This window comes from Mirounga angustirostris, unplaced genomic scaffold (genome assembly GCF_029215605.1).
Source record: "Mirounga angustirostris isolate CCGP_5_RB_7025 unplaced genomic scaffold, mMirAng1.0.hap1 SCAF_4, whole genome shotgun sequence".
Lineage (NCBI taxonomy): Eukaryota > Metazoa > Chordata > Mammalia > Carnivora > Phocidae > Mirounga > Mirounga angustirostris.
This window is the reverse complement of record NW_026991712.1, coordinates 67,930,877-68,002,965: the sequence shown is the minus strand read 5'-3', so window position 1 is coordinate 68,002,965 and position 72,089 is coordinate 67,930,877. Positions and strand designations below refer to the sequence as shown.

General features: G+C 37.6%; 2 protein-coding genes across 7 annotated transcripts; one reads left to right on the top strand and one right to left on the bottom strand.

Annotated features, from left to right (window-relative positions):
• The first annotated feature begins 12,733 nt into the window (after positions 1-12,733).
• YTHDF3 (YTH N6-methyladenosine RNA binding protein F3) lies at positions 12,734-53,198 on the top strand. Of its 6 annotated transcripts, none has more exons than XM_045896485.3 (6): positions 12,734-13,100; positions 13,584-13,608; positions 16,925-17,070; positions 19,395-19,480; positions 29,002-30,600; positions 50,081-53,198. In XM_045896485.3, exons 3-6 carry the CDS (start codon positions 17,013-17,015, stop codon positions 50,102-50,104), a joined length of 1,767 nt encoding a protein of 588 aa, XP_045752441.1. In that variant the 5' UTR covers positions 12,734-13,100; positions 13,584-13,608; positions 16,925-17,012; the 3' UTR covers positions 50,105-53,198. The 6 variants fall into 6 exon arrangements, with proteins under 6 accessions (XP_045752441.1, XP_045752445.1, XP_064444347.1 ...); XM_045896487.3 differs by lacking the exon at positions 12,734-13,100 and adding an exon at positions 13,238-13,308; XM_045896489.3 differs by lacking the exon at positions 16,925-17,070 and having other exon boundaries at positions 12,736-13,100.
• A 15,016-nt stretch (positions 53,199-68,214) lies between these two features.
• LOC123858203 (small nuclear ribonucleoprotein E-like) lies at positions 68,215-68,493 on the bottom strand. The gene has a single exon (XM_045895316.1). The coding sequence runs from the start codon at positions 68,491-68,493 to the stop codon at positions 68,215-68,217; it is 279 nt and encodes a 92-aa protein (XP_045751272.1).
• Positions 68,494-72,089: the final 3,596 nt, after the last annotated feature.

Below are 72,089 nucleotides of genomic sequence, written 5' to 3'. Positions count from 1 at the left end.
GTCACTAATCAATTCATATACATTTCTCCTCTCCTCCCATTCTCTCCCACAAAGCAGTTGTTTCTAGGATGATGAAATTTTACTGCTCTTTTGTTTATTTCCTTGTTTGTGGTTTCTGATTTTCTGAAATGATCAGGAAGGGTTTGAATAATACAAGCCTATTTTTGAAATAAAATGTTTATTAATACCTTAGATTATATCCTCCATGTTTCTTCTATATAAAACATAAATGTTAGGGGCACCTGGGTGGCTCAGTCATTAAGCGTCTGCCTTTGGCTCAGGTCATGATCCCAGGGTCCTGGGATTGAGCCCCGCATCGGGCTCCCTGCTCAGTGGGAAGCTTGCTTCTCCCTCTCCCACTCTCCCTGCTTGTGTTCCTTCTCTTGCTGTGTCTCTCTCTGTCAAATAAATAAATAAAATCTTAAAAAAAAAACATAAATGTTATTTTTCTGTAATCTAATATCATGTGTACCTTTTTGCAATTCACGAATTACTGGATATCTAGGTTATATGAAATTTTTGAAATGATGAATAGTGCAGAGCAGTTAAAATTAGATGAAAAAAATTAGTATTAAAAAGTACAATCCCGAGGTGCCTGGGTGGCTCAGTCCATTAAGCATCTGCCTTCCGCTCAGGTCATGATCCCAGGGTCTTGGGATGGAGCCCCAGGTCAGGCTTCCCTGCTCAGCAGGGAGTCTGCTTTTCCCTATGACACTCCCCCTGCTCATGCTCTCTCTCTCTCTCTCTCTCTCTCTCTCAAATAAATAAAATCTTAAACAAACAAACAAAAGTACAATCCTGCCCCCTGGGGGTGAAAGAAAAGGCAAAATAGGCAACAATTCTTAAAGATGCAGAGAATGTTACAAGACCACCCCCATGACCAAAATGACACGTTGTCCAGCTTGCTTTCCACCAAACCACCTTCGGCCAAATTATTTCCAGCTGAAGAGTAATGTTACACTATGTGCTGAGCAGTGTGCTAGGGAATGATGACATCAAGGTGAAATCCCTGATCCTTATCCTCAAGAAGCTTAAAGAACTGGGAAGGAACATGGGCAGCATAAGGGATGACCAGGTTACTAAGGTACACAGAGAAAGGTATCTGACTGCACCTAATAGGATCAAGGAAGGTATCCAGGAAGATAGTAATGTAAGAGAGCCCTGAAGATGAGTAGGAGTTTCTCAAAGAAAGGGCTGGGGAGAAAGGGAGTGTTCAAGGATTTCTGGGCAGAAGCTACAACCTATGCAAAGATACAGAGTCAAGAGTGAATGTGGCACGTTGAGAGAATTTTACATGTATATTGAGGTTAGCAGGTAGGAGCACGTGTGTGTGTGAATTGGTGGGAGTGACAGGGAAGACCATAAGATAGAAATCTACAAAATGAGTATGCTCAGTATAGCACTCTACAGTGTGGAGAACTTCCCATTTTTATTTATGTGTAGTTTAGTTTATGTCTTAAAAAATTTTTCTTGTAATGTAATTTATATTAGACCTAATGTTAGTGCAATAATATAAATATACAAATTATTAAAAATAAATTTGGCTGGGGGGTGCCTGGCTGGCTCAGTGGGTAGAACATGGGACTCTTGATCTCAGGGTCATGAATTCAAGCCTCACATTGGGCGTAGAGCTTACAATGAATGAATGAATGAATAAACAAACAAATAAATAAATATATAAATAAATTCGGTTGTATTGCTGATAAATGCTTGAAATTGTTTTTCTGGGTTTGGTAAAACTTGGAGACAACTGCTCTAGGTGAAGGGAAACCATGAAGGGCTTGAAGGAGGGAGGAATGACAACAAGATCTGAAACTTTGGCAGCGGGGTAGAGGATGGTTGATGGGAGAGAGCATGCAGGCAGTTCAGAGGCATTAGTCAAAGTGAGAAATGATGAGAGCCTGAACTCATCATTGGGGATTGGTGGGATTGATGAGATTCAGATAGAGCTTGGTAAACTGACGCTTTGTGCAAAGCAGAGGGAAAATGAGTAGAAATAACAGAAACAGAAAGAAGAGGATGGATGCTGTGTGAAGCAATGACAACAGATAAGCCAAATCAAAAGTCAAACGTAGAAAACATTAATTCAGCGATATTACAGGATGCATATCCTGCTGTAAGTCACTGTTGGTAATATTTGTTTAATGCAAGAATGCATTTTAAGTTCTAAATTTCCAGCCCCCACAGATATGACACAATAAACGTGTTGTTGGCGACTGCTCGACCCAGAAGTAAACACACATTATCATATTCTGATCAAAAGACACATTTGAAATGTAATGAACTCCAGTGGAAGTGGTTTAGAGTTCTGAATTCATTTATACTTGTAAAAACCATAAAATGTTGTGAAAGATAGTGACATAATTACAAGAGCAGAGTCTCTAAAACCTCCAGAAAGCTCCCATCTAGACACAATATAAAGCTACAGATAATGTCTAGAAATAGGCACAGGGTGTAGGAGTGAAACATTTTTACTCCAAAACTATCAGTCATTGCAAGTTCACTTGGCACATTGTGATAGAATGCTATTTTAAATAATGGCTAAACGTTCCCTCTTGCTTTAGACCTAAATAGGCTACATTACTTTATCTTCCAGCCAACTTACCTAGCAAAGAAATCATGTACTAAAAACAAACAAAACTTCCTTCAAGCCCAAGGCTATTCTTCCCTATGCCCACTACTCTCTAGCTGTACTGGATTTCATTGCTGGGCATGATTTGCACTCAATAAATATTAATTGAATGAAATTGAGCTATATAGACCAAATCTACAAATCAGGTATATTAGGCCAGAATCTTCATCTACAAAGTCTTATGTGCGAGAAACGAAACTTAATTTTTACAATTCAACTTGATTTCTATTTCTTTTTTTTAAAAGATTTTATTTATTTATTGGGGGGGGGTGACGCACATGAATGGGGAGGAGGGGCAGAGGGAGAAGCAGACTCCCCGCTGAGCAGGGAGCCTGAATCGGGGCTCCATCCCAGGACCCCGGGATCATGACATGAGCTGAAGGCAGATGTTTAACCGACTGAGCCACCCAGGCGTCCCTTGATTTCTATTTCTTTTTTTTTTTTTTTTAAAGATTTTATTTATTTATTTGAGAGAGAGAGACACAGCGAGAGAGGGAACACAAGCAGGGGGAGTGGGAGAGGGAGAAGCAGGCTTCCCGCCGAGCAGGGAGCCCGATGCGGGGCTCGATCCCAGGACCCCGGGATCATGACCTGAGCTGAAGGCAGACGCTTAACGACTGAGCCACCCAGGCGCCCCTTGATTTCTATTTCAAAGCATCATTTTACCAGGCCGGCGCAAAGTTAGTCTTGGTCTATTCAGTATCTTTCCCTCTGTTTCTCTAATATTTGCATAAAGCCAGGATATTGAGATGAAAGCTCATTTATCTGTAGTATCATCTGTCCCCTCAGTCACTTAAGATATCAATTCCCATCTGGCCTCTTTGAATTAGTCCAAGAAGGTTAATCTGGAGACTTCTCTTTCCTACTTTATGACTCTTTTGAGTAAGGGTTTTTCTCCTCTACCTGTCACCATCCTTGGGCCCATGGGACTCATTCTGCTACCTCAGTACTGCAATGGGCACTTAGGGCTTCCTCTGAGCCCTGTTGCCTCCCTGGAGCCTGGCCCAGAGGTAAGGAACAGAGCTCCAGGGAGCTGGGACCTCTCACACCCACTGGCCTGGTGCTACATCTGTCACTCAACAGGGACAGCACTTTTCTCTAGGGCCCCAGCAACATGCCTCCTCTCCAACTCCTGAAATTCCTTTCAACCTTGGGGATTCTCGTTTGCCAGGGTATACAGAGAGATTGTGGAAGAGAGAGGAAGCCGTATTCTTGCTGATGCAATCTCTCCACTCTTTTGTCTATTCATTAGGATCTTCTTGTTATCTCTAGGCCTCTGCTTTCATTTGTTGTTGTTTTTTAAGATTCTATTTATTTATTTGACAGAGAAAGAGCACCAGTAGGGGGAGTGGCAGAGAGAAAGGGAGAAGCAGACTCCCCGCTGAGCAGGGAGCCAGACTCAGGTCTGGATCCCAGGACCCTGAGATCATGACCTGGGCCAAAGGCAGAGGCTTAACCAACTGAGCCACCCAGGTGCCCCTCTGCTTTAAAAAAAACTCAAAGACGGGAAGAGAGCCCCCCAGCTCCCCACAGTCACATTCCTTCCCTGAGAACAAACAGAAAAGCCTAGCTGCTGCTTAAATACAGAGAAAGGATCAAGATGACAGGAAGTATTGACGAAAGGGAGAGGGTTTGGGTGAACACTGATAAATATTGCAAGATTAGCATTCTGCTTCAGAGTCATAAGTAAAATCTTGACTCCAATGAAATATTTCTCATGGGTTACTAAAGGGGAATTTAGGATTATTTGCATTTCTTAATATGAGAATGAGTTAAAGTGCAATCACCATGGTGCTGTATAGAAAACCCCCTGGCATCTTCTCAGAAAGAACATTGGCTAAGTGCCTACTTGGCCCAGATGCTGGACAAATGCTTCTCAACAACCTTGTGCCATAGGCATGATGATCCCATTCTTAAAATGAGGAAATTGAGCAAGTGTTAAATAACTTAAGTTCACACAGCAATTCAGTAGCTTGGCAAGAATTTGCAGCCAAATACATATGACTGGAAAAATCCATGCTTTCTCTTTATTTTTCATTGCCTCTCACAGAATTCTGGATTCATGAATCGCATTGGTCCAAGATAGTATTTTATTATTTTTTTCAGTTTTTAAATGATTTTTTAAATTCCCCAAGATAATTCTGATTTTTTTGAAATTAAGTTCATCTGATAGAATGCTTAAAAGGGATTCATAAAGTATTGTCCTGGTTAGGTAGGGCTACTGTAATAAAGTACCACAATCTGGGGGTGGGGGGTATTTAAAACAACAGAAATTTATTGTCTTTTAGTTCTGGAGGCTAGAGGTCAAAAGCAAGATGTCAGCAGGTTCATGGTCTTGCTTTGCCTCTTCCTAACTTGTGGTGGCTTGCTGGAGATCCTTGCCATTCCTTGGTTTGCAGCTTCAATCTGTTTCTGTCATCACACTCTATTCTTCCCTTGTGTGTATCTGTGTTTGTCTTGTAAGGATGCCAATCATATTGGATTAAAGGTCTCCCCTACTCCTACCTTATTTTAACTAATTACACCTGCAATGGCTCTATTTGGCTAAGGTACGGGGGTTAAGACTTCAACATATCCTTCTGGGGAACACAATTCAGTCCGTAATAAGTATGTTCTAAGTACTTTAAGATTGAATTGTTACAGAGGCACCTGGTTGGCTCAGCCAGCAGAATGTTTGACTCTTGATCTCAGGGTTGTGAGTTCAAGCCCTCCTAGAGTTTACTTAAAAAAAAAAAAAAAAAAAAAGACTGAATTGTCACAGTTTAAGCAACATAGTTACCATTTTACTACAGAGAATTAACCACCTGGTCATTAGCATCTCATAAAGTGAGAAGAAAAACAGATAATAGTGAATATGTGAATATCTCAAATTTTTTGTCATTAGCCATACACTTTTGGATTTCACAATTTTTTTAAACTTAAGTGCTCGAGCAGTGTATAAAATACTCAAAATATTTAGTGATCAGTTCATAATAAAAACCATTGTTGCAAAAACGCTTAACAGTTTCACAAAATATTTTTGGACATGATTTCTTAGTGCTCAAAACAACCCTAACGTATTTTTCTCCATTTTAGAAATTAAGAAATTGGCATTGAGATTGTTACATACTTGTTTAAGACATGCCTTCTGAAGAGGCATTCTCGGGGTATGAACCAAGATTTTGTTAGTAAAATCCTGGAGCTCTTATCACACATCTTGCTTGGTACATTTTAATATTTAATGACAGTGATAAAGAAGATGGTAATAATGATAATTGCTAATCTTACTGAATGTTTACTATCTTTGGAGGACCGTGGCAAACACTGCACTTAATCATCTCTCATTTAATCTTTTCAAGAACCCTAAGAGGAAGGTGCAACACCAGAGCACAGAGATGGAGGGAAATTAGCCCAAGGCTACAAAGCTCATAAATGCTAATGCCAGGATACACACTCAGAGGTCCTACTCCAGAGTCTGCCCTCTTAATCACTTCTGTGTGACCTCCTTGACCTTGTGAAGCCTTCCTAGACAGTCTCCATTTCAGAGACCTCGTCACTTGGGCTCTTGTTACACTATTACAAACCAACTTAAGAGGGTTTATTGGCACATTACAAACCAATGTATGACCATCCAAATGACTTTAAGCAAGTTACTTAATATCTTCAAATGCCAGTTGTCTCTCATGTGAAAAGGAAATATACTAGAGTGAAGCTAAATTAAATAATATATGTAAATGACCTGGTACACATCTGCCACATAATAGACATTCAGTTTATTGCATTTATGAGTCAACTGATAGGATAGTTGATTGTTTAAAAGGTACTCAGGGGTTTTGGAGGAGAGGGCAATTGATTTTGACTGGTAATATCAAAGGTGTTACAGGATAAGTAACAGTTAGATCTTAATGGGAAAATGTTAACAGGCGAGGAAGGGCATGCTACGGTCTGAATGTTCATGTCCCCCCAAATTCATGTCTAAATCCTAATGCCTAATGTGATGGTATTAGGAAGTGTGAGGCCTTTGGAAGTAATTAACTCATGAGGTCAGAGCTTTCATGAAAGAGATTAGTGTTGTTATAAAAGATAACCCCCCACTCCCAGAGATCCCTCACCCTTTCTGCTAGTGGGGGCCCAGCAAGACTGTGCTGGCTTGGGGCACCTGGGTGGCTCAGTCGGTTAGGCGTCTGCTTTCGGCTCAGGTCATAATCCCAGGATCTTGGGATCGAGTCCCACATCGGGCTCCCTGCTCAGTGGGGAGCCTGCTTCTCCCTCTCCCTCTGCCATTCCCCCTGTTTGTGCTCTCTCTCTGTCAAATAAATAAAAATAAAATCTAAAAAAAAAAAAGTGCCAGTTATGTACCAGGAAGAGGGCCCTCACTAGAACGTGATCAAACTGGAGACTTGGTCTTGACTTCCCAGGCTCCAGAACTGTGAGGAATAAATTTCTGTTCCTTCTAACCTACTCAGTCTGTGGTATTTTGTTACAGCAGCCTGAAGGATCTCAGGCAGGACATTCTAGGCACAGAAGCCTTTTAGAAATAAATAGATGATTCTGCAAGCTGCCCCTGCCTCGAAGAACAATGGGGATCACAGTATTGAGCGCTTTCATATGAAATCATGGGAACTGTGACCCCCACATCTATTAGTTCCACCAGTGTTGATGAATAATTAAAAAAACATCCCTTCCGCAGCTATCAACTGTTTGTAATTCTGTATTCACATGTGTGGACCGCTGCCAGTTACCCATGTCACTTTTGTAGTGATAGAAATAGATGCAGCCACTGCACGGGCCCTCTGTATCTTAAGCCTGAGGTACCGGATGCTTTTCTTCTCTACAACTGTCGCACCTGCAGCCCGAGACCAGTGAGCCACCGTACCCCTAAGGGAGAGGTGAGCGCTTTGGTTTGGAGCTGGTGGGCAAGTAGCTACTTTATTTCCACATGTACCCTGCTGGGCTGAAATCAGTGGTAACTCATTTCTCATTGGCCTGGGAGAGAATTCTCTTGTCTAGTCCCATTGTGCTATTGGGAGTGGGGGAGGGGAGGGGATAAAACTGCTATGACTATCAAGGTCTCTCTGAGAGAATCAGTATTTCTTTACAAGTCACCAGTTCCAGGATTCTTGCCCCCCTCCCCTCCATCATACCACTGCTGAGTTATCCATGCTCCTGTTCACCGTGCTCCCACCATCTAGATTTTTCCTCTTTTACTGCCCATGTAATTGTTATCCACTCTTCAAGGCCCACTTCCTAATGTCTACTGATCTCCTAAAACTTCCATGGCACTGAGCACATTAATTTAATTGTTTTAGAAAAGGCAGAGGACTTTCCCAAAAAATTGCCTAAAACTTGTTCAGAAAACTGGCCTAATCATCTGAAAACCTATATTCTAATTCCAGCTCTAGCATTTTATCACCTACTACTATGATCTAAGTCTAAGTTTCTTCTTTGGCAAATGAACTGTATGCTACCTATCCTATCTCAGAGGACTGAGGTGATGCTCATATAAGAATGTGAATCACAAACTGTAAATCACTGTCCCACTGAGGCATTAATGTGGCATATTTTATCTTCATAACTGGACAAGTTCTTTTGAGTATAAGGATCATGTCTTTTTTGCATTTCCCAAAATGATTCATGATGTGCTATAATCACAGAAAGCATTCAGTATTTGTCAATTAATAAGAAATAGTATTATTTTTACTAATGAAGAGGTCTTTTGGTCAATTTCAGGAGCTTTGTGCACTCTATTATTAAATAAAATTTAATTAACATATTCATTCAGTGTTTTAAAAATCCCATGATTTTTCTGATTTTTGAATGACACAAACAAGTATTGTCTTTTTGTACTCTTTTACAATCCAAATCTAATTTTACTGCTTATGCTAGATTTGTCAGAAATATCAAAATTTTCTATTTGAAGTTTCTGATTTCCAAAAAAACCCACTTGTAAAACAAAATAAAACTGGAATTTGTCAACATTTTCACATTAAAAATGAATATTTTTCCTTTTAAAATCTTTTATTTGATATATATGTGAAATTCAGGTAAGTACAAATCCCATTTAATAACATGTACTCAGTCGTTGACCTTATGGTGGATTTAGTATTGACAAAAATGTTGTATTTTTATTTTTAAAAAATTTTTAATTTGAGTATAGTTAACATGCAATGTTACATTAGTTTGGGGTATACAACATAGTGATTTAGCAAGTTTATACATTATGCTATACTCACAAGCATAGCTACCATGTTATCATACTACACTATTACAATATCATTGACTATATTCTTTATGCAGTGCCTTTTATTTCTGTGGCTTATTCATTTCATAACTCGAAGCCTGTATCTCCCACTCCCCTTCACCCATTTTTCTCATCCCTCCACCCCTTCCCCTGTTTCTAGTCTGATTCTGCTTTTCGTTTATTGTTTTTTTCAGATTCCACGAGTGAAATCATATTTGTCTTTCTCACTCTGACTTATTATTAGCATAATGCCCTCTAGATCCTTCCATGTTGTTGCAAACAGCATGATCTCATCCTTTTTTACAGTTATGTAATATTCCTGTGCGTGCACCTGTGTACACGTATTACATCTTCTTTATCCATTCATCTATCAATGGACACTTAGGTCAGTTCCATATCTTGGCTATTGTAAATGATGTTAAAATAAATATAGGGGTGTGTATATCTTTTTGAGTTAGTGTTTTCATTTTTGGGTGGGGTAAATGCCCAGTAGTGGATCAGACAGTATTTCTATTTTTAAATTTTATGGAACCTCCATACTGTTTTCCACAGTGGCTGCACCAATTTATACACACCAACAGTGTATGAGGGCTCCTTTTTCTCCACATCCTTGCCAACTGTTATTTCTTCTCTTTTCGATTTTAGTCATTCTGACAAGAGTAAGGTGATAGCTCATCATGGTTTTGATTTGCATTTGAGCATCTTTTCATGTGTCTGTTGGACATCTGTTTATCTCCTTTGGAAAAATGTCTATTCAGGTCCTCGGGCCTTCTTTTAATCGGATTGTTTGTTTTTTGAGAAAAATATTGTAACTTTCAAACATTTAAGCTAAATCTGATTTTCCCATGGGCTAGAAGGTTATATCTGACATTCTATGACTTACCCACTACTTTTAATCAACTGAAAATGACATAAAATTAGTTTAATCTACACATTGCTTTCTAATATATTTTACTCAGAGAATCGCAGTATTCATATAGAATTTTAATAATTCAGTATCATAGTATGTACCTACACAAGAAAAGAACTCTTACTTACATTGTGTCAATCACTATTCTTGTCACTTTAAATACAGTTGATCCTATTATTCCTGGATTCTGTATTTGCAAATGCCTACTCAGTTAAAATTTATTTGTAACCTCATAATCAATACTCTGATAAGTAAGGAAGTGAATCTGTGTAATTACGCATACACAGTTTAGTACTAATTAGCTCTCTCTCATGATCTACCATCCCCTTCTTCCTTAGTAGTAAACTTTCTGGCACATAGCCACCCAGAATGGTTTCCAAGTTTCCTTCAACCAGGTATTTCCATAAGAAAAACCAGGGGGTAGGTAGAAGTAGGAAATACAATTTCTCAGAATGTCCATGAAGGAAAGAGACATGCCTTTCTTCACCTTGCTTTCTCTGGTAGGAATGTGATTACAACGTTGAGCGGCCATCTTGGATCACAGGTGGAAGTGTTATCACGAGGACGGTGGAACAACAGGCTGGAAGTCTGGATACCTAACACTGTGACAATAGCCCAAGCCCCGGACTGACAACCTCCAGACTTCTTTTATGAGAGAAAAACAGACCACTAGCTGAAGTTCCTGTTATTTTGGACTTGATGTCACCTGCAGCCAAAACTCATTTTAACTGATACAAAAAGTCATGCAGAAGTATAGGGCCATTGCTTAGAGTTATACAGAGTAGAAGTCCACTGGGTAAGGCACCAAGATGGCTGATGGGTAAATGGGGGCTGAAACCCAACCTACCCTCCCCTTTCCAAGCTTTGAACAGTGTTTGTTTACCAAGAGCCTGATAAACCGGTGGCCTTGTAGACAAGTGAAATTTTGTCTAGAAACAGAACTCCAGAGCAGCATTTTCCAAAATTTCCTTTGCATACTCCTGGAGGCATTGGAAATGATTTTAGGTAGTCTCCTTAATGTACTTCAAAATTTAATTTAATACTAAATTAAATGGGCTTATATATTTCATGGTAGTTACCACTCCATTCTGCAAGTTCAGACCTCAGTGCTAGAAATGGCAAGAAGCAAGGAAGGAGACTATTGAAAAGCAGGAATAAAAGAAAACAGAAGCTCATCAAACATTATGTCATTAGGCAGTGTTTTATGGTGGGTAGAATACAAACTCTGGAGCTAAACACAGCCAGGAGGCCTGTGTTGAAATCCTGGCTCTCTGTAACTAGCTGTGTTATTTTGGGTGTGTTTCTTAACCTTATTGTGTGCCAGTTTTTGTAACAGAACTAACACACAAGGATGGTGTGAGGATTTGAATCATTATTACAGTGCCTGACACATAATGAACACTCAATGAACATGAGGTATTACCACCATTCTGGTAATTATTTAGCAAAGAAACCCCAAACTAGCCATGCTTGTTGAAAGCTTTTTTTTGCCAGGAATTGTACATATCTGACCTTACTTTAGTAATCAGGAAACTAAGGCTTAGAAAAATTCAGTAACTTTCCCAATGTTATGCAACTAATTCTAGCCCATCCAGGATTCAAACTCAGATAGATTGGATTCCAAAGCCACGGTTTTTTAACAAAGATAATTAAGGACAAGGCCTGCAAGATTTCACAAGCTTCCTCTTGTATACTCTTTCCCCACTCATAGAATGTAGTAGCAAACTCTTTCACACTCTAAGGAGTGGAGGATGGGTAGACTGGAGAGACTGAGAACAAGAACTGGAAGGGTGGGAGAAGTCTTGGGAAGTGGCAAGAGTGTTCAGCCTGAGCCAAAAATCCGGCCGAGTCCCTGGGCCCTGTGGCAAAATGAGAGAGCATGGGAAGCTGACCAGATCTGAAAAATGCCTCTTGGTGATTTATATGAAGCAGTGGACTCTCAAGATAAGTTTCAGTTCTATTTCTCAGTGCTTCTAAAATACTGTTGCATCGTGAAACACAAAATGAATCCCATAATTCAACAATTTTATACTTTCTCAATTATTACTTATCTGATGGCTTTGAAGTAAAGCAAGGATTTAGTCATCTAAATTATTTCTTTTTTTAGAGTCCACGTCACACCTGTTAGGCAAGGAATCTTTGCCTTTATTGCAAAAATGTTATTTCAACAAAACTTTCAAAATGTTGCAAATCGGCTGCTTTGGTTTTGCCAGTTTGCAGAAAGTAACTTAACCAGTTTCTTTTGAAACTAACTTTTAGGACTGAAAAACCTGTAACTATGTGTATGTTTCCTGAGATGATAACATTACGGGAGGGGGACACAAGTGCAGGAACTGGGTGGTAAATTCGACTCCAGAGGTTATGGATTAATTATGAGTTACTCCGAGCATGTGCCTGGGGTTTGGTGAGAACGGACACTTGGCGGGCGCACCTCCTCTCTGCTTCAGTGCCCAAAGCTCTAAGCCAGCCACTTTCGCTGCACGTGCTGGCTTGTGCGGAAGGCCCAGCATCTCTGTCCCGAGGGCGGTTGACTAACCCGGCCGCCCACGTGGCCTTGGATGGCCTCAGGAGGCTCTGGAGGAGGCCCGGCCACCGTTGCTCGCTCACCCGGTGCGGCTGCGACGCTGCAACCCACCAAGGTCCGCTCCGCCACCAGGAGCGCGCCGCCGGCACTGCTCTACTCCCAGGCAGCCGCCGCCTCCCGCCCAGGCCTCCTCCTGCCCATCGTGCGAGGGCATCCCGCTCGGGCCCGCTTCCCGCTGCCATCGCCCGCCGCGCGCCCTGCATCCCGGGAGTCGCACAGAAGGAAGCCACCGAAGCGTCCCTGGAAGGCGGCGCTCGCCGCCGCACAGGCGCACTCCCTCCCCGGCGCATGCGTCCAGGGGCCGACCAGCGGTGCCCGTCTCCGGTGACGTGGCGATGCGCAGGCGGAGCCAAGGTCGGTGGCTGGCGGGCGCGCGGGTGGGGGAGGAAGAGCGAGGTGAGCAGGGACGTCAGAGTGGAGAGCGGAAGGTCAGGGAGGCTCGGAGCGGAAGTGAGACTAGGGAGTCTGTCCGCCATTGTGGACCCGAGGAGCGAAGAGCGAGAGGGGGAAGAGGAGCCTGCACGCCGAAAAGAAGGGCCCCTTCCACGGACCCCCGAGCGCGAGGCCCTCTTTCTGGCTTCTGAACGAGCGGCGGCAGCGGCGGCGGCTGGATCAGTCACTCGGCGGAGGGCGGCAGCCAACTGCTGTGAGTGCACGGGGAGAGGCCCAAGCGGCGGCGGCGGCGGCGGCGGCGGCGGCAGCGGCAGCAGCTCTCGGGTTGCGGTGAAGAATGTCAGCCACTAGCGTGGATCAGGTGAGGGAGCAGAGGCCTCAGGCTCGGCGAAGGCCCGAGCCCTGGAGCTCCACCCTCGCGTGGGGCTTCGGCTCCTCCCCGTCGCCGCCGCTGCCGGCCCCATAACGGTGCCTCGGGCGCAAGTTGCTGCGGTCCTGCCGCCCGGGCCGGGGCGTGCGCCCTGCCCGGGAGCCTGCGGCCGAGACGGGCGGCTGCGGAGCCGCGCTGGGTGGGGGAACGACCGCTCCTAGGGGCCTTAGGGCAATCGGAGGGCGGCCGACGTGGGGCTGAGACCAGGCGACCTCTGGGAGACGGATTTCGAGTGGCGGGTGGGAGGTTTAAAGACTGGGGGTGGTTGGGAAATTGGAGGCTATGGAGGATGTGGTGGGTTTTCCTCCTACGCGGATTGTTGAAAATAACTTGTCTTTGATAAGGTCTTTGATTAACGCACTTTCTCTCTCTCTTTTTTCTTCTCATTACCACCTCTTTCGTCTTGCTGCGCAGAGACCTAAAGGGCAAGGAAATAAAGGTGAGTTTGAGTATTTTTATCTTATCTGCTAATGTTCGTCTGATGTCACTTTTAGACTTGGCCAGGGCCTTTTTTGTTTTTCTCCAGTTTTTTGTTTGTTTTGAAATGTATGTTTAGAGAAACACTCATCACGGCCAAACCAGCCAAATGCTACCCAAAACTTCGGTAGTTCCTTGCTTTGAAGCTACTTTTTTAGAAACCAAACTATACACAAAAAGTTTTCTTAGTTGTATTTCAGTTAAGGAGGTATTATAAATGTGGTGACATTTCTTTAATTTTGCAGTTTATCTGTATTATGTAACTTCTACCACAAAAATTTCTCCAAATGCGTGCAGATAAGTGGACATTTTGTTCGACATTGCTGGGTTATGTTAAAAAATGCAACTCAAGTTGTATTCCATGTCACATTAGTGAAAACTGTACTGTTAACCACTGGTTCTAGTGAAGTCAGTTAAAACATGAGAGAGATCAAAACTGAACAGGCATGTCATCGTGCTGTGTAGCCCTGATTGCAAGGACTCAATCTGGTATTTTAGAAAGGACTGGGAAGGAAATAATTTGTGAGGTTTCTGCTCTGGCTATATGATTTTACTCTTCAGTTAAAAAAAAAACCCCAAAAAACCATTGAAAGTAAAGCATTTTAAAAAAAAATGTTTTTTGTGTCTATTAATATGGAACAATACAGTCAACTGACTGAAACATTATGACATTAATCATGTGACATTAGTAAGTATAGAACAATAACTGCTTTCTTGGGACAGTGCCAATTAACATTACAGTGAATTATAGATTTATAACATTTTGTAATAGGGCCTGAAATTAGACTAAATAGAATTATGCTTCCTGTTTTTTATTTCAGTTAGTAAAGTATTACCTAGAAAATAAGAGGTATAGTAGCTTTTTAGATGTAAGTTCAAGGTCTTTATTGGTGCTCTTTATATTCTTAGGGTTTTTATTTGCCTTTGCAAATTTGAAAAGAATAGGTTCTGAGTACTCAGGTCAGTTAATTTTGAGTTGTAGTACAGTTTGAGAATTTGTACATACCAGATAAATGGCACTGTATCAGGTAGTATAAATTTATTTTTTTGATTAAAGATGTATTTTGGGGGAGTATATACACATTTAGAAGTTTTAGTTTTTACAGTTAAAAGTTCAATTTTAGGATTATTTTCCGTTGTAAGCATAAACCTCAGAGTTTGATACTGTTTATTTTAAATGTTTTAAAATATTGTAAATTTCAAAAGAGTGATCCATTAATTTTTTTTTTGCTAGTTTGCTCATGAGGAAGTATATAGACTTGGAGATATATGAAATCTGTGGTCATTATTGCCTAGCATAAATTATTTTATCCTAGATCTGTGGGGAGGTGGCACTTTGCAAGGCTATTTGAAATGCTAAGTGTTTTGTGTTACCTGCTTTAAGGTAAGTATGCAAGTTCAATGAAGTACTTACTTGTTTGACAAGACAGAATAAAGCATCTACAGCATTGTAAGCCATTACTGAGTTACTGTTAAGTTTGATTGTGATATAGTCATTTCCCTTAGGTATGTCCTAGTGATATCCCTGATACAGATATAAGTTATCTATGACAATAATTGCATATTGACATTTATAAGTAAGTATTTTTTGGGTTAAAATTTTTTTGATCCATCAGCATAGCCTTTTTTAGATGTATCTAGACACACACAGAGTATTTATTTGGATAGCTCTTTATTCCAAGAAATTTTCTTTCTTTCACCCTTATTGTTCCATTCATAGTTTTATCCATGGATAGAACGATGGACTGGGATTCCTAGGAGACCTGTGTTCTAATACTTCCTGTGGCTACTGACTTGCCAAGTGAGCTTGAACACATTGCACCTTTTGGTCAGAATTTCCCCTCTATCTACAGAATAAAAGTGATAATTCTAGCTGTAAATCCTATTGTATGTTATGAAGAATTACAATTACAGTAGTCCACTGCTCTAGTTGCCATTTTATTTGCTGGATTTATTTTCACCTTCCTCACCTCATCTATTTTCAAGGTGCAGGGAGACTGTTGCCTAAGACATGGCAGGAGGAAAAACTCTCCTGGCCTAAGAGTATTGGTAATCATTTAAGATGCTTTAAAATGGTAGATGCTGCAAGTGCACAAATACACATATACGTCACTTGTATTTTTATGCCCCTGCAGGGAGAATTACAAGGCGAAGGCAGCACCTGCAGTGAACTGATACAAGTAGCTATGTGTGTGTTTGAGAAAAACTACCGTGCCTTAGCTGACTTGGTTTTCAAGCCAGTAAAACTGTTTTACAGTTCTGTTTACTTTTGTGAAGCAGAAAGCAGTTATTTTTCTTGAACTACAGCCTGAATATTCTAAGAATATTGAGTATTAAACTTGAATTCAACTTCTCAAACATGAAAAATAACATGTCGCTGAGGAGTTGTCGAAGTTGTGAAAGCATAATACTTTTCAGATGACTTAATTTCAGAGATGCTGTATTTCCTTTCTGAATTATCTTCATTTGACACTGTGAGCCTAACACCTGTCTTAGTGTCTTTGATTTTCTAAGTTTTTTCCTGTATATCCTTAAGGATTTAAGTGCACTAACAGCTAAAATTTTAAAGGAATTCTATATCAATCTCTTTGTAAGGCAAAAATGCTTTCGTAGTATAAGTAATAATTCTAGGTTTTCTTTTTTTGTAAGTTTGAGTTCTTTTTAGTTAATAGATTTTCCTTATGTTAACTATTAGAACTCTTTATTATCCTTGGCTAGGGTAGTACTGAAGGATAGTAGAAATTTAAGGATAATTTAACTATTGGTCCATAATTTATTTATTTTTATTGGTTCATAATTTGAAACTGATTTTATATCACTTTTATTTATTAATAACCAGAATTTTTGCTTGCCAGAATAAAAGGGTACCTCTCCTTTCCCTGCAGGCACCACAGATAAAAGTGTCAGATCCTGTACTCCTAGCAGCCTTGCTACCAGCTTCCTCCTGTGCCTTAAGTGTATAAATAGACGAATATATGGAAAGGAATTTATCTTTTCCCTCCTCTCTTCCCCCCACCCCTTCCCAACAGAGAGACAGAATTGTTTGGTAAAATTGCAGTTTAAAAGAATTAGGTTGAATTTGGCTGTATTTTAGTGTTTCAGAAAAGTAGTGGAAAATGCAGTGTTTTGGCAGTGTTCTTTTGTATCCTGTCTCCACACTCCCTCTGGAAATGATTGCAAAGCACTTTATTGTCATTTTAGGCTTCATTTTATTATTAATCCTCAAAACATTCCTTTAAGGAGATAGAGGGTATATGGTATTGTCGCTGTTTTTGTAGGTGGGAAAACATGATGCACAGATCTGTTGACTTTCCTAACTTGATGTAGTCAGGACCAGAGCAAAGAATCACCTGGCTCCTAAGGCCCATGTTCTATCTTGATTTGACTCTGCTTCATAGAGCAGAGGAAACAGGCGAAGAATCATGTAAGTCATCTGTTCTTTTTTCCCTGAAGAACTTGTACAGACTATGGGACTGGCTTGGATATCTTTGCTATTTAATGGCTTTCAGTCTCCAAGACGTTAGATTGTCATTAAGTAATGTTCAAAAACTAAAGTCTTTAAAGACAGTTAAATTTCTTAAGGAAAGGTATGCTTCTGAAATTCAAGGGCTAGCCTCTTATTCAGATTCTAATTTAATGCAAATTGCTTGTTAGTATTCATGAAATACTTTTAATTAAATATTTTTTCCTTAGATTGACGTACTCCTTGAATAATCTTTTAGAACTTTTTAGACATATTTATGCATCATTTATGCACAGACCGTAGACTGTATATTTACTTAGTGCATGAGAATATTTTGTTCTTAGTCTCAGCATCTTAGAATTAGAAGATAAAGAATAGAACAGAGGAAATGAGTAAGAGTAGCACCATAATATAGATTTAGACAGATTTTAAGTGGGTACTTTTTACTATTATTAGCAGCATGGACTAAATTTCTGAGAATCTGATGAATACAAGAAATAGATAGTTGTGATTTTGAAATGGGTAGCTGTTTCAGATAATAACATATACTAGTATCATAGTCCAGTAGTGTAGTGAGGATTTTTTTTTTTTCCCAGAGGTAATAGACCATGCATAACCACCTTTGATAAAGGGGTGGTAAAGCCAGTGGTGAAGGACATGTTAGAATCTCTTGGGCTGAAATGATTAGCCCACCAGAAAAAACCTAAGGTACCCTTCTCTTTATTTTTGTTTCTAGTAGCTGTTATATATTTAAATTGTAGGGAGCACATTTAGCTCAACTCTGGTTCTTGGAATCCTTACCAAATACAGTTAAACCATCTCAGTGGAGCCAAGATCAAGGTGACCTTCGTGTTGCTCTTGTGATTTGAGGGCAATGTAGTATCATAAGAGGTCTACTTTGAAGGCTTCACAGAGTAGTATCATTTCTTTGAGTGATCATTAGTGGCAAAGAGTGAAGGGATTTCACCTATCTTTGCTCCCATGCCACTGTCAGCTTGTAATAATTACATTTTTGGTGATCTAAACTCTTGGAAAATTAGGGAAAATAAAAATGTGATGATGCTCTAGAGGAACACACAACTTAAATTCATTGCCCCCAGCCTTAATTTATAATAACTGTGACACTGTATTTTTAAGCAGGGAATTTTCAGATTCTGAAAGGGTTTTTTTTGTTTTTGTTTCTAAGGGATTAGTCAACAAACATAAGAAACTTTCAGCTTTTTTCATCTCACGTGTTTCAAAAGTAGAATAGTATATATTTAGGCAGTGTCATCATATCAAGTGTTAGCCTTGTAAAGCTTCTGTTTATGTGGTCCTAAAGTAATTTTTAGTCTTTTTGGATCTTATAATATTTTATGTAATAATAATAGCCAGGATTATTGAATACTGTCTTTGAATCCTCAGATGAAATGAGGTAGGTACTGTTAATTACCTCCTTGAACAGAGAAGTAGAGTTAGAGAGACTAAGCCACTAACTAGAGATCACCCCGCTTCTCATTGTTAGACTTGGGATTCAAACCCAGGACTTTACTTCTAGTCTGTGCTCAAAAGCACTCTGAGACTGCATTCAGAGAATAACAACTTTATAAAGCATTTTGGGAAATGATCTCTGAACAAATACAGCATTATAAATTATTCTCTGGTTTTCTTATGTGTTTGAAGAATAATCATGGTTATCTTTAGTGTCTTCATTTGTACTTTCAAGTGAAAGTTTTTGTAATTTTTTGGTTTAGAATTAGGGGCCTTTTTATTTAGATTTTTTATAATTTATTCCTTGTGATAACTGCTTCAATGAATTTTAGCCACTTTCTTTAACTGGGAACATTTAAGACATTTACTCTAACTTAAGTTACCAAGGAAAGTTATTTCATTTTTTATTTACCTTTCTTGTACTAAATTATATAGAGATTTAACAAAGGTAGAGAACATTCAGCAATCGATTGTCTACAATACTATTTGAAGTGTTTATTTTAGATTCAAATATAGTATCAGGGAACCCTTCCAACAATTTAACTGTTTGCAACAATGTTGAAAGTGAGATATTTACATTATGTTTTTGGTAATGGGAAGTGTATATATAGTTTATGTAATCTTGGGTATATACAAGATTTGTAAGTTTTTGGTTGCACATAAATATTTGTACCTATATTAAGTTAAATTTTTAACAAAAAGAACAACTCAGGATAACTTTTTCTGAGTTGGTCAAAAAATATTGAAAATGTTAGGTTATTCTGTCAGTTTCATAAAGATAATTACCACACATCTAATATAAACATATTTTTTAGTTTCAGTACAAAACGGTTCGATTCATCAAAAAGATGCTGTAAATGATGATGATTTTGAGCCATACTTAAGTAGCCAGACAAATCAGGTAAGTCTGACAGTCCCATATTTAGGAAATTAAACTTACATTAGTATTAATGGATTTTTCAAATAGATATTTTAATTGAGGCTAACCATGACATGTATCAATCTAGTGTGCCTGCATAATACTGAGTAACAGTTGCAGGTTTGTGGTACAGGAGAATTCTTTGGAAATTCTAGGTGGCTGCAACTAGATTGTGAAATATAAAAATTTTAAGATGGACATTATTTGTATATGGTATGGTAGACTTTTTTTTTTTTTAAATTTTGAAAGAATTTAACCTTTTTTTTTTTTTTAAAGATTTTATTTATTTATTTGCGAGAGAGAGAATGAGAGACAGAGAGCATGAGAGGGAGGAGGGTCAGAGGGAGAAGCAGACTCCCCGCTGAGCAGGGAGCCCGATGTGGGACTCGATCCTGGGACTCCAGGATTGTGACCTGAGCCGAAGGCAGTCGCTTAACCAACTGAGCCACCCAGGCGCCCAAGAATTTAACCTTTTAATGTTGCTGCCGTATCTTCATAGCCAAAGCAAATTACAAGATTTAATTAGCTACACGTTTGTGGGAAAGGAGTAATTATGCCTGAAATTCTGGTTAAATGTAGTGTTTTCTCTTTTATAAGGTATTCCAGTTTGAATTTCGTTGAGAATTAAAGTTTTAATACAGCCAGTTAACGTAGGGAATAGATTTATAAACACGCTTGCCTTCTATGTTGTAGGCTTGGAGAATTTCATAAAATCAAATAAACTGGTGACTTTTGAGGTTCTTTTGTGTTTAGATTTTTCACAGATAATTGAGTTTGTATACAGGTATAATTTAGATTTAAGCATTGAAAAATGAAAGAGTATTCTTTGGTCTCTATATACTGTTTCTGCATTCATTTGTTAATGTAAATTAAAAAAATAAACTTTTATTATTAACCAGTTTTTTGGGGAAAGAATATTAAAACTGCTTTTGTTGTTTTGCTTAAAAAAAGGTATATGAAAAATGAACCATGAAATCTTAACTTCTAGATTTTTTTTAAACTGTAAAAGAACAAGGAAACAAATATCATTGTAGGCCTTTAGAGTTGTAGGGAAAGTTTGAAAAGAAGTAGTTCCCAATTTGTGGTATGTAGGATTGTTTTTAGGAGTGTGGAGAGCCATGGTTCTGTTCAACCTGATCTACCCCTTGGTCATTTCTCGTTAACCACCCACTTCTGTCTGTTGATCTACATTCCTAGCTTGTATTGGGAGGAAATAAGTGAGAAAGAATAAAAACGGTTTATAAAATCTATGAATGTTTGGCTGCTCATAAAAGAATGAAAAAATTATTTCATACTTATATTATCTAACTTTATGATCTTGGTAACAGATTTACTTTGCACTTAAAGGTTGTGAAAGAAATGTATAACTGGAAATTAGGGAGATCATTGTTTTGAATTGCAGTGCAAGTTTTAAAAGAAATGTTCAGTATCCTATTATTTGGGCCCATACAGTAATCTCAGTTAACATCTCTTATGGCAGTGTTTCCAACTTTTTTTTAGACATTCTGATATTATGAAGTATAGTAGATATTTTCTCAGAAAGGTCTTCATGATCAGATAAGTTTGGGAAATTGTTTTAAATATTAAATAATTGAATTTTGCTACTTGATTTCATACTTTATGTGTTACAGTGTAAAATGATTTTCTAAGACAAGGATATAGTTACAAAGATCCTGTTGTTTTCAAACAACCTCTGTTTTCAAGGAATTTTAATGGAATGTAAATGTTTGAGAATTGTAACCAGTAAGAATTCTCTTGTTTTACGTGGTAACAGATTATATAATTTATTTGTCACGGGGGCTTAGAAGATTGTTTTTTTGGCATTCCACAGAGGTGCTTCAGGTCTGCCTAGGGAAAACCAGGGGAGAGTACTCTTGATCCCATCCCCTGAAGCAACCAGAGCTGTGCTCTGCTTTTTATCTGTTTTATATGTTGGAATTCTGCATAAGATGGCACTTGTAAAAAAAAACTTTGAAAGTGTCAGAAAACTGTCATTTTCTAACAGTAGAAGAGATTTGTTTAGTGAACCCAATTTTTAAATTGTATTTATAAAAGTTTCCTTATTTTGGGACAAAAATAATCTAGAAAAGATTTGTTTTAATATGATGTTTAAATAGAAAGTCGTATGCTTTCTATTAATAGGTTTTTTATGATATTTGAATATATATTCATGTGCTATTTAAAGAGAATTTTTAAAATTTGATGCCACTAAGGCTGTACTCTCCTCCCTCTCCTTGTCAGTACTAACGAATAGGTTTTTAGCAATTAGCTTTCTGTAATACTAAAAATAATTATCTGTAACCAGAGCACATATTATTTACCTTTGAAGGAGTACTCACACTATAGAATGTTGAAAACTGGGTTTATTGGAGAGAAAAATTGAAAATTATCTGAAATCTTAGGGATGATTTGTATAAGACTTCAAGTTACTCATAACACCTAGATAAAAGGGAAAATTTTTTAAAATTGACCTTTTAAAGCAGGTTAGTGAAAACTAGAAATATTGGTGAAATATCTCAATTAGTTACATATTATTTATTTTATTTTATTTTTTAAAGATTTTATTTATTTGACAGAGAGACACACAGCGAGAGAGAGGGAACACAAGCAGGGGGAGTGGGAGAGGGAGAAGCAGGCTTCCTGCCTAGCAGGGAACCCGAGGTGGGGCTCAATCCCAGGACCCTGGGTCCATGACCTGAGCCGAAGGCAGACTCTTAACGACTGAGCCACCCAGGCGCCCCATTAGTAACATATTAAAATTATGTAAGCATTTATAGTTCAATGTTCAATTAAAAATTTTTTCAATTAAATGTGTAGTATGTCTTTAAATTAAATTCCTTCATCTGATTTTAATATTGTGAATAAGAAAATGAATCTTTTGTCTGGAAAAGTGTTTAATTTTTTGGCTAATGACTTAAATTGTTTTGTATACTTTAGATCTAATTCAGATCAAATCCAGGGATACTTTAAAAACAGGTTGTTGGCCTTCAGTGGTAACATGTTCTATTTTCTAGTGCTCAGTTTCTTAAGGGATAATTTTTATAGTTATTTGAAAAGTAACTGTTCATCCTTCAGGTCTTAAAATTAGTTCTCTAAAGTTCCTCAGAATAATCGGGTAATTAAGTTGATTGGAAGATTTAGGTTTAAATGGTACTGTTAAAGATGCCGTGTAATTTGTGCATATAAATTTGAAGAATAACTTGGAAAAAGAAGTTTGAGCTTGTCTGCTTGTCTATATGGGAAAATAAATTCCTAGCCATGTTTGTCAGAGAAGTGGAATAGAGAACTAAGAAAGTAAAAAATACTTTGAATTTTGTTACTTATCGTCCTGGCCATCACTGCCCTTAGTTAAGGTTTTCATTATCTCTGCCTGTTGGAGTGATTTTCTAACTAGTAATTCTATATTGCCACTCAGCAATCTTCTTAAAGTCCAAGTCTGTGCCACTGTCATGTTAAAGAGTTACCACAGCTTCACAACAGTGGATACATTTGTTCTATGAGTGCCCTTAAAATTGCTCCATTTCCCTCCCTGCCTTGTCTTTGGTCAACTTTCTCCAGTTTGCTTGAGGATATAGGAGTCACTATTTTCTAAGAATATAAATATTTTCTGAATATTTTCTTTCATGATCTCACTCTTTGTATGATCTGTACACACACTCACTCCTATATCTATCCCTTGATGAAGTCTCTTCTGATTCTCCCAGTTACTTGCTTCCCTGCTCTTTGTACTAGAGTGGTTGTTTTGCTTTGCTTGTACTTCCATTACAGTACCTATCAAATTTCAGGGTATATGTGTCTTTCCCATTAGACCTGGGAAGTGTTCCAGGTCAGAGTCCATGTTCTTCATCTTTTTGTCTCCAGTGACTGGCACTGTATCTGGCACATAGTAGGCATTTATTAAGTGTTGAATTAATGGATTGCTTTATCTGCTAGAATTAGGGAACAAAGAATTACAGTTGAAATATTTAGGTTAACTGGGTACCACGTATAATACATTTTTTGGTGACATCCTTGTGATTAGATATGTGTAGGGTATACTTTTTAAAAAGTATAATAATAATTTTAAAGTTTTAGAAGAAAATACACATAAGCATTAAAAGTATTCTAAACTGTTCTGGAGTTTGAAGTACCTCAAGTTCTTAATAGAAAACAGTTTTTGTTTTTCTCTGTATGGAAATGCTTTTATTGGTGAATTACGCCTTTTCCTTTCTAATTGAACTTCTGGGGTATTTATAGCTTCTTCTTTCTTGGAAAGAAAGTAAAAATGGATCTTAAGTTTCTGTGTGAAAGACTAGCTATGATTGAGTTGTATTAAAATGTCTCAAGTCAGAGCAGTAATCATGACCTTCTTGTTCAAGTTTTGAGATATTAGAAAAACAGTTGATGTATATCGTAAGACTAAGAAATAATTATAATAAAATTATAATGAGGATCTTTTAATTTTTTCTGTATTTTAGATTTCAAATTAAAAAAAAAAAAACTAGGGATGTCTGAGTGGCTTAGTCAGTGAAGTGTCTGCCTTTGGCTCAGATCATGATCCCAGGGTCCTGGGACCGAGTCCCTCATTGGGCTCCTTGCTCAGAGAGGAGCCTGCTTCTCCCTCTGCCTGATGCTCCCCCTGCTTGTGCGTGCACCCTCTCTCTCTCTCTCTGACAAATAAATAAAATCTTAAAAAAAAATTTTAAAAACTGAAGGTAAAAGGCCTTACTCCTATACTTTCATATAGCACTTTGTAGTTAGCACGGTAGATTTTAGAAAATCTTTACAATTGATAAGATCAGCAGGTATTATCCTCATTTTACCAACGAAGTCAGGATTAGAGAAATTACATGATCTGATGAGATCACTGACATAGAAAGTAAAAGATTAAAGAATTGAGTCCATATCCTTGACTACTACATAACACCGTGAGTTTTTATTCTTTAAGATCTGGTATAGGTCTGAAATTATATCTTGTGTTTGGGGATTAATTTACATTTTAAAGGGGCAAGTTGTATTAACAAATATAACTATTGTTGATTGAATACTTCATGTGTCTTAGGTACTGTATCTTTATTTCCTTTTCGTAGGTGAGAAAACAATTCACAGTTTAAGTAACTTGGCTACTTTCACATAGCTGATAAGTACCTGGGCTGGGATTAAGGTTTAGACATCTCATGGCTTCGCTTCAACCTTATGTTAAATGGCCTCCCCAGATTGTGTTTCTAAGTTAGTGCTGTGGGTAAAGGGTCTGTGGATCTGTTGTTACAAGTATGTTTCATTATATTCATTGATTTTTTTTTTTTTAGTCACTTTATATATTTATGTATTGATGTAATTTTTCCTCTTCCAAATAGTACTTTGACTGTGAGGGAAACGTCAAACATTTTACATCATTTGGTTTAAAGGTTGCATATCTTTAAAGAATATAGTAAAATTTCACTATAACCAGTTTCCAAATTATGAGTATTCTATTAAAGTGATTATTTGAACATAAACTGTTACATTGATTATATCTCATTATAACTAGGTTTGAAGTAAAAGATGAAAGTAAGTTTTCAGTTGTTATTTTCCATCATCAGTAAGTGGAACTTTTGTTTCTCTTCACTACTAAGGTAGATTGCTTTGATTGATATTCCGTATAGCTAGCAATTAAAAATATGTCTTAAATTTAGCAGAACATATTTTTAAATATTTCCAGTTACAGTTGAAGCTCTACTAATTCAAAATGTGTTGACCATATCTTACTTTGAAACTCTGAAATTCAGTTTCCTATAACTTTGTTCTTACTAGAACCCAAAATGAAGCCTTGCCTTTAGAAGCTGGTTAAGTACTTTGATGGAGCTAACCTAAAGAGTTTGGGCCTGGTCCAGCCCCATAGGTAACAGAGTTGGCAGAATTTGTTTTCCCATTCCCCAGAGAATTTTGGCCTCCTTTTTTTAGGAATTAGTACAGATTAGATAATCAGTTAAAACAGGGTGGACAAACTAGTTGGGGATCATATCCAGTCTATGCCCTGTTTTCTTTGGAAAAAACCCTAAGCTAGTAGCTTTTTAAAGGGTTGTTAAAAAAAAAAAGAAGAAAGAAAGAAAGATGACTGACAGCAACTAGAGATTATTTGGCTTGCAAAGCTTGAAATATTTACTCTTTGACCTTTAGTTTGCTAACCTCTGAATTACTATGATATAGATGATACAGATAAATTACGAACTTGGTAGGTAACTGCAAAATTCAGCATTTGTGATGGTGTAATAAGAATATTCAACATGGGGCGTCTGGGTGGCTCAGTTGTTAAGCGACTGCCTTCAACTCAGGTCATGATCTCAGGGTCATGGGATCGAGCCCCGTATCGGGCTCCCTGCTCAGCGGGAAGCCTTCTTCCCCCTCTCCTAACCCCCTTGCTTGTGTTCTTTCTCTTGCTGTGTCTTTCTCTGTCAAATAAGTAAATAAAATCTTTAAAAAAAAAAATTCAATGTAAGTTAGAAGTGTAATTTGGAAAAACTTGATTATGAGGAATGAACTTTAAAAACTTTCTGCCGCGGGGCACCTGCGTGGCTCAGTTGGTTAAGCATCTGCCTTCGGCTCAGGTCATGATCTCCAGGTCCTGGGATGGAGCCCCACATTGGACTCCCTGCTTAGCGGGGAGTCTGCTTCTCCCTCTCCCTCTCCTTCTGCCTCTCCCCCTGCTTGTGCTCTCTCGGTCTCTCTCACTCTCTCAAATAAATAAATAAACCTTCTACCTGGTCTGATTTTCCACTCTCACATCCAGGTAAGGATGTACTGAGTCCAGATTTCAGTGCCAGCATTCTAAATTAAGACTTTGAAACTGATTACCTCCCTATACAGCACAGCTCTCTTGCTCTTCCCTGATGTGGGATTTATTCACTTCCCTGTGTTTTGTGTCTCTTTAACTGTAGGTTTTCTTTTAGAATGAACGTATCAGTATTTTTCACAATGTAGGAATTCAGTAAGTGGTTGAAATAAATAATAAAGTAATAAAAGGATCTTTTTTAGCAACTTCAGAAAAAAGATCATTTTAAAACTATGTTAATCACGGGCACCTGGGTGGCTCAGTCAGTTAAGCGTCTGCCTTTGGCTCAGGTCACGATCCTGGGGTCCAGGAATCGAGCCCCGCATCAGGCTGCCTGCTCAATGGGGAGTCTGCTTCTCCCTCTCCTTCTGTCCCTCCCCCCTGAGTGCTCTCTCCTGCATACTCTCTCAAGTGAATAATATCTTTAAAAAAATGTTAATCTATTATATATGTTATATTAGCTGACCTATTCATTTTTATTAAGCTTTTTAAGTGTTTTATATCACAGGGACCTCCTTGTCAGTGTGAAGCCCTCTGAGTACTTTTATTTTTAGCAAATAATTTAGTGATCAGGTTACACACGTGTGTGTGTGCATGCGCGTGCGCTCTTCATGGCTAGTAAAGTTTAATCATTACTAATTTCTGAAAGATTTTTTTCTTTGAAAAACGTTGTTGGTGATTGTTAGCTTTCCTCGGGTTTCTCTTTATTCAATATGGCAGTCAGTGTTTCCAGTGTTGGTCTGTGTGGTGTTGCCAGTACTGTTGTGGTTCCAAAAATGTTCGTTATTTCCTTCACACTAATATTGTGAGCATTCTTTGAATATATTTTTAAATATAGTTAATAATTATGTAATACCGTTAAAGAATATGTTCAATTAGATTAGTAAACAGTAACCCATTTATTTCCCATTTTGAATATAGTAAAATATATTGAGTATATTTAAAAAGTCCTTTTTTTCTTTAACTAGTACTAAGTGACAGAGTTGTTTTTGTTTTTAAGTCCAAGCTTTGCTGGAAATACTCATCAGTAAGTCTATGTCACAATTATTAATTTAAATGCAACCTTTATTTGATTCTCATAAGTTATTTTTATTTTTTTATTTATTTTTAAAAGATTTTATTTATTTATTTGAGAGAGCGAGAATGAGAGAGAGAGAGAGAGCACATGGGAGGGGGAGGGTCAGAGGGAGAAGCAGACTCCCTGCTGAGCAGGGAGCCTGACGTGGGACTCGATCCCGGGACTCCAGGATCATGACCTGAGCCGAAGGCAGTCGCTTAACCAACTGAGCCACCCAGCCTCTCATAAGTTATTTTTATATCCGTTATATCAGAATCATTTCAGAGGACAAAATCTTAAATTAACTTTCTCATAGAGGACAATTTCAACAGTTGTGAGGTGTGTCAAAGTAACTTAATAGTGATAATATCTCAGTGTTCATTGATAGGCCTTTGAAAGAAATTTCAGTTGAATTCCAGGTAGTATTTATGAAGTTACTGTTACATATTTATATTGATACACTTTTTTGGATGGGATAGTAGTGGCAGCATAGTTCTGAGAGAGTAACAGAAAAAAAAAGTTAAATACTTTGCTCCAGGGGACTTAGGATAAGAATGCCTCTATATATTAAGTGAATTATCAGCCCTTAGAATGGTATTCACCCTTATAAGGGGGAGTACTAGTTGCCCTGACTGGATTTAATTTTAAAATTTTGCTTAATTCTATACATTCTAAAGGTCTGTCCAACACTTAAAAAATCACAGCTAAACCAGAGTGAAAATCTATTCTCAGACATGTTTTTGGCCTAAGAAACCCATTTCAAAATAAATCCTTAAAATACCTTATTTTTTACATTGGCTAGTAACAAAGTTGGGTTTTTTTTTTCTTTAAATAGAATTTGGTGCCTTCATTTTTGGCAAATTACTAAATGATTAGTATTCAAAACAAACGAGATTTAATTGCAGTAATTCTGGAAAAAAATACAGGAACTCACTGTTTCTAAATTAAAATTCTGAACAGGAAGGTGATTTTATTGGGTAAAATTTGGACATTAGAGTACAAAGAAAAGAGGCACCTGTTATCCCACCATTAAGAAATCATAGTAAGTAAGGATTTTGTTTTGATTCTTTTTCAAAACGAGCAAGACAAAACAAAACAAACATTTAGATCATGCCATTGGTATAATCTTGAATCATTATTTTCTTTCTCAGTTTGAGTATTTTAATAAAAGTACAAAATTTAATTGCTGAATTGGATCCCATCGTATAGATAGGTATACTATAGTTCCTCTATTATTTGGCATACCTTACAGGTTTGTTTAATCTTTGCATATAAATTTTTGGATACATCAGCTGCTTAAAATAAAGTTGGCTGTAAATGATCAATTCATGTGTGTGGAGTTTATAATTCAGATTTTTGAGGAAATGATGGTATTTTTAAATTGTGCCAGAGGATCTGACTCTTAAAAATTATCCCCATCCTACCTATCTCCTTCCCCCCGAAAAATCCTGCAATTTTATAACAAATATTTTAAAATAAAATTACCAGCAAATCTTTGTCTTGATAAAATCGGATTTGAGATTTTTATGTTATCTGGAATGGGCACATCGGTTTTTCATTTATTTAAAACTATTTGATTTTAATCTTTCAGAGTCTTTTTTTTCCCCTGCTCGTCAGAGGATATTTCGCTCCTGATTATGATCTTTTGTCTTCCAGAGTAACAGCTATCCACCAATGTCAGATCCATACATGCCTAGTTACTATGCTCCATCCATTGGATTTCCATATTCTCTTGGGGAAGCAGCATGGTCCACGGCTGGAGACCAACCTATGCCGTATCTGACAACCTATGGACAAATGAGTAATGGAGAACATCATTATATACCAGATGGTGTGTTTAGTCAACCTGGGGCATTAGGAAATACCCCTCCATTTCTTGGTCAACATGGATTTAACTTTTTTCCTGGTAATGCTGATTTCTCTACATGGGGGACAAGTGGATCTCAGGGACAATCAACACAAAGTTCTGCTTATAGTAGCAGTTATGGCTATCCACCTAGTTCTCTTGGGAGAGCTATTACAGACGGACAGGCTGGATTTGGCAATGATACTTTGAGTAAGGTGCCTGGCATTAGTAGTATTGAGCAAGGCATGACCGGACTGAAAATTGGTGGTGACCTGACAGCTGCAGTGACAAAAACTGTAGGTACAGCCTTGAGCAGCAGTGGTATGACTAGCATTGCAACCAATAGTGTGCCCCCAGTTAGCAGTGCAGCGCCTAAACCAACCTCCTGGGCTGCCATTGCCAGAAAGCCTGCCAAACCTCAACCGAAACTTAAACCCAAGGGCAATGTGGGAATTGGGGGTTCTGCTGTGCCACCACCTCCTATAAAACACAACATGAATATTGGAACTTGGGATGAAAAGGGGTCAGTGGTAAAGGCTCCACCAACCCAACCAGTTCTGCCTCCTCAAACTATAATCCAGCAGCCTCAGCCATTAATTCAACCACCACCATTGGTGCAAAGCCAACTGCCTCAACAGCAGCCTCAGCCACCACAGCCACAGCAGCAACAAGGACCTCAGCCACAGGCCCAGCCTCACCAAGTGCAGCCCCAACAGCAGCAGCTGCAGAATCGCTGGGTAGCTCCTCGGAATAGGGGAGCTGGATTCAACCAGAACAATGGAGTGGGCGGTGAAAACTTTGGTTTAGGTGTTGTTCCTGTCAGTGCTTCACCTTCTAGCGTAGAAGTGCATCCAGTGCTGGAAAAGCTAAAGGCCATAAACAATTATAATCCCAAAGACTTTGACTGGAACCTGAAGAATGGACGTGTGTTTATAATTAAAAGCTATTCTGAGGATGACATACACCGTTCAATTAAGTACTCTATCTGGTGTAGTACTGAGCATGGTAATAAGCGTTTGGATGCAGCTTACCGTTCCCTGAATGGGAAAGGCCCACTGTATTTACTCTTCAGTGTGAATGGCAGTGGACATTTTTGTGGAGTGGCTGAAATGAAGTCTGTTGTGGACTATAATGCATATGCTGGTGTCTGGTCTCAGGATAAGTGGAAGGGCAAATTTGAAGTTAAATGGATCTTTGTCAAAGATGTTCCCAATAACCAATTACGGCATATTCGCTTAGAAAATAATGACAACAAACCAGTCACCAATTCAAGGGACACTCAAGAGGTACCCCTAGAAAAAGCTAAGCAAGTGCTTAAAATAATTGCTACTTTCAAGCATACCACCTCAATCTTTGATGACTTTGCACATTATGAAAAGCGTCAAGAAGAGGAGGAAGCCATGCGTAGGGTAAGAGTACAGTAATTTTTCTGTGTAGGGTCTTTTTATTGGGGTGGTGTGTATGGATGGGTGTTCTTTAATGCCTTTTAATATTACATTCTGAGTTTAGGAGCTTTACTCTGAAGGAAACCAACTACTTAGCTTAAGAAACAGAGCCCTGCAAACTCCCTTCAGGGCCTCTCATGGCACATGGGCATCATTTTCTTTTCCCAAGGGTCATCCTGACTCTGAATTTGCCTGTTCTTCATACTCCGGGGATAAAGGTCATTGAGTTGTGTTCATCAGAGTTCCATAAATTGTGCATTTATAACTAAGCAGACTTAGGAACTGGTGAGGGACTCTAGTACTAATTCCATTTTATTAATTTTATGCAAAAATGTATTAGGAGTTTGAAACAGCTTTTGTAAATAAATGTTTGACTATTTCATATTTATGAGAAGTAAAATAGACTTTTTCCCTGAGACTCTTTCCTGAGTCATTTTTTTAATTTGTACACTTAGAGCACTTGTTCAAAGTATAGTAAGGATTTGACTTTAGGAAGGCAGCTTAGAGTTGGGAAGGCATGGACTTTTCGATTTTGACTGCAGAATTTCATTTCTTACTCCGTTATTGACCCTCTGTGGGACTCTTAAGGGAGACTTCCCTGAAGTTATGCACTGTTTTTGCTTGCATCATATAAGCCAGAATTTGATCACAGGGCACACAGAGTAAGACAGGTTGGGGAATGTTTTCTGTTTCAAACCACAAAAGAAAATTGGGTCCTATTTTTAGAAAAGAAAAAATGGAAGGAGTAGACAACTAGCAGACTTTTCCATAGGTAGTACATTTAAATTTCTTTTCAAATGCAGCAGGGATAAAGTTAGAAGCTTTTCTAATAAATTATGTTGGTTACTATCGAAAGCTCTTATGTAGAAATTAAGGTAAAGTGGGAACTTAACTCTGTAAAATGTCAACAATTTGTTTCTATGTGTGAACTTGCATGTCTTGTATCTTCTTGGTCTGTGCAGACAAGGGAATTATTTTGGTGAACATTCCTCACTGGTGAATAATAATTGAAATAATGATTCTAGAGCAGTCGTTTGTATACCTTGGGGCACTTAAACTATTGAGGTGCTTCTTGGAAGTGCAGGTTCTTGAGACCCACTGCAGGAAAATCTTATATACGGATGGCCCTCGAACAATGTACAGGTTAGGGGTGCCAAACTCCTAGTTTGGAATTTGTATATAACTTTTGGCTCACCCAGAACTTAACTACTAATAGCCTACTGTTTATAGGAAGCCTTGCTGATAACACAGTTGATTACCACATATTTTGTATGTTACATGAATTGTATACTGTAGTCTTAAAGTAAGCTAGAGAAAAAATGGTATTAAGAAAATCATCAGGAAGAGAAAGTACTGTATTTGACAGTATTTGACTATTTGACAGAAAAAATCTGTATATAAGCGGACCCACACAGTTCACACCCATGTTGTTCAAGGGTCAACTGTAATTTGATAAGGGACCTGGTGGTGTATATTTTTAATGAGCTAACCTTAGTTGATTCTCGTGCTAGTGATTCCAGTCAAATGTGGGAGAATGAAGGAAAAGGGATTGAAAGTAGCTCCTGAATTTTTGAGCTCAGCAGTTGAGTTAATAGTCATATATATTGTAACTGCCATTACGAATAGTGGATCAGGAGAATGGATTTGGGGTATGAAAAGTGGAGTACAGGTTTTCCTTTTAGGATGTGCTGACTGTAAGATGCTTTGGAGAAATACAGACAGTGAAATCTCTGATTAAGCAGTTAGAAGTGGGAGTCAGATTTGGGAGCTTTCTGTTCTTAAATAGTTGATTCTGCGAAAGTGGGATGAGATTGCTCAGGGAAAAAAGATGCATGGCAAGGAACTATTTCTCAACTTTTTTCTTCCCTCCCACTACTAAGGAGAGGTCACCCTTGTATGTCTTCCACATTTCTTCCCTACCCAGTCTGAAAATTTTAGTCCTAGTTTTATTATTTTTTTATTATGTAATTATCTCAGGAATTATTTATGACAGTTACATATTGTTTTACAATTACATACCATAGTGATTTAAAGTTAATAATTTTTAAACTTCAAAATTGTACATTTAAATTGTTTCATGGTTTACTGCCAGTCTTTTGATGATGACCTACCTTTGACATGTTTATTTTGAATCCTTTTTTTTTAATCTTATGTAACTTATTTTTTTTTTTTTAGGAAGAGTAATTTGGTATATATATTTATTTATATATAATATAAATATTTATAATAAATGTATTAAGTCCTTCTAGATTCAGAAAATGTCTTTCTTTGACCATGATATGTGAACAGTAAGTTTACCTGGATATAAAATTCTTAGGTCACAGGCTTTTTATTCAGGCTTAGACCTACAGCTTTATATTTATATTACATTATTTATAGTTTTATATCATGGAGAAGTCTGAGGCCAGCCTAAATTTTCTTTATTTGGAAATAGCTTTTTCTGTTTGTGTACAAAAAGATTATTCTTGGAATAGGAATATGTATGTGGAATGTGTTTAATATGGACCTCTATTATAATTTTCCTTAATCTGTCTATAGGCCGAATTTTTAATTTGTATTTTCCTTTTTCTGGTTATGTCGAAAAATACAGTGCATCTTTGTCCTTGGGTGCTATTGGTTCTTTATCATTTTTCTCTGCATTTGGAGACTTTAAAATTTGAATTTCCATGTCATTAATTTGGTTTGCTTTGTGTTGATTTTGTGATTTGTCAAGTTTTGAATTCTTCAGTGACAATATTAGTTTGCTTACATTATTACATCTAGCTACCACTTATATCTGTTGATTGGTTTTTTTTTTGATCCAGAATCCATCTTGTTTATTGAGCACAAAGCTGTTTAAAGCTTATTTCTGCTTCCTGTAATTACCATTTTTGAAACTTCTTCCTCTTTCATATGCTTTTTAACTTCTTTTTTAAAATTTACATACAGTAAAATTGTAAATTCCCTTTTGTTGCCTCTTTGTAGTCAAATGCTTCCTTCCCCCTTTGATTAATCTGTTCTTTGACTCTATAAGGCATTTTCCATAATGTCATATAAACAGAATTACACAATGTGTAATCTTTTAAAACTGGCTTCTTTCACTCGGCATGATATCTTTGCAATGTATTAATGTTGTTTTATATATCAGTTCTTGTTCCTTTTAATTACTAAGCATCATTCCATTGTGTGGATTTACTACAGTTCATCCATCCAACCTTTGAAGGACTTCTGGGTTGTTTCCAGTTTTTGGAGAATGTAAATGAAACGCCTATAAATTCGTGTACATATCCTTTTTAAAAGTTTTTTTTGTTAAGTCATGCAGTATAATTCACTTTTTTGGAGTGGGCAGTTAATGAATTTTAACACATTTGTAGATAACCACCACAATTAGGATTCAGAGTAGTTTCATCATCCCCAGAAAATTGTCTTGTACTATACCTTTGTATTTGCATTCTTCCCCAATGTCTTAACTTCTGGCAGCCATGATTTGGACTCAATATAGTTTTGTTTTGTTTTTTTTTAATTGAAGTATAGTTGACCTGCAGTGTTAGTTTCAGGTGTACAACTTAGTGATTTGACACTTAAAATACATTACAAAATGTTCACCACAGTAAATATAGTTACTGTCACCATACAAAGTTACTACAGTAATTAACAGTATTGGCTATTTCCTGTTCTGTACATTTGATCTCTGACATTTTATAACTGGAAGTTTGTACCTCTTAATCCTCTTCACCTGTTTTACCCATCCTCACCCCCCCAACCCTCCACTCCCTCACTCCTGTACCGTTCTCTGTATTTATGAGCCTGTTTCTGTTTTGTTGTTTTTTAGGTTCCACATATAAGTGAGTGAAATCATATGGTATTTGTCTTTCAATTCACTTACTATAATACCTTCTAGGTTCAGGGGCGCCTGGGTGGCTCAGTCGTTAAGTGTCTGCCTTCGGCTCAGGTCGTGATCCCAGGACCCTGGGATCGAGCCCCACATCGGGCTCCCTGCTCCGTGGGGAAGCCTGCTTCTCCCTCTCCTACTCCCCCTGCTTGTGTTCCCTCTCTCGCTATGTCTCTCTCTGTCAAATAAATAAATAAAATCTTTAAAAAAAAAAAAAAACCTTCTAGGTTCATCCATGTCACATTTGGCAAGATTTCTTTTTTTTTTTTTTTTTGTGGCTGAGTAATGTTCTATTGTATTTGTGTGTGTATATATACAATACACACCACATCTTTTTTAGTCGTTCATCTATTGGTGGACACTTGGGTTGCTTGCATATTTTAGCTGTTTATAAATATTGCAGCAATAAACATAGGGATGTATACATATTTTTAAAACTGTGGTTTTCTTTGGATAAATACCCAGAAGTGGGATTACTACTGGATTGTATGGTATTTCTATTTTTAATTTTTTGAGGCACCTTCATACTGTTTTCCACAGTGGCTGCACCAATTTACATTCCCACAAACACTGCGCAAGGGTTCCCTTTTCTCCACATCCTCACCAATACTTGTTACCTCTTGTCATTTTGATACTAGCCATTCTGACAGGTGTGAGGTGAGATCTCATTGTGTTTGCATTTCCCTAATGTTAGTGATGTTGAGCATCTTCTCTTGTGTCTGTTGACCATCTGTCTTCTTTGGAAAAATGTCCATTCAGGTCTTTAACCCCTTAGTGGATATGTCATTTGTATTTGTAAATATCTCCTCCCATTCAGTAGGCTGCCTTTTAGTTTTGTTGATGGTTTCCTTCACTGTGCAGAAGCTTTTTAGTTTGATTTATTATAGTTTTATTAGTACCCTTTTTTGTGAAATGATTTGACTCATTTTGACTTTTTTCTGTCACCATTGAACCTGGAAGAGAATCATCCAGGTCAGGTATTTGCTGCAAAACAGGTTTGTGTTGTTTTTTTCTTTCTTCCTTTCAATGCTTCGTGTTAGTTGCACATTCTCTTCCCACACTGCACATGTGGAGATGAGAGAATCATGTTGATTGTCCACTTTACCAAAGAGTGAATCATCAGCCTGTGAGAGTAAGGAGGGAGAACCAGTACAATGGATGTGCTAGTGGGCATACTTTAACTTTGCTTTGAGTTTGAAACCACCATGTCAGAAAACAGTTCTCCCTGTTTGTTAACTGTTTAGCATTTGCGGTATCATATATCCTTGCCCAGTTTTCTTCCTGGTGCTGTTATCCCTTGTCCAGGAAGAATGTGTAGACTTTTATTTGTAGATTTTCTCTTAGAGAAGCTCACGCTTGCACTTCAGCTTAGCTTTCCAGCATAACTGCTTTTAAATACTCTTGGCATCCCAGTGATGAAGGATGTGTTTGTTCCCTGTCTGTTGTAGGTCCTCCTTGGTTACATCAAGAAGGATAAATTAGTGGTGTTTTGGTAGAATTTTTTTTACTTGTTACGCCTTTTTTCTTTTTGAAATAAAAGGATTTGCAAGTCATTGTTTAGTGTTCTCTTTTAACATGACCCCTCTGGTATTTTGCTGAAATTCTTCAAACCTTCTAATATATGGAGGTTACATTTTCCCAGGTGCATACTCTTCGGTCTTTGGGTAAAGTAGGATTTCTTAAGACACACAATAGCACTAATTAGAAAAGATTGATAAAATTTGACCGGATTAAAATCTGTTCATTAAGGGGCGCCTACTTGGCTCAGTCAGTAGAGCACGTGACTCTTGGGTTGTGAGTTCAAACCCCACGTTGGGCGTGGAGTCTACTTAAAAAAAAAAATCTGTTCATCCAAAGATGCTTTAAAGAAAGTAGAAAGACATGTTAGGCACTGCAAGAATGTTGGATGTAACCTACCAAAAATTAGTATCAAGAATATGTAAAGAGCTCCTGTGAATCAGTTTAAGAAAAAGATGAACCCAATTGAAAAATGGGCAAAAGATGGATAGTCATTTCATGAAAGAGGAAACAAATATGGCTAATAAATATATTAAAAGATAGTCTTATAATTAGGGAAATACAAGTCAGGACTATAATGAGAAAATAGTTTATATCCATTCATTTGGTAAAATTAAGGAATTTGATGGTATCAGGTATTGGAGAAACTAGATTAACAAAATTTCTTCTGCAGTTGCAGATAGGAGCATTAAATTGATAATAGCTATGTGGGGAAGTAGTTTTGCATTCTCTTATAAAGCTGAACATTTCATATATTTTATAATTCAGTTTTCCTAGATATATACCCAAGAGAAACTTCCCAAATACTCCAGAAAACACACAAGAATGAAGTAAATAGAATGAAGTAAAAAGACTGGTAGCAACCTAAATGTTCATCAGTAGGAAAATAGCCAAAATACATTGGTGCCTTAGTAATATAGGGGAATGATTGAGCATGCAACAATATTCGCGAATCTTTTTTTCCTTCATTTTTTTTGTTTGGAAATAATTTTTTTTTTTTTAAAGATTTTATTTATTTATTTGACAGAGAGAGACACAGCGAGAGAGGGAACACAAGCAGGGGGAGTGGGAGAGGGAGAAGCAGGCCTCCTGCGGAGCAGGGAGCCCGATGTGGGGCTCGATCCCAGGAGCCTGAGATCATGACCTGAGCTGAAGGCAGACACTTAACGACTGAGCCACCCAGGCGCCCCATTTGGAAATAATTTTTAATCTATTTGGAAGAATCAGAATAATATGTGAGACACTCATATGCCTTTTATCCAGATTTACCTATTAACATTCTTCCCTGTTTGTTTTATGTGTTTGTTTTTTTTAACAATTTGAGAGTAAGTTCCATATATCATGGTTCTTTACCCCCCAAAAGTATAGTGTATATTTCCTAAGGATAAGGATATTCTCTTACATAACTACAATACTCTTATCAGTTGATCTGTGGTGTCCTTTATGCCTTTTTTCTAGTATAAGCCCTAGGCTAAGATCAGGTAGAGGTCCTAGAATAGCCAAAACAATTTTAAATAGTTAAAACAATTTTAGAAGGCTTATACTAATCTGACCCCAAATCTTTGCCTTTCCTTGGTTTGGGAATATTTTTTCCTATGGTTTTTCCTAGGGTTTTTAGTTTTAAATTTTACATTTGGGTCTGTGGTTATAGTAATTTTCATTTCTCTTCCTAGTGTGTTCATGTTTTTCATTAAGTTCTTGGGCCTACTTGTGATAGAAGACAAGGACTTTAAGAAGCTAATTCCATCTTTTCATCACTGGGTCTTTGACTTTCTTTTTGTTTTTTCTTCTGGTTATTTTGACAATGGAGTAAGTCTCCAGGTTACCTTGCCATCAAAGCACCCCATGGAAGAGTTTGCTAGACATCCTGTCAGGTTAATATAATACTTGGAAAGTCATGCTGTGTCTTTTAGAGTAAGGGATATTGGTGAAACTTAAAACTGGAAGAGGAATCCATGCTAGTTATCATAGTATTTGTCTAGTTCTTCATTCTTAGATTTGAACACATACTTTTGATATATTTGATTAAAATCAAGCTTAATGGCAGAACAGTGAAGACAAACTCAAAGAATTTAGGGAGCAGAAGATAATTTAAAATATAAAATTTAATTTGTTAGTGAGGGAGGATTCATATGTAAAAAAAGAAAACTAGAAAATTTTCTTGGAAATGAGAAACATGAATGTCAAAAAAAAATCGGTGCACAGCAGATAATAAAATGTTAATGTTTTAAATCCAGTTAATCTGAAATTTCAAATCAAAGAGATTTCCCAAAACAAAGGGAAGAATGATTGGAGAAAAATGCCCAAAGACAAAAGATACATGTTTTCAGAAGGAATGGGCTCAAGCTGAGTAAGTAGCAGGATTATTTCAAATTGAAAAGAACTAAAGACAGGATAAAGAGAAAATCTTAAGCTTCCTGAGCAAAAGACAAATTACGTACTGCAGACAAAGGAGAATCAGATTATCATCAGAATTTTTCCATCTACAACTCTGGATACTCATAGGGAAAATCTTATTTCAGAGTGGAGGGGAATGGGGTATATAGAATTATGTTCTTAAAGATGAGTGTCACATTTTATCATTGAAGGGGAAATGCAAAATAAAGATTTCAGGTGTACAGGAGTAGCCACATTATCCTTCATGAGAAAGTAACCTGAAGAGGTTTTTCAGCAGAAAAAGGATTTCAAGAAAGATAACACCTGGTAACTGGTTATACTAGAATAAGTATCTCTCAACAGGGACTGTGCATCAGATAGGTCTTCATTGTATGTAGTTTATCTCAGGACTATAAGCATCTCCACTCAGTCTGTTAAATTGGCACTGTGGTCTTTGAAGCCTGACAAATGAAAATGAGCCCTCAGTGGGGAACCACTGACCTTGGAGAAGTGAAGGAAGCTAAAAAGAAAATAACATTGCTAGCTAATCATGTTCTCATTGGAACATAAGCTCTGTGAGAGCAGGGCTTGCTTTGTTCTCTGCTGAATCCCTAGCACCTAATGATTGATAAATAAATAGGCGATTAAATATTTGTTAAATGAGTAAATGCTTTGAAGAATCTCTTTCCCTTTGGAAAGTTTGAATGTCATTGAATTTTTCTTTATTGGTTTAAATTGCTGTACTTTTTAAATTTAGGAACTATGTACTTGATCATTCAAGTTACATAATGAATGCTGCCTCTTGGTTTTTCCATCTGTAGAAATGGACACTAACATGTAAAAGATTTAGTTATAGTTAGAACAAAATGTTATGAGATGGAATGGGAAGGAAAGATTTGAGGAAGAGTAACAACTAAATGCAGTATTTTTCTCATCTTTCTGAAGGTAACAATGAATTGTTTAAAGATGATATATCAAGCACTTGTGCCTTGCGTATTATTTAGAGTCATAAAGATAATCACTAAAACTAAAAATAGTGTGGCTTCTAGTGTAAGGAGGGAGAAGAGAAGGAGAATATAACATATCCATCCACTGTGATAAATTACTTATATACAATGGGAATTGATAGTGTCTGCATTGAGAAAACAAGAAGTTGATGTATTAGTATGCTACTTATAGGGGCAACCCATAGGAGGAACTTAAAATAGAAAGGGCTAGAGGTGGATAGGGGAGCTTACTTTTTACTTTTAACTTGCTGTTTGTTTGTATTACTTATAATGATAAAGCTAGTTTAATTGGAAAATAAAACAAAGAACCAGTCATGTTCTGAGTATATTTGTACAGATTAAGTAATCTGCACGACAGAATTTACTTTAGATAATCCTTTTATTGAAATTTTACTTTTGTTGCACTTGATTGTGAGTCATTTAGATCCTACTAGTTTCTTTCATTCTTATAAATCCTTATTGACCAGGAAACATAATCTCAAGTGAAATTTTTTGTTTAATAGCTCTTTTATCTCTATATAGAAATTAGAGTTGGGCGCCTGGGTGGCTCAGTCGGTTAAGCGACTGCCTTCGGCTCAGGTCATGATCCTGGAGTCCCGGGATCGAGTCCCACATCGGGTTCCCTGCTCTGCGGGGAGCCTGCTTCTCCCTCTCCCCCTCCCCCTGCTTGTGTTCCCTCTCTCGCTGTGTCTCTCTCTGTCAAATAAATAAATAAAATCTTTAAAAAAAAAAAAAAAAGAAATTAGAGTTTTCAATTGCCTGTAACTTTGAGATGGATTTCCAAAATATGGCATTTACCTAGTTGCACAGAAAGAGATGAAAACCTGCAGTTTATGTAGAATTAAGCAAGGCATAATTATAATAAAATCCTTATTAAATGGTTTTAATTTCTAGAATCTTCTATGAATTTTAGTCATGTATACTATTTTATATTGTTAGGTATTTTGAAAGAGTAAGTTTTAGTACCTCATACAGTATTTTTCATAATGGGAATAATTTTAATTCTGAGATGATAGGTCTTTCTCAGAGTAACCAAGATTTTGTTAATATACAAGAAGTCACTTCAACAGGGGCACCTGGGTGGCTCAGTCATTAAACGTCTGCCTTCGGCTCAGGTCATGATCCCGGGGTCCTGGGATCGAGTTCCTCATCAGGCTCCCTGTTTAGCGGGAAGCCTGCTTCTCCCTCTCACACTCCCCCTACTTGTGTTCCCTCTCTCGCTGTGTCTCTCTCTGTCAAATTAATAAAATAAATAAAATCTTAAAAAAAAAAAAGTCACTTCAACGATAACTGTACCTGTGACAACAGTCAGCATTTCCCTGACAGTTCTATATTTCTTTTTCTCAAGTAGAACATTTAGTTTAATGCTTTCCCATTAATCAAATTATAGTGCTTAGGATGAAGAATGAATCAAAGTCTGTGCTCAACTACGTTTTGGTAAATTTTTTTTATGGATGGACTTCCTTTTTATTGAATGAGTTGATTATGATTAACAGAAACAAATTTAGTACATAAAATCTTGCTTTTCCTTTTATCTTTACTGTAAAATTTGGAGAATATTTCTTTGGAAAGTAGATTTTGGCACCTGGATACCATAAGCTTTTTTTTTTTTTTTTTAAGTAGGCTCCACACCCAACGTGGGGCTTGAACTCATGACCCTAAGAGTTGCATGCTATACTGACTGAGCCAGCCAGGTACCCGGATACCATAAACTTTTATATTGCATATTTAAGTGACAAATTCTCTGATAAAACATTGAGTGACATTTTGTATATTCAAGATGATACACTTAAAAAAAAGATGATACAGTTTTAATTGTAGTAGACTCTGTTTTGAACTTGGTAAATATTCCTTGTAGGCCAGAGGTGGAAAAAGAGGTGCAGTTTTAATTGTAGTAGACTCTGTTTTGAACTTGGTAAATACTCCTTGTAGGCCAGAGGTGGAAAAAGAGGTGCTTTGATTTAACATTTTATAATACCGATTTGTTTCTGTTTTTTTCTCAGATTAATATTGTTGCCCCATAGGAGAGTTAATAGTGGCTATATTTTGTTCCAGTGCTGATAAAGAATTTTAGGAATTTAGTAAATGAACTATCTGTAATTTACTGGATTAATTACAGATCTTTCGGAGATACTTCTTTCATACCTATTACGGTATGAACAGTCATCATTAAATTTAATGGTATTTCAGTTATTTATTTTTCTTGAGCAGCAAATACATGATTAATTAACTGCAGGAACGTATTTAGGTTAATATGAAATATCTTTTTTAAGTTTCAGGAAGTAACTTAAGTTGTTGAATTATCTTTCCTATTTACTTACAATTATTTTAAAATTTTGATGTGCAATTTCTTAATTTAGAAATTTATATCACACTCTAATTACTGAGTGAAACTGACTTTACTGTGTCCTGGCAGAAAACTGAATTTATTGAAAGGTATTTCAATTCTTGGACATTACACATTCAATACTGATATTTTTTTGTATTTGAAATAACATAAGGGAATAAAAAAGATTATAGGATATATAATGAAAGAACTAAGATATAAAAAAGCTACTAGTGAAAAATTCCACTTGTGAATGAAAGTCTGGAATGTAATGATTTTATTATTTTCATTTTATTGTAAACAGACTAAAATATGATCCCAGATGGAATTGCATATGGATTCCTTTGTTTGGCTTTCAGAACCTCTGTTCCTGGGTCCCCAGACCATCCTTTTTATGTGAGAAAACTAGCACACATCTTGTGTTCTGGTCAACCTATATCACCATATATTTTGATCCTGTATGTTCTTTTCTTAACTGTGATCTCTTACTCAGTCAACAGGTAAATATTAAAGGTTACCAGTGAGCCACTAACGATAAATAGCCCTTTCTTTGTAGAACTCAATCTGCTTGACAGACAGACACTTAATTTCTCTCAGTGAAGTTTTGTATTTTTCAGTGCTGGGGACCTGCGCATGTCTCTTGATGAATTTATTCTAAGGATTTTATATATTTAATTTTTAATTTTTGTTTAGTATTTTATATTCTTTAATGCTATTGTAAATGTAATTGTCATTTCAGTTTTTTCAGTTGTTTATTGCTGATTTATAGAAATATTTTATGTCCTGTGACTTTCGTAAATTCACCTATTAGTTCTAGTAGTTCTAATAGAACATCCTTAGGATTTTCTGCCTAACAGTCACGTTGTGTGTAAATAGAGACCATTTTCTTCCTTTTTGATCTTTATGCTTCATTTTTGTATGTGATTTTATAGTGTGACTTAAATGTGAAATTAAGTGAAAACTCTAAAACCAAAATAAGGCTACACATCAACAAAAAAGTTAATTTAGTGTGATGAGTGATGCTATTTTGTTGAAACTAAATCACAGCTCAAACAAAATTAGTCCTAATTCTAAGACTTCTTAGAATCATGCTGTTGCTCTCATTTGGACCTAAACTGACACATATTATGGCTTTTCACCATTTTTCACTATTTGAACTTACTCTTAACTCTTCCATTTTATAGTACACTTTGAGATTACTTATCTTTGGTTGGTACAGCTGAATTGTTTATGAATTATCAGACTGCATATACTTATTCAAACCCTGAAATACTTCTTTATTCTATAAATGCAAACTTGGGCACTGGAATCTTTTAAAGCAGTTTTTTTTTATTAATAGTGTGGTCATGCAGAGGATCAAGAATGTTACGTCTCAGTTACATAGACAAGCAAGTTTAAAAAAATTGAAAAGTTGGCTTCCTAAAACAGAGCCTCCAAAGCATAATCACTGTCCTTTCCTGTGATGATTTTTTTAATTTTGAATTTATTTTACAGTACAGAATTGGTTTGTTTCCTTTATATTCTTTGTCTTTTGCTTTCTTAATGCAAAATGATTGATCATGTTTTTGGGACAGTACAGGTCAGAAGCTTATCTCAGTATTAAAGCACTTTAATGGATCTGGACAAATGTACAGGCTTTTGAACAGCTGGGGGTTTTATCCATCTGTTACTGCCCTTGTTCTACTCTCTAGTGTGAAATTTTTAGTCTTGTAAGCCAATCTAAGTAGATTTTATTCCTGGTAAGTAATTAATTTTACTGAAGAATTGAATGTATTATATATTTTAACTGTAGTCATTCTTCATATATAATTTGTCTTTTTTGAAACATGCCTATCCCCCCCCCTTTTTTTAATTTAAAAATGAAGTCTGATAATTTACTGGTTTTAACTTTAAATTTCAGAATTTAACATTTATCCCCATAAACAATAAAAAGAGAAGCTGGGCAGCCATTAAATTAACAATACCCTGTAGAACATCTATGTATTTCATATTTCTATAGCACTGATATTTAATATATTTGGGAGTTGTACTTTTCTAACTTTTTATCATGCTTTTTTAAAACTTTATATTGAATAATTTTTAGATTTGCAGAAATGTTACAAAGATAATACAGGATGTTTCTGTATATATAATTTCTCCTAATTATATATTTATATATATATAATTCCCAACGACACGCCAGTACATGTAATTTATGATGTCAGCTGTGTAATATGTATCTCATTTTAGAACAGCACAAGAAGTTATCACTGATAGCTCCATACTGCTTAGTCTCCTATTTCTGGTTACATATGTACATATGTTACATACTGCTAGTATGTTTATCCAAACTAAGAAATGAACATTGGTACAGTACTGTTAACTACAGACTTTTTTCCAGATTTCCCCACTTTTCCCACTAATGTCTTTTTCTGTTCAAGATTTGGAAAACCAGTTTTGCATTTAGTTTTTAGGTCTCCTAAGTCTTCTCTAAGCTATGACAATTCTCTGTCTTGCCTTGCCACTCATGGCTTTAACATTTTTGAAGACTGCTGGTCAGGTGTTTTATAAGGTGTCTTTCAGTGTTGGTTTGCCTAATGCTTTCTCATGATTAGACTGAGTTTATGGGAAGAATATTGTGTGAGTGGTGTGTCCTCATCTGATTATATGTAACTTACTACTCAGTGATACTAGTTTTGATTACTTGGTTAAGGTTGTGTTTGCTAGGCTTTTCTAATGTAAATATCCCTTTTTTCTCTTTGCATACTCTGTTCTTAGAATTAGAAGCAAGTCAGAATGTCCAGCCCCACACTTTAGAGGACGAAAAGCAAGCCCCCCACCTCATGCAGGAAAGAATATTAAAGAATTTGTGAAATTCTTTTGGTTGTTATTTAGTTGTTATTTATTTAGCTCTTGTATTTGTTCTTTTTCCTACTTCTAGAATATTCATTTTGTTTTAGATCTATCCTACAGTTCTCTTATTTTTTTCCTTTGCGATATCCAGCTCTCTTTTTCCTGCTTTGTAATTTGAGGTAATTCTTGGACTTAATATTCTACTCCTTAAATGAGGCAGTGACCATTTTCCCCTTTTAATTCATCTACTGAAATTTTCAATTTGGAAGTCAGATTTTTAAGCTAGACAAAAGGTGTTTGTTGCATTTGGGTCTCAAGTGACTGCCTGCCTGCCTGCTTTCTCTCTTTCTCTTTCTTTCCTCCCCCACCCCTCCCAGGTATTCACTGGCTCTTTCTGCAGTTCTCTTGTATTGTACTTATGTTCCTAGTGCTTATTCTCATTTTCTTTTTGGATGGTGTGGCTTCTTAGATACACAGTTGCTTTTTCCCTTGTGGCTTATGTAGTCTCAGGTCTGGTTACTGAAATATCACTAATAGTGATAAACCTACCAGTGATTAAAAGGAAATAACATTAAGGGCAAGCTGTTGGCCCCTCTGAGGACCCTGAAGAAAATTTCGTTTTCCAGCTGTTTACTAGGTAGGGAAGTCTTAGCTCATCCATTATGCTCAGTCAAAAAGACATGGGTTGGCAAGTAAACTTCCTCCTGGAGCTCGTCTCCACAGGCCAAGTTCTGGGTCTGGGCCTTAGGATCATATGTTGGTCTCCAATGTCTGCTCAGCTCAAGGTGGGGAAGAAGCCCTATACTAGAGATTCAAAAGCCCTCAAATCCCCAAATCTGCCTGGTTGAGGCCTAGCTCTATTAATGGAAAATGAGAGAGGGAGGGATCTCTCTGCCAATTGTTTTTTGAATTGTCAGTGATTTTTAAAAGTTTGGAAAGTTTGTGTCCTAAAGAGTGTGTGTTTAAAGTGCCTTCTTCTGAACTATCACTAAAGACATAGTCCTTTAGGTGTACTGGACCATGGCTCCCTCTGTATAATTCAGGTTTTCTTTCTCCCTGTGTTACTTCCCAACGACACGCCAGTACATGTAATTTATGATGTCAGCTGTGTAATATGTATCTCATTTTAGAACAGCACAAGAAGTTATCACTGATAGCTCCATACTGCTTAGTCTCCTATTTCTGGTGGTCTGTAGTTGATAGCATGCCCTAGATCTCTCATTATATTTAAATATTTATTTAATATTAACAGTGTCAGGCTCAGTTCTAGGTCTTGTTAATGTAAATGTGGGTTTTGTTGTCTCAAAGCCAAGGTATTGATCATATTCAGGAAGACCTGAGTTTTAAAAGTTGGTGGACATTTACTATGCTGAGGACTTCGAGTTCGTATGCCCACCCTGGAGCTTTCCTCCTGTCTCCATACTCACCGAACTGCCTGTCTTCTCATGGCTGTCTAATAACCATCTGAAATCTAATATAACTCTCCTGTTTCTTTGCCTGCCCCCAGCCTTCTCTATGTACAGGTCACTGCCCTTCCAGTCACGGGACTCATTCTTGATACTTTTTCTCACTCTGCATCTAATCAGTTGACACATGAGTAAGTCAGTCTTGTTGATTCTGCTTTCAGAATGTATCCCGAATCCAGGCTCTTCACTAGCTCTGCATCTTTCATCCCCACCTAAGGGCTATTATTATTGTCCTGGATTATTACTGTGCTAGCCTTCTGGCCTTCCCATTCTCACTTTGCTCCTCTACAGTCTGTTACCAGCAAAACAGCCTTTAAGAGATCCTTTTGTGACAAGTGAGACTAGACTGTTACTTTTTCATTCTTCTCTTGACACTGTTGGTATCAAAGTATTGCTAACCTCAAAATACTCAGGAAATAGTCTCCCTTTTTCTAGTCTCTGGAATAGTTGGTGTTAAGTTTAGAATGATCAATTCTAGGACAAACTCAGTTAAATGTACATCTAAAACCATGTGAGTCTGGGGGCTCTTGGCTGGCTCTTAATCTCAGGGTCTTGAGTTTGAGCCCCACGTTAGGTGTAGAGATTACATACATGCACTCATACATGCATACATACATACGTACGTACATAACAGACAAAAACGTGAGCCTGGTAGGCTTTTGTGTGGGGTAGATTTTTAATTGTTGATTTATGTTCTTTAGTTATTACAGGTCTCGTCAGGTTTTCTGTTTATTCTTGAGTTTGGTTTGGTAAATTGTATGTAGGTAAATTACATTTTTAGGAAGTTGTTTTAAGGTTCTTTTTTTTTGCATATTGGCATGAATAGTATTTTTATTTTTTAGTTGTATCAGTCTTCATGATATTAAATGCATCTTCTTTTTAAATCAGTCTTCCCAGAGATTTTTCTGCTGTTGTTAGGTTTTTTTCTCCCCAGACACTAGCTCTTCCCCCCGCCAGTGCCAATTTTTATTCTCTTTGGTTCTCTTTATTCTTGTTTTCTGTTTCAATATTTTCTTCTGCTATCTTATTTCATTCCTTCTACTTTTGGGGACTTATTACTCATTTCCTAACATATTGAGTTGGATGATGAGCTCATTATTTTTCAGCTTCCCCCCCTCCCCAGTTTTGCACATGTAAATTTCTAAGTGTTCGGTGGGGCTTAGACTAAGCATTTTCATTGTACTGATGTAAAAATTTTTGAATTTCCATTATGATTTTTTGGGAGACTTTTAGAAGTGTGGTTTTAGAATTTCCAAATGTGGGTACAGTGTTTTGTTGTTGTTTATCTGTTTTGCTTCTAAAACTGATGTCAGAAAATGTGATGTTGCATGACATGGACTCTTGGTATTTATTGAGATTTGCTTTCTAGTCTGACATATAGTCACCTTTTGTGGTGGTTCAGGGTACCCTATAATTGCCTCCGTTTTCTGTATTATGTATATTCAGTCTGTATTTTTACTAATATTTCTGTTTTACCAATTACTTAGAGAAATGTGTTAAATTCTTCGGCTATAATGAGAAGCCTGTCAAATTTTCTTTATAATTCTGACAACTTCTAATAATGTAAAGTTTTTTTAGTTTAATATTGTCAAGCTTATTTTAAAAATGTCTGTAATTTAGTATGTAGTGACCATTTTACCTCCCCAACAATGGTTTTTGCCTTCAAATCAGTTTTGTCTGGTATTAATATAGTCGTGTCAGTCTTTATTTGGTTTGTGTTGTCTTACGTCTTTTCATTACTTTTAACTTTGTGTCCTTATGTTTTAGGTTGTTTTCTTGTAATCATGTATAACTGGATTTTTGAAGCATCTGAACTGTTATGTTTTCATTGATGAACATACATTTTTTGATGCTTGATATAAATGTGTATTTCTGCTGTCTTATTTTATACTTTCTAATTAAATCTAGATCATTCAAGCCCCCCCACCCCCGACCCATCTGTTCTGTTGGATTGATTTCTTTTTTATTTTCCTTTTTTTCGAAGTTACACATTACATACATAGATTTATAATACATGTGTAATTTATATATTTTAAATTTGATCCAGTTAAAGTGCATAGTTGATTACTGTTCAAACTGAAATAGCATCTCTAACTTCTATTTAAATAATACATGATCCTCACTGATACAGCTGATCATCTCCCTTGAGTTAAACTTCTCTTTGTCTAACATATCCTTAAATAGTGTCTTTTTTTTTTTTTTTTTTTTTGTCTGTACTTCTGGGGCTCTTCGTGGAGTTGATGAATTTCTCTGGTTTTTTATATCTGGCTAATTAAAGCAGGCTTCAAAATTTTTCATACAAATCTATTTGTTTCCTTCAGTTTAGAGCTGAATTTTATGTTTAGGATTTTTTTTAAGAGCTTAGGGCCTTTATAAAATTAGGCTATAGCTTCCTGGTATCAATTCTCTTTTTGTCTTTTTTTTCTTTATGTTGTTGGATTCTTGTTTTTGTTTATCCTTTTGAAATGTGATTAGTCAGCTAGCTTTGTGTCTGCTTTCATTTTGTTTTATTTAATTTCAGAGTCTCCCACTAATGTGTGTATAAAATTATTTGTAGCTGTCATGTAGTAGGGCATTTATTTTATTAGCTTTCTGTATAAAATACTGTTCTTCAGGGGGTGCCTGGGTGGCTCAGTTGGTTGGGCGACTGCCTTCGGCTCAGGTCATGATCCTGGAGTCCCGGGATCGAGTCCCGCATCGGGCTCCCTGCTCGGCAGGGAGTCTGCTTCTCCCTCTGACCCTCCTCCCTCTCATGCTCTCTGTCTCTCATTCTCTCTGTCTCAAATAAATAAATAAAATCTTAAAAAAAAAAAAAAATACTGTTCTTCAAGTTCTAGGAGTAAATTAAAAAAGAAAGGAATTTAGTAACAAAGAACTTAAAAGTTCTCTTTAGAATGTAAAATACAGTTTTCTGATGCTGTCACAGGATGGGAAACTAATTTGACCATTTGCAAAGTGTATTCATAGTTATTATGGAACATGTATTACTCATGGAAAAATAAAGTGGGAGTAGTGAAAACAGAAAGAGTGAGTCTTATAATTTGTTTAAACACAGGTGGTTTTCAAAGTGTGTTCTCTGGACCAGCAGTGTCTGGATCACCTGTGAACTTGTTAAAAGTTCAAACTTATTAGGGGCACTTGGGTGGCTCAGTCGGTTAAGCATCTGCCTTCGGCTTGGGTCATGATCCCGGGGTCCTGGGATCCAGCTTCTCATCAGGCTCCCTGCTTGGTGGTGGGGGGGGGCTGCTTCTCCCTCTCCCTCTGCCCTTCGCCTCCCCACTTGTACTTTCTTTCTCTCTCTCAAATAAATAAATAAAATCTTTAAAAAAAAAAATGAAACGATGATGCAAACAAACTATATGATACATTCACTTGATAGACATGCACAGTGCTGGTCATCCATTTTTCACAGACAGAAGTACTATAGATAAATATTTGGTTAATAAACATTGTGAAAACATCACTCAGTTTAACTTTTTGTTCAAGGGATTTCCACTTTCTTAAAGGAGTTAATAAATAATCATGTTTCTTGATATGAAAAAGTTACAATATGATGAATGTAAGAATGTGATATAGAGGAAGTTTATGATTCATAGTATTTTTCAGTTAACAATAGAATCTTAATGTAATGCAACTTGAACGCAATTTGATGCAACTCTTCCTTTCCTTCTAACTCTACCTAGCCAATAGTTTTAAAATTGCTTCAGCGGCCTTTTAGTCTATTTGATACGTCACCATTAAAAACTCACTGAAAGGCCTAAAAAGACATTTCATATTCTCACCTTAAATAAAATCTCGTGGGAAAGTAGGGCTATAGAGGGGGCCATACTCTCCTGAAATAGGTCTTTGTGTTTGGATTGCTTTATTTTAAAATGTTTTGTGGTAATCATCCCTCTATGGTGTGTATGGGTAGTAGTAAATCTTTTTTAATTACTCCAATTAGTATTTGAAGAAGTTTTTATGAAGATGGTTTGCATTATAGTACAAATAATTTAAATTTTTAAATAATGATAGTATATTATTAAAATTTTTTGTGTTTTTCTTTCAGGAGAGAAATAGAAACAAACAATAACCATATGAAGATGTCCTGTTAGAATTACAACACTAATGATGTAGACTCTGGAAATGCCTAATAAGTCAAAGAAGACATTATTAAAGCTTTTTTTCTGCTTAAGGTGACATCTTTGAACTCTAACACAGAATTGACTCTTCTTGTAATGGTTTTCATCAGCGCATCTGCCCTTATACTCTCACCAAACACACTTGAGAACTGTAACTTTGTCAAGCACTTTCTGTCCTGAAGCTTTTACCAGTATCTGCTGTCTTTTGTAATTATGCATCCTAGCTAAGGCACAGAAGACTGAATGAATGCAAGGATTCATTAACTCTTTGAATTTGTTAAGTACTAACAGTTAACCATTAGAAGTGGTTCAATGATGTAAGAGTCACACTGCTTCAACTTTTTCTTTGTTGTAGTTTTTAAATTGTCAGTTTTTAGCTATTTGACAGATTAAAAGCAAAATAATCATGCCATATTTAGTCCTGGAGTTCAAGTCTAAATGTTTATGTGAAAAATTATTGTAGTAAACTTTTAATATGGCAAAGCAACCTTAAGCTCTATTTTAGCCAAATGAAACATAATCTGAAATTATATTAGAACATTTCCCTTGTCTTCAAACTGTTTGGTGTAACAGAATATTGATATGCAGCTTGGTGGATTTCACCAGTTAATGCACATTCTTCTCCCCTCCTTCCCCCAATAATATGTATACTGAAAAATGTGCATTTGTCTGAGGAATTATTTTGTTTGCTACCACTTAATGAATCTCAAAATTTTGAGTAAATGTACCTCAGTCTAATCAGACTTTTTATGACCTTTATAACTACATTTAAAACCCTTAATTCCTTTTCTGGGTGTTTGCGAGCCTGATTGCTATCATGAAGTAAAAATTTATTACTCTAGGTATTCACTAGCTAAATAAACATAGTTCTTGTTTAGCAAGCATATACTGTTCCTCAACTCTTTTCTCCAGCTTTTGCAGTGTCCTGGCATCCTTAAAATACTTTGAAAATATGGCCTTGATCCATGGGTAAATCAGTATCTAAGTGAATGTGTTGATGTTTTATTGATCAGATCTATATAAATGGGAATACAGCATATATCTGGGTATTCTTATAGTTATCTTTTTAACATCTTATTTTTTTTCATTAATTACATATCAACATTAATTTTGTAACTTGAAACAAATTGATTTTGTATAATTAAATGTGTCAAGCATCTGTATTAATTGATTTGATGGCATAAGGTTATGAAGATAATGTACTGCCCCTTATATTACTGTTCCAAAAGGAGAAAACTATGTAGAAAGATACATTAAGGGTGAAAATAGCAATATAGTAGATTTGAATACCTTGATGTTTTGCATTACTCCATTTATGTTTACATCATGTTTAGAAATGTTTTCATTTACTATGGTCTTTGGTCACTTCAATTCAAAAATTTAGTGACAGATATTTCTTTGAGGCTTTCATTTATATAACTTTTTTGTACAATGTTTTCTTAAATGTACAAATACTGTATTCAAGTGGAAAAAAATACAGTATTTGTAGGTAATCGTAGCTACTTCACAGTTCTTTGGTAGTCCCAGTGTAGTTATATCAGTGTTTACTGAAGGGAACATCAAAATGTTAATGGTATATTACACTATAAAGACTTTCTTAAAGGAAAATTGCACCTATTTTACCTTTTTAAGAGTAAGCCATGAAATCTTGTAACATGTCTCTTAACTATTTATAGTGAAAATTGGCATTTGGGTATAGTCACCATAGCAATGTTCTACATCCCTAAGATTATGTAGGTAGGACATGTCAAAGATGACTGTTGTCACTCTGGAGGTCCTATTAGACAAAACTATAAAGGGGTGACCTTGTAGGACGGGTCTGAATCCTCTCTGAGGTTCTCTTTTTCTTGGTGCTTTATTAGCAACTCTGAATATTTTTATAAAACTAGTTACATTATAAGTGGATTCAAACTTGTTTAATTTACAGTAGGTTTCTATGTAAGAAGTGTCACTCACTCAGCAAGCAGGCTGATTGCAATAGCAGACTCTGATGTCAGATGTAGTTGAGTAGTCTGCTCATGGTGAGGAGTTACATCCCAGTGCCTTTAACCTGGATTTCTAATATTAAGTGAAATGGGTGCAGCATTCCTTTGGGGAAAAAAAAAAAAACAAAAACAACAAAAAACAAAAAAACTTTTCAAAATTGGTAATTTTTTTCTCATTTAAGTTTTCTTCAGAGCACCTACCTTCTCTTCCTCTTTGGTCTGTCAGTGTATGGCAAAAGTTTTTTTCTCTAAGTGAAATTATTACAGATTGTCTCAATAGCACAACTAACTAAATATTTCTTAACTGTAGGGACCAAAAGGGAGAGAACCTGGGCTCTACAGCAGGAGACACATCATCAAATGTTGGAATAATCACAAATTAAGACATTATTGACCCAGTAAACTTCTTGCTTAATATTTTTCCAAGATCTGGTTTGAATGTTTCTTATTAAAGTTATCTTATGTGGGTATTTTATTTTGAAAGGTATTATAGTTTGTATATTTAACAGTAAGGGGGAAAATGTAACCAAAATTAGTATTCTTTCTCTATACGTATTGGTACTTGAAGATTCCTTTCAGAAGAAACCCCAGCCTTTTCCTAATTTCGATACTTAATTCCTCATTTTAACTCAAGTGATCTTTCTAATTCAAAAGCTGTGTTCTTTTTGAATACCATGCATGGGGGTTAAGCTGATGTTAAAACAGTTTGCAATAAAAAAAGAATCAGCTTAAGTCATTTAATCATTTCAAGTGCATTCTGCATCCTATAAAAATAAGTTTGAAAAATTTAAGAGAATTGTGTTTTCATTAAGTTTTGCATATCTTTTGTTATGCCATGTAAATTCCCTTTTTCGTATGATTAAAGAAAGGTTATGATAAAATGATTAGCTCATTTACATTCACTTGTAGCAATTACATGAGAATTTGAATTTTGTCGTGTTTGGGTTTGTTCATTCCTGTGAATGATGGTACAGTTAGGTGAGATTTTCTGTTATGGTACCCAAACTCACCATTTGGTCCTCTTTAATCTTTGAGGGTTTCAATAAAAATTGTTCACTCATATCTGTGTTTTTTCCATTTTATCTTCAAAAATATGTATTGCCTGCCAGAAAACATAACATTTTTGTCTGTCCTATTACGGATTTCCTGATTGACGTTTCTCTCGAGTACAAATAGATTGTATCTCTTGTTTTAGTTGGCCATTTAAATTAAGTGGGGGAATTAAAGAGAGGGAGGATAACAGTTTATCCTAATCTTTATCCGCTCCAGTGAGCTTATTGAATTACATGCTCTTAATACTAAACTTAGAGCAAAAGAGAAAGAGGCCTATTTGTTTTCATGTAACAGGAGGAAGTGGTGGTACCAGCTGTCTAATAACCCTAATCCCCCATTTTTGGTACCAAGGAATGCTTTTCTAACAGTCTGTATGTTATCCTTTGGGATAGATAGAGCTTATGTAGATCGTGATGAATCTGGCTGGTGCATTGATTATTGGCTGGGCTCTAAGGTACTTGTTCTGATGGGGCAAACCAGAGTTCAGTTTTGTGCTGTCAAAACTTTCCAGATGCGTACAGCATTGTTGGCATGTGATTGGGGCACAGTTTAACAGAATCACCCCAGGTGTCCCACACTGGCATCATCAGAAACCTCCTTTTTACTGGTCATTTCCTAAAGGGAGGGTTTGCATCTCATCAGCATATTTATATTCGAGGCTACTCATTTATTGTTGGGACCCTACTTCTTACCTGCCTGGCTTTATCTTGCTTAGTGATACTAGGTTTAGTAAGTCTAGTTTAGGAACTAAAATATTCTTGCAGTCAGAAGTTAACAGACCAACCCAAGGCTTTTTAATTACAGTATTTCGAATTGCATAATCTTGAGGTGTATTCTTTTCTCATTCCTCTTGGTGTACTAGTGATAAGTAGAACTATATATCACCTACACGTGGTAGTAACAGCTTAAATAGTTTATTTATAAATACTGCATGAAGTTCAGAATTTGTCTACTCTCTAAGTTGAGTTACCTGTACAGCATTGGGACTAAATGTAAATGAAACACTATTTTTGTAAAACTTAGAATGCAAGGAAGATATAAATGTGAAGTTTGTAACACTGATGGGTTCCTCATCCCTTCTGCCACCCCACTTGCCCGTCAAAAGAATACCCCTTACATAGAATACACTTAGGGATGTAGATATTTGAATGTCATTTAAAAACATTATTGGCTCTATCTGACGTGTCTGCAATCAGAATGGAATTATCGTGTAGGGGAAGATCTTAGAATTGAAAGTTGAAAGACCAGACTTCGAGTTACTTCTAAATGGTAGGTTGACAGTGAGCAAATTTCCTTTGTTTTAGTGCACTTACCAAGAGATTGGTGTAGAATGCATGCAAGGTTCTTTGCCTTTCTCGTTTCATAATTTATGATTTTTTAAGATGATTTTATTTATTTGAGACAGCACAAGGAAAGGCAGAGGGAGAAGCAGACTCCCCGCTGAGCAGGGAGCCCGATGTGGGGCTCGATCCCAGGACCCTGAGATCATGACCTGAGCCAAAGGCAGATGCTTAAGACTGAGCCACCCAGGCGCCCCTATAATTTATGATTTAAATAGCTTTGTACGCTATGACTTACTCTAGCAATGGTGAATATTAGGTCTTTTGAAAATAAATTCGGAAACGAATATAATTTTTAATAGTCCTTTATTTTCAGAATATAAGTAATGAAAATCCCAAATTAGATTTTATTCATTGTATTTGATGGGAATATGCTTCCCTTTAGTGAATTTTGAAGTTCAGTGGTACAAAATCCCCACCTTTTCCATAGTATTGATAAAAAGAGATGAGAATGTGTTCCAAAGAAATCCAAGGTTGGTTTTTTGTTTTTTTTTTTTCCCATTATACTACCATTTTACATTATCCTTATGGATTTTTTTTTTAAGTACACTTTTTTTAAGATTTTATTTGTTTGACACAGAGAGAGCGACAGTGAGAGAGGGAACACAAGCAGAGGGAGTGGGAGAGGGAGCAGCAGGCTTCCCGCTGAGCAGGGAGCCTGATGCGGGGCTTGATCCCAGGACCCTGGGATCATGACCTGAGCTGAAGGCAGACGCTTAACGACTGAGCCACCCAGGCGCCCCAGTACATTATTTTTTTTAGAATAGTTTTACAGAAAGGTTGGGAGGACAGTACAGAGCTCCCGTATACCTTGTGCCCAGCTATTCCCTATTAACATCTTATATTTGTAGGGTTTGGTTTTTTACAATTAATAGACCAATTTTGATGATACATTATCATCATACTTTTTTGAGATTCTAAAGTTTTACCTAATGTCCACTTTCTAGTCCAGGATGCCATTGAGGATAGCACATTACTTGTAGTTCCATGTCTTCATAGGTTCCTCTTGGCTGTGGTGGCTTCTCAGACTTGTTTTTGATGATCTTGACATTACTGGTCAGATATTTTGTAGATTGTCTCTCTCTAATTATATCTTGTGATTTTCTTAGGATTAGACTGAGGTTATGAGTTTTGGGAAGGGCTATAACCCATAGGGAAATTGCCATTCCCATCACATCATATCGAAGATGCATAGCCCCAACTTACCCTGTTGATGTTGACCTTGGTCACCTGGCCGAGGTAGTGTTAGGTTCCTCTTTCTCCATTGTAAAGTCACTCTTTTCCTCCTTGCCGTACTGTGCTCCTAAAGAATCACAGTCTACACTTCAGTGGGCAGTTGTGTTCCCCCTTATCCTTGTAATTTTGAAGAGGAATTATAAGAACATATTTTATTACTACTTAGCCTCATCCCAGCAGGTTGTGTCAATACATTTTCCTTTTTGCTTGTATCATTTTAGAACTCTTTCCACTTTCTCCTTTTTTCAAAACAGTTGTATATTGGAAGAATTCTAATGGAGACTCATACCACTCCCTGAGTTCTAAATTTGTGTATGGCATGATGATTTTTAACAAAGGGATTGAAGATGTATTAAATAAATCTTAATAAAGGAGATTTAGATGATGGCAAAATATCTTGATCTTATGTGTATAAGTAAGAACAGATGGTCAAATCTGAACAAATTCAGATTTGGCTGGGTTGAAAGTCCTGAGTTAGGAGCTAAACAGGTTACAGTGGTTCTTTCCATTAAAAAGAAAGGGTGATTTAAACAGCTTGGCATGTCTTTTGATGGAATTCTTTTGAAATAACTTCTGAGGCTGCTGCATAATATTCTGGCAAAAAGCATGGACTTTGGAGGCCTAGAGACCTGTCCTTGAATCCTGGGTCCACTAAACTAGATCCAAGCCTAGATTTTCTCATCAATTAAAAAAATTAAAAATAAAAGAATGAAAATAGACCCTTTTCCAGGAGGATTAAATGAGGTAACATTCAGAAAGTGCTTAGCACAATCCCTGGACCTGTGGCAAACCTTCAAATGTTAACTGTTCTATTCTCTTTTATTTAGAATTTAGAGATTTAGGAGAATTTAGAATTTATTGATTGCCATTGAAGATTTCTCAGGGTAATCTTCACTACTTACATGCAGTTTAGAGATTGTAGAAAACTGATTACTTTAAATTCATGTTTTATTATTGAGATCCTGAGAACAGTCACTTCCTGAATAAAGCTTAAATTATCATTTATCTTTGTTTTGCCAACTTTTGGTTTCCAGAGTTTTAGCTGACTGTCAGCCATGCTTTTTCTAAATAAGTAAAATGTAACAACATAAAATTAGTTTATCTGGCTAGAGCAGAGCAGATGGCAGAACCAAAGGCAAATTAGACTAAAAGGAAAGCAAATATGGGGGAATAGCATAAGAAAACCTATAAACAGGGGCGCCTGGGTGGCTCAGTTGGTTAAGCGACTGCCTTCGGCTCAGGTCATGGTCCTGGAGTCCCGGGATCGAGTCCCGCATCGGGCTCCCTGCTCAGCGGGGAGTCTGCTTCTCCCTCTGACCCTCCTCCCTCTCCTACTCTCTGTCTCTCAAATAAATAAAATCTTTAAAAAAAAAAAAAAGAAAGAAAACCTATAAACAATAGAAGAAAATTGAAGCCAAAGATGAAAATTAGGTCCTAAGAAGAAATTTTTTGCTTTGTTACACACCTTGATATTGATACCATTTAAGTGTATTAGTATCGGATGACAAAGCTAAAACAATTTAGTAATGAGTTTGATGCCCTTTATTCAAGGGAAAATAATCCATGGATTGGGCAGTACTGTGCCTCCCAAGCAGTGGAACATGCTTCAAGAAGGATTTTGGGCAAGTGCCAGTTTTACAGAATGCAATAAGAGGCAACAGGGAAACAGGTCATGCCTGGTTAGTAGGTCCTTTTTCCTAGGGTACGGTGAGCTAGCTAAGGCTGAGTTGGAGGACTGTGACTGGTGTGTGTTCGGTTTCCTTGACAGGTGTTTCAGGTATGAGTGCAGGCTGACTTAAGTGGGTTCAGTTTCCCGACGGCCTGGCCCCCGGGGCAGCCTCCATTTTGTGGGTGCCAGTATACAAATTAACTTTATCATTAGTAAATAGTAAAAGCTTCGTCATGAATAGTAACAATTCAGAATGAAAAACACTACTGTGGATGTGTTACCTCCGTGTTTCACCAGCGATGCTGTGCAATTTAGAAGCAAGAGGTATTTGACATCCATGAAACAAGATGGCACTTTTAGCCCTCTCGTACGTATTTGAAAGAAAGATACCTTGAGATAAAATGTTTACAAATACAACTTCAACATAATATCGTTGCATGCTAATAGTGAAGCTGTGATCTCCAACTAAGATACTAAGTGGATTATTTCTGCTTGGGCTCGCTGTATGAGCTGACTTTTGCACTCCTCTGGGAAGCACCCGGTGCTTGGAGCATGCTCGGTTCGCGCATCTCGTGGCTGTTCTGTAGTTTGTCCACGTGTGTATGCTGCCCAAGAGTCATCTGTGCTGGGGCGCCTGGGTGGCTCAGTCGTTACGCGTCTGCCTTCGGCTCAGGTCATGATCCCAGGATCCCGGGATCGAGTCCCGCATCGGGCTCCCTGCTCGGCGGGGAGTCTGCTTCTCCCTCTGACCCTCCCCCCTCTCATGTGCTCTCTCTCTCTCTCATTCTCTCTGTCTCAAATAAATAAATAAATAAAATCTTTAAAAAAAAAAAAGAAAGGCTTTTGATACTGTGTACAAACTAGAAGAAGTGTGAAGAATGGCTCATAAGAATCTACTACATAGACAGTACCCAAAACTAATGTGATGAAGAATTCCATATAGATTCAACCTGGATATACTTTAGGGATTAATTTAAAATTCCAGAGAGCAGAAAATTTGACAATAGGAAAAAAAAGATAAATTCTAGAAAAATATATACAAAGGCCCATGACGGACCTGCAGAGGAATGCCATAGTACTCCCACTAAAAATAGTGCTTGTAGGGGCACCTGGGTGGCTCAGTCGTTAAGCGTCTGCCTTCGGCTCAGGTCATGATCTCAGGGTTCTGGAATCGAGCCCCGCATCGGGCTCCCTGCTCAGCGGGAAGCCTGCTTCTCCCTCTCCCACTCCCCCTGCTTGTGTTCCCTCTCTAGCTGTCTCTCTCTCTCTCGGTCAAATAAATAAAATAAAATCTTTAAAAAAAAAAAAAGTCATCTGTGCTGCTTTCTGCACTCGTTGCTTCCAGTTGTACTTGTTTCTTTTATTATGAGATTTAAACATGTAAACTGATAAAATGTGACAACGAGTTGTTTCTATGAAAACTGAATTGACGGCTTTGGAAATACTTGATAGAGGTGAGTTGTCTAATTAGGTATAGATCAGAAAACTGTAAATACTTGTCAGCAAAGTCAGAAAAATGTGCAAGTTTGCGCATAGTGTGCGAGTGTATTTTCAGTTCTCACTCCCGTGGGAAACCTTAGGCGATTAAAGGTGAGGCATGGTTCATAGAAGAAAGACATCAACGAACTTGCATCACCAGATTCCGAATCAAAGAAAAAGTCTTGGACGTATAGCAAATAATTGGTGAATTAAAGTCTACGTCTCTTAAATTAAAATGCTTAAAGTTTGTATCACGTCTTATGAATCCATTCCTTAACCAACATCGATTTCATTATTTAACACTGTTCGTTTTTAAGATTTTAACCTAAACTATTCTTTTAAAGTCCAAAACCTTTTTTCCCCTCTGCATTACACAGGTTAACCGTTTTCTGTATGTGGCTGCATGTGTACGTGTGTGATGATAATCTGTTACGATATCTTGGCAAATAAATTTAATAAAGAGAAAGAAGTATTCATACCACTTAGAAAATGTAATGTGCTAGCACTTATGTATTTATTTCAAATATCTAAAGTGTAAGAAATGTTTTCTGTATGAAATGCTGGAGAGAAGACATACACCCAGAATAATTACTGGTATCTACATTTACAGCCGCAGAAACCTTGTTCAAGTCTTGGAAATTGCTTTGAGTAAACCACTTCTCTTTTGGAAAGAAAGGCACATGTTTCATTTCTAAGAGCTTATAGAAACTGGTGGTTTCTCCCCCATTACTCCCTTTTAATAAGGGAAAAAAAAAAAAAGGAAGAGGAAGTAAGCCATTAAATAGTTATTTTGGAATTATGTAGCCTAGGCTTTCCAGATAGGCTTGTTTTCTTCGTTTTGATTTTGTTTGTTAATTTTTACTGCTGTCCAGGCAATATTTGAAAGGTCACACATTAAAAACAAACGAAAAACCAATGGAATTCTTTCCTATAGCATATAATTGAAGAAATAAACTACTTATTCACATTAGTATTTATTTTCAACCGGATTAAAAAGATTTTACAGAAGACCCTTTGAACAGCTTTCTCACAAAGGTTCAAATTTTAAAAAGACCCATCAATACCAAGTTTTACTCAACATGTAGGTACCTGTCTTCTTTAGTTCATGTTTATAGTTGGGTGAGGAAACTCTTGCATTCATAGTGAGGTCTTAAAGTAGTGTTATTGTGTTATTGTGTATTGTGTATCTTTTTTTACACCATTCAGGAGTTTTGCACAGGCCAACAGTAGACACACAGATTCTTCCTACCTTCGAGTGGTTTTTGAATGGTTTTGATACCTGGATCTACCTCCCAGTACTTAGTGGACTCTCCTAATTTATTAATAATAAAACTTCCACCAATATAAATATCCTATTTGTAATGTACAATATTCATAATATATAATATTAATAATGTCAAATCTATTAACAGGTTGGGCAGCAGTACTCAAAACATTTTAGTCTCAGGACCCCGTTACACACAAATTATTGAGGAACCCAAAGAGCTTTTGTTCATGCGGGTTGTATCTGTTGATAGTCACCATACTGAAGTTAAAACTGAAACATTGTAAAGTAACTGGATTTTCATCTTTCTTGTGTTCGGTCTTTGCAGTATCACTTTCCATGTAATCCTCTGGAAAACTGGACTCGTGCCCTCCTGAGAGATGAGAGGAAAAGTCTTAGTATGATTATGAATATACATTGGACTCTGCAGACCCCTCTGGGGCACACTTTGTTGATGGACTGGGGGTGTACATACTCTGCTGTGTGAATGGGTATCCTTAACAAGATCTGTCGAACCACTTCTTGAGTTGTCTTGGCAACTCCCCTTGGCAACCATACACACTCCCAGGCCCCCTTACCTTCCTGCAGGTGCACACCAGTCTTCTTCCTTTTTGATCTATGAACATAAAGTCAAAATCACATTTCAGCAGATTCGTTACAAGGGATCTATTGATTCGTTAGCTTTTGTCATCGCTGAACTTTTTTAACTTCATATTTGCTCACCTTATCTGATACTTTATTGCCTATAAAAATAAGAACAGGAATGGTTTAACCAGAAGTTAGTTTTGATTTGTGCCATGAAATTAGTATGGATACGTATGTATGCGTAAGGAGCTTTTATGAGGATACTTGTGTCTGAAGGGAAGTGTTTGTTTTTATCCTGGGTCTTCCTTACTTGTCTCCCTAAGCCCCGCCCTCCCACTCAGTCAGCATTCCCTCACCGCCCTTGGCCTCTGCACTTCTTCCCGTGCCACTGACTTAACTGACCACACGTCAAGCAAAGGCCGTGGTAACCAGAGCCAGAGAAATTGCCGAGTAATCAGTGATTGCTGTCTCCACTTTCCTCAGCTGTGTTTTCATTCCTATTTGTTAGGCAGCCTGGGTCCCCGCTGGGGTCCCTGCCTTCTTTCTGCCTTGTCACTTCTGCTCCAGCCACAATGGCTTTCTTGTCCCCCCACAAACCCAAGATTCACTGCTACCTCCAAGTTTTTCTGTCCTCTGCCTGTATTGGATATTTTCTCTCTTCTCTGCTACAAGAACTTTCAGAGAGTAAGTCCCTCATCACCATATCTGAAGTAGTTACTCTGTTACCCTATTCTCTTACCTCCTATTTTCTTCCTAGAACTTATCTAAAGTTTTCTCTGTATGGTCTTTGTTCTGTAAAGTGTGACATTCATGAGGTTAAGGGACTTTGTCTTCTTTATTGCCATAAATGCTGCCTAGCACAGAAAGTGCTCAAGAGCTGCTGAATGAGTCAGGCACTCCTCCAAGCCTGTTCTTAGATTGAGGGAGGCCACCATGGCCATCACTGCTGCAGTGGTGACCTTCATTGCTTGGGAACCAGAAGTCAGCCTCTGAACTGGGGAGGCACAGAGTAGGAGAAAATTGGTGCTGCTAATTACTGCTTGAAAAACAGCTATGTGACATTCATTTTCCTTATCAAGGAGGAAGTAGGCTGCTGAAACATCCCCATTTACCTTCAGTATTCTCTTTAACTGCTTTGGAGATCTGCCTCCTTCCTTCCTTCCTTCCTTCCTTCCTTCCTTCCTTCCTTCCTTCCTTCCTTCCTTCCTTCCTTCCCTCCCTCCCTCCTTCCTTCCTTCCCTCCTTCCTTCCTTCCTTCCTTCCTTCCTTCCTTCCTTCCTTCCTTCCTTCCTTCCTTCCTTCCCTCCTTCCCTCCTTCCTTCCCTCCTTCGTTCGTTCCTTCCTTCCTTCCCTCCTTCCTTCCTTCTTTCCTTCCTTTTTTTCCAAAATTGCCTTCAATTCTAACTTAAATTGGATTTTCTCTGGGTCAGAGAAGGTGTGGGAATCCAGTGATTTATCTTGAGACCACTCAGACTGCTGGAAGGGACCTAGGGGGTGATTCAATCACAGTTTACAGATGAAGGAACAGGCTGGGAGGCTTGGACTTTTCTAAGATCCCAGGGAGTGAGAGAACTAGAACTTCAAGCCCAGAATTTCTCCTTTCTACTTCAAAGCCAAACACTTCTTAATCTGAGCCCAAACCTTTGACTTAATTGTTGACCGACCAAACAATTAAATGCAGCTGTCCATTTTCTGACTTGTAAAACGAGAAATATCCACGCACAGATTTGTTGGAGAATGAAATGAAGAAGCACTGTGCGTGACATCTTGAAGTCCGCTCTGTGGCAGGCTTTTCTTCCACCCTCCCTCTTGTCCCTCCTGCGCTTCGGCTGTCCACACGTGGAAGATCGTGTTCCGTTCCTAATTTGCCTAGTGTTTCTTTCCTTCTTTGCATCCAACTGTAGATCCTCTTCAAAGCCATGGGCTTTTCGGCTTCCATGTGACCAAAAATTGCCTACATAAGTGAAACGTCAAACATTTTATTTTTAAAAATTAGTCTCATTTTAGAGTCTCAAATGTTTCCGTGTTCTGAAGCGTATATATCACTTTTCACTTCAGAACTGTAAACATTTCTTTCAACGACACTAACACCTCTACCATTTAGAAGAAGTTTGATCATAAAATGGTCATTGTTCATGGTACAGGAGGGATGCTTTCAGTTGTAACCAAAGCAGTAAGGATTTTATCAACTGACTCTTAATGCTACCCAGTTTAATGTGGTTCCAAAGTGAATAATTACAAAATAAAAGAAAGATAAAACCAAAACATTTTTTAAATTACCCAAAATGACAGCAGAGGGAGCTATTGAGGTTTGATTACATTTTTCCATTGCCCTGGTTGAGGTTTTTTTGTTTTTCTTTAAACTATAATATTTTGACTTAGGCGTTCTCATCTCAGTATCAATATGCAGGAAAACTTTTGCCATATTGGAGGATGTATATGCAGTTTGGGGATTGCAAAAAATGAAGCTTTTTTTCTATCCACTCCCCCCTTCAATTCCCTTACCACCCCCAGGATTCCTATAAAGAAGGTCTAAGGTCTAAGAAAAATAATGATGATTTTACAATGGTAATTTTAGAAATGAGTCTGCTCCCTAGTGTGCATGTGGGTCATTGTCCCACACTGTGTTTTTGTCTGGCTTCCCGGAACCTCTGTTGGGTTTCAAAAGTCTTCCAGGGATTGCTTGTATGATCCCTATCGCCCTGCCCAGTGGCATCTGAGACATGGAAGGGTTAAAATTCACAGAATTTTATGAAAAACCCTCATTAGAATGGGGGACGGTTGCACCCGGACTAGGGCTGCTGTGTGCGTGCATGTGTGTGTGTCATATGTGGTGGGTGCTGGTGAGGAGATGGATGTGCAAAAAGTTTGTTCCAGGCTTTCTCCACAATCTTCTTTAGGTCACATCCGTGTTTATGATCTACTTCTGCTCTTGATGCTTTTGTCTTCCTGACATCACCTACTTTCCTGGTGTCTCCTAAGTGGATCCTCAGCCTCAGAGTACCCCCCACTCCAAGCCCATAGTCTTCATGTTTTCAACACTACTTTGAATTCTTCTTCTAGGAATTTCTTCCTCTGTGCATAAGTGCACAAAATATGTGGGTATGTGGGGATGCTCCTTGTAGTATTATTTGTGATAGCAAATAACTAAGAAATGGGAACAAGTCTGTTCATCTAAAAAATAAACGGTAAAATTCTTTACAGTGAAACACTCTACAGCCATGAATGCTTACGCAGAGAGGTATTGGTGTATTTTAAATTAAAAAACTCATGTCACACATGATTTGAATGATCTGTACCATGAGTTTTAAAATCAAACACATAATTGAAATAGAAGATTTACATAGAATTTTAACGCATAATTTAAATGTAAAGCAAATTTTTAAAGGATTTTATAGATAAAGTTTCCAGAAATATATACAAGGCATTCATAACAATGGCTAATTCTGAACTCTAGACTTGCTGGTTATGAGGGCGGAAAGAGGAGAGATCTTGCTCTTTGTTTTATGTCTTCCTTTAGTTTGAACTATCTACCGAGAGCTCATACTTATAATTAACAAACTAATTGAAACTTAAATGAATAAATCTACGATCTTCCAAGACCGAATCCCAGCATCAGTGTTTCCCTGAAACCTTCCATAACTCCTTGGTCTGATGGTCTGATTTAGATGGTGTTCCTTTGTGGCCCCTGACTAGTAGTCTTCTTCTCTGCTTGAGACTGCTTCATGCAGTAGAACCAGCTGAGGCTTTGATGTCAGGCACACCTGGGGCAAAATGATGTGATATTGGGCAAGATATTGAACCTCCTTTAGCCTGAGTTTCTTCACCAGAAGATCGGGAACATTGACCCCATTATTGCAAGATTGTTATCGGGGCAGTGTGAACTTATGCAAGGGCTCATAGCATGACAGGCAGATGGAGGTGCTCAACAGGAGGTAATGGGTATTTTTTTTGAGAATAGAGATTGTTTTCCCTATTCTTATAGTCTTGACACTTTGTTGAATAAATACAGTAATGCTTTCTACACCAGGTTTTTCTTCTGTGGCATGACATCATTCTCTAGACTTTCGTATCAAATTGCACCTGAATTACGTCTCATTCACTTCAAGCTGTACTCTCAGCTAGCAGTTTGGATGAACAGTCTTGATTGTGACTTAATACCAAAGGCTGACGTGTTTCCAATGGTCCCGTAATGACCTCCCTAGAAGGTGAGTCTAATGGGGACACCAGTGCACCATATTAGGACAAAGCACAGTTCTCTCTTCATTCACGAGGAGGATTTGGCATTCTCAAACCAACGGCATAGGTCGTTTCTATATTACTGATGGGGTGCGTTTTTATCTGCTCCTGAGGGCATCACCAGCCTGCATCAGAGATAGTGGGTGGTTTTATAATTTTAACAGTGTCGCCCCCTCTTATGAGCTCCCCCTTTTTAAAGGCCTTTCTCCCATACTGCTTTTTATTATGTTTTCTTCTGCAATCATAAGCAGTATTTGTCCCATAGCAGTCTTGTCAACACAAAATTTTGAATGAATTAATTAATCCATGATTTTTGCCCAAGTCTGATAATATTCCCAGGCACCTAATTTTATGTCATTTTGTTTAATGAGGTATAATCACACATTTTCTTCTGCTTCTTGAGAAGCATTTAGATAGGGCAAGAACCACTGATCAATTTGATTGTTACGTAAAGATATAAGTGCAACTGGCAGAGTTCACTTGTTCAGAAGATGCTTCTGTAAGTTGGTGCTGCATTAATGTGATAAGGTGATACATCCAGGTGAGCAAAATACATGTCAGAAATAGACTCCATAAAAATTCAGTGCTGCCTGTCTCCTTCCAGCAACAAAAGCTGGAAGTGTTCTTGGTTTTAGCTTTCCGTTTCGACACTTTTTTTTTTTTTTATCAGCAGCGAGAGATGTGTCGTTTTATCTTCTGTTTTTAATCTCTGTTTTAAACCTCCCCCCTACCACCAAGAACAAATTAAAGGTCTATTCTTCTTGATAGCTAAGATTGTTATCCCAGGAAATGAGTCAGTGAAAATGTGTCTGCATAAAATAGCTGTAGCCAAATCTGTTCTTAATGAAATGCATTGTTCTAGCAAGAGCCCAGAGCTGAGCAAAGAGGTTAGGTGATTCTTCCAGATCACCACAGCTAGAACCTTTACCAACAGGTCAGTATGCCAAGTTATATATACCTGGGAGGAAATACTTCTTAAAATATGTCTCCAACAAGCCTAAAAATGTCATGAAAGTCCTAACAAATGGCCACAGTTCCTTTATCATGCCCCTGATTGGGAGGAAGACTTTATGTCCCCCAAGGATCTTCCCTGCCCTGTGACTACTTAACCAACAAAAGGCAGTGTTAAGTGACACTTACCTAAATGGGTGTAAGCCTTAAGAAGGTCTAGAAGCTTCTGGTTTTACATTTTTGGGAGCCCTGATAGGCCATATAAAAAATCTGGCTGCCCTATTGGAGAGACCACATGACACTACATGGAGAGAAAGAATGGATCCATGCCGGTATCTGAGGGAAGCCTCAAAATGATTCCGTCTCACCCCTTATGATCATAACCTCGTGAGAGATCAATCACAAAAATTTGTAACATACGGGTTTGGCTTTGGCTCTGGAGTGGGTAGAGGCTGGAAGGGACTCAGGGAGACTATAAGTGAGGCCTGGAAGGATGGAGAAAAGCTGACTCATGTTACCCATGACCAAAAGCTTGGCAGAAAGCTGATAGAATGGAAAATAGCAAATATTGTCTAATGAACTTGTGGCTTGAGCTTTGTGCTCCATATCTGCACAACAACTTTGCAAGGATGGCATCAATATCCCTATTACCGAGGTGAGGAAATTCAAACTAGAGGAGATCTTTTCCCAACATCACACAACTGGTAAATAGCAGAGTCATACTTTTAACACAGTTTGGCTTAGGGGATCGCCAGGCAGAGTAAAAAGTATCAATGGTTTTCCTTTAGCTATGTATGAAAAAGTATCAATCGATAGAGATGAACTGGAGAAGAAATTATTGAATTTTTGAGCAGAATCTAAAGGAAACATTTTTCCAGCAGGGACTCTTAGAGACTTGGCAGGTGTTTCTGGTTGATGAGAAAACAGCAAAGGTTCTTTTGTTCGAGGGTGACTGGCAGCAACTCGGCTGTCTCACATGTAACCCAATGCCTCGAGCCATTATGCAAGCTATTCACTCGGGGCAGAATCATGCTACATAGAAAGTCTTTGGATTTCTGTCTCAATGGTTACAACATGGCCAACTCATGGAGACTTTTTCAAGCATGCCAAAGTTCCAGGAAATACCATGGAATAAGCTATTCAAAGCATGAGGGTGTAGCTTCTTCAAACTGGTTAGTACAATGGAAAAAATGGCAAGCCCAATAATGAGTCCCATACCCCGAGAATGATGAGTTCTTAAAATCTGACCTTCAATGTGGGGAACTTTATGAATTTTGTTGTTGGTACCTGGAGTCCCTGTGCAGGAGACTGTGATGATTGCCCAGTATAGATACATTCCCATCCCCCCAAATAAGCAATGTCTCTGCAATCTGAAACAAAATCCAGAATGGGAATAAAAACGATACCCCTTCAAAGGAACCCAGCAATAAGGCCATTTGGATATAGATTAACAGGGGTTTCCCAAAGAAGAGATGGATGGAGTGAGCGCTGGAGAAATTTAGCTATCAACTGGGGGAGGTGGCATCCAAGAGGGAGTTGTCCACCCAGGTGAAACAGAAAGTGACTCTTTAGAACCAGATTCCTCTATGGTGATCAACCTCCAGCTACCAGAGGTAATAAGTCAGGGAGCTTTCTTACCTTACACTCTTATGTCCAGATTTACAGCCTGTAAGGAAAAGACAGATGAGGGGTGGGACCAAGAGGGAACTGGACCTAGAAGAAACTCTCTGACACTAGAAAGAACTGAAGACCTGACACTACATTGAGGTACAATGGCATGGGCTGGAAGGGTTGGGGGTACAGGATTCTGTGGCATTTCCGGCTGCCACTGTTCCCAGGATTATTTTGTCCAGTTCTTTTTTTTTTTAAAGATTTTATTTATTTATTTGAGACAGAGAGAATGAGAGACAGAGAGCATGAGAGGGAGGAGGGTCAGAGGGAGAAGCAGACTCCCCACCGAGCAGGGAGCCCGATGCGGGACTCGATCCCGGGACTCCAGGATCATGACCTGAGCCGAAGGCAGTCGCTTAACCAACTGAGCCACCCAGGCGCCCCAGTTCTTTTTTTTTTTTTTAAATGAAAACAATCCCACAGCATTTATTGTCATATGGTAATAACATAAAGGTAGCCAAAACAAAACACAAAGGTATTTGTTCATATATGAGCAAATATCTTAGAACTACACTTCCAACGAAGGACATCTAAAAAAAAACCCAGACTGCATGGCCTTCTCAAGAACTTCTCACTTCATTGATCATTTCTAGTTGGAGACAGTTTGGAGCAGGGTAATATTATCTCCCTTTAGCATGATCCAACCCAGTTGTTTTCTTGACTTTGTTTTAGAATGAATCACTTCTGCGTCATCTAATACAAGGTTCATGTACTCATCAAAACCAATGATATAGCCCTCTATCCGCATGTTCACTTGCTCATAAAGCCACACCTGAACCTGAGATTTATTTTGCAAGTATCTGAAGATGAGGTTGAGGAGCTGTACCATCACTTTCTGCACTTTTTGGCCCCGGCCAGTGTATGCCATGCTGGAAGCTAACCTTTTATCAGGTTCTTTGGAGCATTGAGAGCCACAGAGTCAACTGACCAGATTTGAAAAAGCAGTGAAATGTGGAAGAGAACTGTAGTCATCTGTACTGGGCTGCTGAAACCACTGTTAAACACTGCTGTTGTTGTTTTCATTGCTGAATGCATACTTTGTATTGATGTTTTACGTGCTTGTACTGTAAATGCTTATAAATTACAAGAGGGTTTTCCCAATTGAGAGGCGTTGTTTGTCCGGAGATGGTAGTGGGAAGAAGGCACTGACTAGCTTCTAGTTCCATCCATGTTATACAGTGAAAGCAATATAGAATTATAATAGAGAAGTAAAGGAATTCAAAGCCATGATTAAGGACTTAAAGGCAGCAGGGGTACTGAGGATACAATTCTTTACAACAGTACAGTGTGGCCATTGAAAAGACCAATAGAAACTGGATACTTAGGGTGGATTATTGCCATTGAATTCAGTTACTATAGCCCTGGCTGTTCCAGATATTTTATAGAAAAAAACTGGTGGCACGTGGAATTTCACCTTGAGCATTGCTAATTTTAGCCTTTTAAAAATCCTTTTTGCATAAGGAGGTCAAGATCAGTGGCCTTTACCTGGCTGCGGCCTCAATACACATTTATGGTATTGCAACAGGAGTATGTGAATTCTCATGTTCTTTGTCACCAATGGGTGGGCTGGGACATGAAGTAAATCTCTCTCCATTCAAAAGGTTTAGTTTCACTGCGTTGAGGACGTCATGCAGACAAGCCCTCTATTAATTACCTATTTCTGGGTAACAAATTGCTACAAATTTAGTAGTTTAAACTAACAGACGTTTGGGGCACCTGGGTGACTCGATTGATTAAGCATCTGCCTTTGGCTCCAGTCATGATCCCAGGGTCCTGGGATCAAGACCCATATCAGGCTCCCTGCTCAGTGGGTAGTCTGCTTCTCCCTCTCCCTCTGCCTCTGCCCCCCACTTGTGCTCTCTCTCTCAGATAAATAAATGAAATCTTTAAAAAAATAAAATAACAAACATGTAGTATTTAGTTTCTTTCTATCAGTAATCTGGCATGCTTAACTGGGGTCCTCTGCCTCAGGATCTGTCACAATCAAGGTGTTGACCAAAACTAGGCTCTCCTCTAGAGCATCTACTGGGAAAGTATCTGTTTCAAAGTTCACATAATCGTTGGCTGAATTTAGTTCCTCAAGGGTTGCTGGACTGAGGGCCTCGGTTCCTTGCTGGTTGTTTGCTGGAGGCTACCTTAGCTCTTGCCATGGGGGCCTCTCCAAGGAGAAGAAGCAAGGGAGAGAGACTGCTAGAAGGATGGATGTCACATAAGATTATGTAATGTAATTACAAAGTGACATCCCCTCAGTCCTGAGGTATTCTATTGATTTAGAAGCAAGTTACTCCCAAGCAGGACCATACAAGGCTCTGAATGCCAGGAGGCGGGGTTTGTTAGAGTTTGCACACCACAGACCACATAAAGAACAGGTATCAGTGACTTCAGAGCACATACTAACTCACAGGAGAGCACAGGAGTTAATTCTGATAAAATACAGAGAACAGCCAGATTCTTGGGAGCCATGTGTTATGAGGCTCAAAGTGTGACTCCTGAGACAGTAAAGGAAGAGTTACCTACCCTCTGGCCCCCACTACCAAAATGGGAGCCCAGTTCCTTATTTGATGGTTTGGGTTGGAGACAATGTTGCCTCATTTAGGCGTTTTGTTGAGCCCAATAGATAAGACAACATGAAAATATGCCAAATTTAGCTGGAGATTTGAGCAGCAAGCAGAAATAGAGGCAGGGCAACAGGCTGTTCCAGCAGCCCTACTCTTGAGGCCCATGAACCCCAGGATAGCCTTGAAGTAGGGGTACCTAGTACTGATGACAATGCTGATTGGAGTCTCTGGCCAGGAGCAGCTGGGTTTCTGAGGGCTGAACCAAATGTGAAGCTAATGGTGTCTACTGGGTGGCAGCAGCTGGCTAAACCAAAGACAATCTTGGAAGACTGACTGTGATAAGGTCAGGTCAGCACAATGGCCTAAATGGAAAGCACCCTCCATTGCTATAGACAGTACTCCTGAGGGCCAGGTGTGTTTTATTTTATTGACTCTTGAGCCATGACTAACAACATAACTGTCTGGTTGGGCACCTGAGTGATGACTGACTGGGTATATTAAAGACATATCTCTATGAGGCTGTGGGCTCTGGAAAGCCATTGCTGAAGCCAGATAGGACATTTATGTATCTCCTACGAACATTCTCGGGAAGCATCCATACTGAGATAAGACTCAGGGAAATGATGTGGCTGATCAGGCCTGCACAACCTGGGCAGGCAGCATCAGTAACTGAATATGTCCTTACATGCTAATTCCATTATCACCACCATCTGGGGCGGGGGCTGTTTTTACTGACTGACTTGTATTCTGGTTTTAGATGGCATTTTCCTGCTACTTGGCATATCTGGTATGATTTTGATTGTCACTGTAATCTTGAGTGGTTGAGTTCCTGGATTTTGTGGTCTTCTTTAAATAAAATATTTGAATTTTGTTTTAACAGGTTAGAGATGTTACCTAGAGGTTAGCTTGATTTTTGGAGGCTTATGATTAAGTTTTCTTAGGGCACATCAAGAGTAAGCTTTATTCTAGGGCTAGTTTAACACCGTATTTAAAGACAGAGGTTAAAAGAAAAGGATGGAAAATATAGCATGAAAAAGCTAATTCCAAGAAGGCTGGAGTTCCTATATTAAAATCTGACAAAGTAGACTCAGGAAAGGAATAGTACCAGAGATAAAGAGAGACTTTTTTTTTTTCTAATGTAGGCTCCCCACCCACCATGGAGCCCAATGCAGACCTTAAACTTGCGACCCTGAGATCAAGACCTAAGCTGAGATCAAAAGTTGGATGTTTACCAACTGAGCCACCCAGGCACCCCAAGAAAGACATTTTTTAAATGATAAAAATGTCGGTTCATGAAGGAGACCTAAAAGTACACAAAGCAATAACTGACAGAACTAGAAAAATAAGCAGACAAATCCATAGTTATTGTTGGAGTTTCAATATTCTTCTCTCAGTAACTGAGAGAACAAGGAGATAAAAAAAAAAAAGAACAGTAAGAATATAAAGATTTGAACATTATCAACCAACTTGGTCTAATTTATATTTATAAAACCCTACATTCAAGAACCTATAATACACATTTTTTTTTTTTAAATGCACATGGAACATTCACCAAGATAGCTCACATACTGGACCATAAAAATATGTCAACAAATTTGAAGGGCTTGAAATCATATAGAGAACAAATAACATCTGGAAAAATCTCCAAATATTTATAAAGAAAATATTATTCTTCTAATGACCCATGGGTCAAAGATAACATCAAAAAGAAAGCTAGAAGGCACTTTGAACTGATGCTATGAAAAATAAAATCTATTAAAAATTATGGAATGCAGCTAGAAGAGTGCTTTAGAGGAGAACTTGTAGTTTTAAATGTTTATATTAAAAAAGAAGATAATTTTAAAGTCAATTATCTGAACTTACACCTTAAGAAACTAGGAAAAGAAACAGAATTAAATGTAGAGTA

Bases quoted from the DNA above. Each gene is read 5' to 3' on its own strand.
- YTHDF3 (XM_045896485.3), top strand. From the start codon at position 17,013: ATGTTCTATCTTGATTTGACTCTGCTTCATAGAGCAGAGGAAACAGGC. The intron at 17,071-19,394 runs GTAAGTCATCTG...CATATTTTTTAG, and splicing joins GGAAACAGGCGAAGAATCAT to TTTCAGTACAAAACGGTTCG. The intron at 19,481-29,001 runs GTAAGTCTGACA...TTTGTCTTCCAG, and splicing joins TAAGTAGCCAGACAAATCAG to AGTAACAGCTATCCACCAAT.
- LOC123858203 (XM_045895316.1), bottom strand. From the start codon at position 68,493: ATGGCATACACTGGCCGGGGCCAAAAAGTGCAGAAAGTGATGGTACAG.